The following is a 72,089-nucleotide window of genomic DNA, read 5'->3' as shown; positions in this document are numbered from 1 at the left end:
TGCCCATTCTGCAAGGTCCACCCTCTGCTTATTACTCCTACCCCTCATGTCGGTCATCCTCAGCCACCGGCCAGCAGATCTCCAAGGTGTTTTCAGAACTGCAACTTTCTGCACTTTCAGTCAAAATTCTATCTAGACTTTTCCAGTTACACTTTTATAACTCCTCAGGGCCAGAAAGTGTTCCTTTGGTGCTTTGTCTTTACTTGGAGTTTTGGAGGGAGGTGAGGAAAATAGGAAATTTCAGGGCTTCTGGAAAATAGCAGCTTTACCAACTCCTCTCCAAAATAGATAGGCTTTTGCTTCTCTTTTAAAGTGAAAACATTTGTTAAATTAATTACTGTATCAATTTTTATGCATGCTCATTACCTCACAGGAGGACATCTTGGGAAGAAAAAACTGCAAGGAGGCTGAAGTATTTCCTCTCTTACAAACTTGCGAAAACACGACTGTGATTTGACATACAGATAAAAATACTAATATTCCATTTCTATACTAAGGCCTCCCAGGTCACCAATGTTATGACGGTTGCACCATTGGAAAACTGTACCACCTACAACAATGTTTTCTGTAGCCGTTTCCCACAAGGAAGCTATGACATATGAATATATGAGAGCAGTTTGCAAAGATGTGCAGCTGCCTGCCCCCATACAGCTTGTTTGGTGCCACTGGGGCCTTTCTGCAAACAAAAACTAGGCTGTTTCATGGACTCTAGATGTGTCTGCCTGGAGTGGTCTGATCCAGGGTGGGCTTCAAGAGAAAACAACCCCTCACTCACCATTTGCAGCAGAAACTAAAGGGCCAGTTTTTGCATGGTGACAGCTAAAACTGCCAACAATGTGACTATTTACAGTGTGGAAGAGATAGGAGCAAGAATTCCCAAGATCTGCTTGCAACGTGCCCAGATTTTTGGATAGCAAAAGCTGAACAAAATCCACAGTATGACCACAGCCAGAGATATTTTGGCTTTGCACATGATGTATCTAAGGAAGTTTTTAAATTAAAAGCTCCTCTACCACACAGAATTGTTAAGCCTTGTTCCACAGGCCTGTCCCAGGTCATTGCTATGCACCAGTATGTAAGAGTTTCCTTTTGGGCTGCAATCCAAAGTTTTTTGACTGATTTCATGCAGATCTGGCTTAATGCAGAAGTTCCCAGGATTTAGAAGCCTTTTTTTCACCCTTTCCTTTCTGCCACTTTTTTTCAGTGCTTAAGTAGAAACATTTATTTGAAACACTGTCCTAAAATTATTTCAGCTTGAGGAATCATGCTGCAGGTAGCTTCCATGCCTGCATATTTCACACTATTTTTATTCCTTGCATAAAACTTTTATTTATGACTCACCACACTGCAAAGCTGTGGTAGAAAGAGGCCAAGGAGCATTTCAAGACAAATAGAACTAAAGATAGGCCTAACTAAAGCAGTGCAGGCTGCTTCCTTTCTCAGAAAGAGTACATTGGTGCTTTTCTCTCTTCTTTTCCATTCTGCACTACTCAGCAAGGTGAAATCATTCAGTGCTGCTGGTGAAACAAAAATCCAACAACAACAATGATGACCAACCACAGGCTTGCACGAATTTACATCAGCCAGGCTCACTGCTTAGAGAGTTATTTTACTTTGTACTAGAGCCTCAGATTGATCTCCCACTACTTTATCAGGCCTTTACAATGAAGGGTCTTATGCTTAGCCATTTTGCCTTGCTGTGCAGCTAAAACAGTCTACTGTAACAGTAAAAAAACTCCAATATGGAGCAAATATTAACTTGTTTGTCCTGGCTGACTGTTGTGGGGGTTGCAAAACTTATTACTAGAATATTTGACAAGTGTTCAGAAGGTAAATCAGGGATGGGCAGCAACACATTTGCCCACTGACAGAAGGTCTATCTCACAGCATTGCTATCTGTAAGTGCAGATGGCTCAGGTGCATATGAGTTTACTGGTCTTTAACCTTCTTCTGATAGTCAGCAGTTTCCTGGAATATGAGGTGCCAGGCCCAGTGATACTTCAGGAGTACATACACAGGAAATATTCCTGTTGTCCTCCAGGCACCAGTCCCTTTGATATCTTGGAGAACATACATGGGAAATATTTGCTTCACACAGCTACACCTGATATCCAGTCTGTGGTTAAACACTGTCTCTCCTGGTTCTTGGTATTTCTTCTAGCATTTGCAGTTTTCATGCTCCAAAATGCAAGTCTAAAATGTCTGACAAAACCTGCAAGCTGATCAGCGTCTCCAGAGAGGTGTGAACCTTCTCTCCAGCATCAGGGATTACAAGTTCCTGTCATTTCTCTGAGCTTTAGAGGAACTGACTGGCACAAAACAGATGTGTTATCTGGCAATGGGTTGGATTAAGCTGCTGAGTATTGCTATTTCCTATCCAGACGGCAAGAGGATGAGTAATATGTACACAACAAGAGCAGCTGGGCAGAGGAGGTTTTTCATGTGCTTCTCCTAAGTGGCAGCACTGACAAATCTTGGATTACTGCTACAAGCATAATTCTCTTCAGTATGTTTCAGAGAGCCTTATGTTCTGGAAACTGCATTACGTTAATCCTTTTTGGAAAGAAGAAAGAAAAAACAGGAAAAGTGGACCTCTGTGGTATTCACCATGTGCTAACTGAATAACCAGCACTGCTGTGCAATGCCACAGCACCATTTGCTGAGGAGAGGTTGCTGGTTTTTCCCATCTGACCTCACAGCAGACACTTCCAAGAGCATGAAAAAGTGAAGAGAATTTTTGTGAGCATCACTAACAGGTTTACTCCCTTTGGTAGGGGAGGCCTATTCATGGAGGTCTCTGGAGAGTGGGTACCTGTTTTTGGGAGCATGCTGCACCACAAAAGGGGCCCTAGGCAGTGCAGCACCACTGGTAGCTGTGAAGGCCTGCAGAGGTCCCCATTTCATGTCCCCAGATGATCACAGCTAGCCACAGGGTAGCTGTGCACACAGAATAAGGAACAGGGTACTCTCTGATGAAAGATATTAGTTGCTCCCAACCTTTACCCCTAGGGTCCTGCCCTCTGTGTGAATAAAAGACAGTTGGCTCTGTCTGAACTCCAGATTCAGCAAAATTTTTAGGCAACAGCTCATCTCACAGGTATTGCCTGCACCTCCTGCAGGCTGCCCCAAATACCCTGAAGGTGATGCCTGGACCCTGCTGGGACATGCAGGACCTTGTGATGCATCTCAGAGGGCTGATGCTGCATGGACTGCAGGGTCCTGGTACTGAATTGGCAGCTCTTGGGTGGCAAGGAGACTTCAGCAGTGTCAGGTCCTTGGAGAAATGGAAATCTAATTATACAACCTTGACACTGCTTCCCAAAGCCTCAATAGGGCTGGCAACACCTCTTGCACTGGCAGCACCAATTGCACATGGTGATTTTGCCAACTCTGCCACTTCTGCCTCTCTTTACACCCTCCTCCAGAACGAGAGTATAGCAGCAAAATCCACTCCATAGACCACAGCAGAGGTTCAACCTGTGCAGTGCCATGAGAGAAAATGGATTATGCTGACTAGTTGTTTTCAGTGGCATCAGTGATGCTGAGGGATGCTTCCCTGTGCAGTGATAACTCCAGCAGGGTTGACTGAGGACTCATAAGAATATCCTTCCAAATGATTTCCTCCCAGCCCCAGGAAGTGGGAGAGTAACACAAGGTTTTAGGAGTTAGAAAAATGCCTTCATGTCTCCATCCACCCTCCTTGTCTTTCTCTGAATTTGCCTTAAATCTTCCCTCAGCTTCTGCCCACAGAAGCCTCCTGGCTGCCACAGTAGGAAGTTTGCAGATAACTGTGTGTATAATATTTTTCCATCCATCCTGGCTCAGTCAGAAGTGGTCCAGACACCTGCACTCCCTCTAAGTGAAAGGGTTTTTTACCCAGCAGAGGCTTGATCCTGGTGCTGAGTCAAGTCTGTCTGTTTGCAGCAGTAGGAGCCACACTCTGGGACATCCATTTCTGAGGAAAGGAAGTGGGGAAGGATGAATAATTTATATTCTTAACTTAGGATTATTAATATTAACTAATTATTAATATTAACTTAGGATGCAGCAGGCATCCTCAGACCTGCTTCTGGCTCAATATAATTGGCACTGATTACAGGTTTGCACAACCTGTAGCCATGATTTCTTGTTTTTAGATTGATCAAGGTTTAGATGTAGTTAGTTAATGTGGAAGTAGGACACCTGAGGAATGCCCTGGGCATTGTTTGCCCTGGGCTGCCCAAAATACACTATCACCCACTCAGCAACTCCAACGCCCCAGAATCACCAGAGACCACAGCACTACATGTCACACAGGCTCTGCTTCCCAAAAGTGGAGCAAAAGCACATACACAGCATCAGGGTTGTACTCTTGGTTAAACGGGGAAAGGGCTGCTTATGAGAAAAACAACAGCGTGCAGTGATACTAGAGCAAGGTTTCCAAAAATCTTACATCACAGAGCTATTCAGCCACCAGAGAAGCAATGCAAGAAATAGGCAAGAGAACAGTGCTATCTGCAAAGTACATTTAAGTTCAAAAGCTAATTCAAAATCCTGTCGGGGGGTCACAACTAAATACTCAGAATAAAAATAATACTAGAAACAGCCTAGAAGAAAAACAGTTTCGTACATGACATGGGTTAAAAGCACTCACCTTCAGTCTGCATTGGCTCAGGCTATGGTTCTAGATTGGAGATTAGGAGGAAATTACATCTCATGGGTATTGATGATGCACAGCAGGGTCTCTGGATCTTCACAACATTTACTTGCACATCAATGAAGCCTCAAGGTCCTGAGCCTGGTCCCTGCTCAGGAGTGTGTAGCCACTTCCATGGGTATACAGCAAATACCACAGCAAGGTTTTCTCACTGCCTCTTGTCCCAGGCATGAATGCAGTGCCCTAGTAGGTGTATAGAATTTTGCCACATGTGTTTCCAAGAAAAGAAATGTCCACCTCCTCCTGTGGCAATGTCCAGAGGCTATGTCTAACTCCAGCATATGTTACTTTCTATGCATTATTTTTCAGTACAGACACAAAACTTTGTGCTCTTTCTTGAGCAGAGAAAATAGCCTGAGAGAGTAAGTCTAAGGTACACACACAGAGTGATGTACATCTAGAGAAGACATTTGCAAAAAAAGAGACCCTAGAAAGGTTAGTTTCCATAAGACATTGGTTAGGACAAAACAGTAAAAATAGCCAAGTAAACCTTATTCCAAATAACACTGCTGCAAGTACCACTACAGCCATTCAAACAAGACACAGAGAGGACACAATCACTGCCTTATACACCATTATGTCAGTCAAACCAGAATAAAGAGAGTGGAAGGTACTAGATTTCAAAATTGCAGTGTTTTATGTTCTTTCCCTCTCTTTCAAACTGGAACAAATGATGACAATGAGGAATCCAACCCTCTAGCTGCTAGATAAATAATAAAGCTTCTCAGGAATAGGATGTACCACCTGGTGAAAAAATTTTAAGCTGAAAACTGGTTTGTTTTTATTTCCATAATATCTGGTACCCTGCTGAAAGAATACTCTGTTTGAACAAAAGGTCCTTTTAGCAAGTAGGAATGCAAACAAACTCAGACAGCACACAGGTAAGCATGGAAATCGACAATTTTTTTTATTTACTAAAATAAAAATGTCATATCTTTAATATAAACCAAAAGGGAGTAAATTAAGACCACATTTTCTTTTTTTTTTTTATTTACAAGCAAAACCTATGATCACACAATCACATCTTATGTTTATTTAAAGTTATTTAAAATATATCCTGCTAAAGAATACAAATCAATTATTAATATGAAAGTAAATATATTTAGTTTGAAAGTGTATATATTGCATATAGACAAAATATGCACAGGGTAATGTTGCTTAGCTAGCTTAAAGCTAAAACTAATCCAACACGTAACTCCAATTCCCATAGCTTAATACATTTTATGACTAAGCTGCTGCTTTAATGGCCAGTCATAAAATCTAAATCACTTAACCCAACATGCAAAACTCAGCGTGTGCACTGAAATCTGTGCTAAGCCATGAAAAGCATTGCTGTCTGAGGGTGCGAGCCTGCTGCAGCTTATACTGGCATTGACCACTGCAGTTGCCTTCCTCAGCCAGCCACCCAGACCCTTCACTGAGGTCTTCCAACTTTAAAGCAACACATAAACAAAAAAATCAACCCCAAAACTCTCCCAGACCCAAACTTGACTTCTTCCCTTCATTTGTGACTGGCTTTAGTTTGCTGAAACAGACTTGCAAAGGATTTATCAATCCCTGCAGCCAGCATAATGGAGGGGCATTCAGTATCTGTCTGACTTCCACAGCTTGTGCCCAAATGCACCTGTTCCTGGACAGTGGCAGATGCTCAAATTTCTGCTGTGAAGGATGTATTTCGAGGCTTAAAATTTGCAGTACTTCGTCAAGCTCAGGAGCCCATGACCACTGGAGGACCAGCACTTCTACTTGCCTAAGCCAAGAGAGATGCACTTCTCAGGGGCACAGGTGCTGTACACACTACATCTCCTTGCACCATCTTTCTGGATGCCAGGATAGCCATGAAAAACACAACACAGAAGAAAATCCTTTGTTTTATTCTCCAGCTTGGCATCACCACTGCTTCAAAGAATCTGTGGAGCATCCAGGACCCCATTCCAGCAGTCCCTGAGCACATTTAGCAGGTTTTAAGCAATGGGTTCAAAGGTTATAGAGCCTGGAGGCATCCTAAGCTCAGTTGAAAGCCATGGTATGTAGGAGATGGCTGGCTGCGAAAGGTCACATAAACAATCTGCAGCTGGATAGTAACAAGATACTAGCAGCTCTTATCTTTACTGCAGCCCTTTTCCTTAGACAGAGACATTGTGTCTCTGGGGTCCTTGAAGGTACTTCTGGACAATATCAAATGTGTAGCAGAAGCCATAGGAATGCAGAGGTGGGAGTCAGATTCGCGCTTCTTCATTTAACCAGTAGTATGCTTACTTTTAGTTTTATGCATGAGCTTATTAGATGTGCTATATATTCTGTAAACGCTTCTAATAAACTAAACCTTGCTATTCAATCGTATCAATTTGTGACATTTCTCCCGTCGACCGTGACATAATGGTGACCTCGACATGATTCAAACACGCAGCCTTCTGGTACATCCACCACATGTGCTGCCCATTCCCAGTGTTTACCATCCCCCAGGCATGGAGGCAGTGGGACAGACTGACTGTGGTCAGCAGGATGGTGACCATCAAGGCACCACGGCTGCCTCTGCATTTCTCCTCCAGGAGGAGCAGGTTCATTCCAGATGTAAGTCCTCCAGGAGGGTGCACACCTGCAACACATCCATGGTTGGCTTCTGTGTGAACTGGTACCTCCTAGAAATGGAGAAAAGCAAACGTGGAGAGAACCATGGTCAGTCCCTGCACCAGGCACAAAGATGAGGAAATGCACTTCACTCCCATGGATGTGTGGTTGGACAGGGAGCAGCAACCTGTATCTGTACTTGGCTGGAAGGGAAGAAATGGGAAGGAAGAGCAGAGAAAGCAAACCTAGAGATAAGAAAATAGCAGTAGGAAACCTAGAAGTAAGATACGGCCCTGGAAAGATTGAGCAGGTGAAGGGGAAACCTAGCAGAGAGGCTGGAGGCATTGGGAAAATAGGAATGGTTATTGTGAAGGACAAGTTGTTGATTCCCTCAAACAGACAACATGACTCATATCCAATATGCAATGAAGGCACTCAAGTCTGTGCCAGATATATCAAGGATTAACAAAACTCATTTATTCTCTTTTTTTCACCCAGTTATTTCAGGAATTAGTGATGCAGCCAGTAGTTACAACCAATTATTACAATCAGTAATCCATTTGCATTGTTTCCATTTCAGACTGAGAAGAATATATTTTGCTTTTGGTTTAGACTAATAGAATTTTATTCATATTTATACTGAAGTAAGAGAACTTCAGATTCATGCTCCCTTTTTACACCATGCTGATGTACAAATGGCAGCCAGGAGGTCATGTTGTCATCCAGAGGAACCTGGTCTGTCTGGAGAAATGGCCCAACAGGAACATCATGAAGTTCAGGCAAGAAGGAGTTTAAAATCCTGAACCCAGAAGGGAACAGCTGGGGCATGGAGGCTGACAATCTGGAAAGGCGCGTGATAAAAAAGGATTTGAAGGACCTGGTTGAGACCAAGTTGAACTTTAGCCAGCAGTGTACCCTTTCCATAGAGAAGTCTTGGGCTGCACAGAAAGGAATGATGACAGCTGGTTGAGGAATGGGATCCTTCACCATTACTCAGCACTGGTGAAGTCACAACTCAAGCAAGTCCATGGGAATGCCACAACTACAGTGAAGGAACAGAAGAATATGACATATGAGGAGAAGCTGAGAGAGCTGCAACTGCTCAGTGTGGAAAAGAGAAAGCTCAAGAGCATCTTATCTGCATTTACAAATACCTGATGAGAATGAAGGAGATGGAGACAGACTTTTCTCAGTGGTGCACAGTGCCAGGATTAGAGACAATGGGCACAAACCAAAACACAGGAGATTGCTTTCAAACTTTCCAAGATATTTTTGCTGTGAGAGTGGATGCACAGGATGGCCAGAGAATTTTTTTATCTACATGCTGAAAATCCACCTGGACCCAGTCCTGAGCAACCAGCTCACACATCCAGTCTTGAACGGACTGAGGGGCAAGAAGTTCCTGTACTGCAAGAAGATTTGGAGTGGGCTGTTGGGTGCTGTTTCAAGCAGCAGTGATTACCAATCTTATACTGAAAATCTAATACCCATTTTTTACCGAGGAGATCTTTATGGTAGCACAGATGGTCTCTGGCTGGAAGGAGAAACTTCTTTGTCATATAAAGTTTTCTTAGAGTAGTATCTTCTGATTCATTGCCTGTGGACTTGTGGATATCTGTAGACTACTTCCAAAGGACACAGAGATAGTAATTAAATAAACTGAGCTTGTCACAAAAGGACTTAAGCACACCATACAGGAAAAAACCTTATGCATCTATAGCTTGGCACACAAAGGAAAATGGACATCTATGACTGAGTCATGGAATCACAGAATGACTAGGTTGGAAGAGACCTTCAAGATCATTGAAGGGCATGACCCATGCCCTAACCCCTCAACTAAACCACAGCATCAAGTGCCTCATCCAGTCTTCCTTTAAACACATCCAGAGGTGGTGACTCCACCATTTCCCCAGGTATATCATTCCAGAACTTTATCACTCTTTCCATAAAAGACTTTTTCCTAATATCCAATCTATATTTCCATTGGCACAGCTTAAGACTGTGTCCTCTTGTTCTGTCAGTTGCTGCCTGGAGAAAGACACCAATCTCCCCTTCGCTACAGCCACCTGGCAGGAGGTTGTAGAGAGTGAAAAGGTCACCTCTGAGTCTCCTTTTCTCCAGGCTAAACAACTCCAGCTCCCTCAGTCATTCCTCACAGGGTTTGTGCCCCCAGCCCCCTCCCCAGCCTCGTTGCCTCCTCTGGATGCGCTCAAGTGTCTCAATGTCCTTCCTAAACTGAGGGCCCAGAGCTGGACACAGCACTCGAGGTGTGGCCTCACCAGTGCCCAGGACAGGGGAAGAATGACCTCCCTGCTCCTGCTGGCCACACCATGCCTGATCCGGGCCAGGATGCCACTGGCCTTCTTGGCCATTGTTCTGGGTTGACCTGCCTCCTATCCCATATATCCATCCCATATCTTGGATACATTGTTATGTCTCACAGCTGAATCCCTCCCTCTTGGGTGGGTGCCTGCAGTTCTTTCCTTTTTCTTTTTTTCCTGTTTTGGCTCTTGCTTTTGCTAGCTCGGCTGCTCTTGCCTTCTTCGCTTTGCTTTGCTTTGCCCTCCAGCTGCCCCTGCCACCGTTTCCCCCCCCCCCCCCCCCGCTGCTTCTGTTTGGGTTTTTTTTCCCTCCTTCCTTCTTTCCCCCCCCAGGGTTTGAACCGGCTCCGGACCTGACCTGACCTGAGAAGTTGGAGAAGTCGGAGAAGTCCTGGGCCTGCCAGAGACGCACCAGCACCCTCCTCATCACAGTAACCCATTTTCCCACTATTCGGTGTTGGGGAGTGTATTTTTGTCAATAAACTGGTTTTTCCCCTTTTCCTCCAAGGTATTTTCCTTCCTGAACCCAGGGCTGGAGGAGGGGGAAGGGGTGGTGGAGGTTTGGTTTAGGGGACTCCTTCTGGAGGTTCTTCCCTAATTTATTCCAAACCAGGACAGCCATGTGAGCACATTGCTGGCTCATGTCACACTGCTGTCACCAGAACCCCCAGCTCCCTTCCCTCCTGGGCACTGTCCAGCCACTCTGTCCTTAGCCTATAACACTGCAGGGGGTTACTGTGGCCAAAAGGCAGGACTCGACACTTGGACTTATTAAACTTCATCCTACTGAACTCTGCCCATCCATCCAACCATTCCAGGTCTCTCTGCAGAGCCCTCCTACCTTCCAGCAGATCGACACACACTCCCAGTTCAGTGTCGTCTGCAAATTTACTAATGAAACACTCAATACTCATGTCATCAATAAAAATATTGAACAGAACTGGCCCCAGCACAGACCCCTGAGGGACACCACTGGTGACTGTCCCCAGCTGGATGCAGCACCATTCCCCACCACTCTCTGGGCTCGGCCATGCAGCCAGTTCTGAACCCAGCAAAGAGTGCTCCTGTCCAAGCCGTGGGCTGCCAGCTTTTCCAGGAGTGTGCTGTGGGAGACAGTGTCAAAGGCCCTGCTGAAGTCCAAATAGACAACATCCACAGCCCTTCCTGCATTCACCAGGCAGGTCACCTGGTCATAGAAGGAGACTTGGCTGGTCAAACATGACCTACCCCTCCTAAACCCATGCTGGCTGGGTCTGATTCCCTGGCCATCCTGTAAGGACTGCATGATGATACTCAGTATAAACTGTTTTATAACCTTACTAGGTACTGAGGTCGAGCTAACTGGCTTATAATTTCCAGGATCCTCCTTCCCACCCTTTTTGTGAATGGGTGTCACATTGGCCAGCTTTCAGTCATCTGGAACCTCACCAGTGAGCCAGGACTGATGGTAAGTGATGAAGAATGGCTCCGCAAGTTCATTTGCCAGCTCCCTCATCACCCTGGGATGGATGATGCCATCTATGGGCATAAATCTATGGGGTCATCTGGCCCCAGAGATTTATGAATATCCAAGTAGCTCAGCAGTTCTCTGCTTCCACGTGGATAACCAGGAGACCATTCTGCTTCCTGACACCACCTACCAACCCAGGAGGACAGTCATCCTAAGAACAAGCCATATTCCCACTAAAGACTGACACAAAGAAGGCATTGAGCACTTCTGCCTTCTCCTCAAACTCAAGTGGGTAGTGATGGAGCTTTCTCCTTGCAAAACAATAAGTTTCAGCTAAGTATGGAGAAGAGCCCAGAAACTGGAAACATTTTCTGGGAGATGTGTAGGAAGGACTGGGTTTTTTAACAGCAATACTACAGCAACAAAACTTTTCAAACAATTTCTTTTTTCTCTAAAGAAATGTTAAGCAAATACCTTCACCCCCCATCCCCCCATCCCCCCTTTTTATTATCACCTTGCAAGAACCATTTCCCAAAAAGCGACTGCTAAGCATCAGTGTATCAGACTTAAACCATCTGCACACTGTGGTACATGGAGAAAAGGTTCTCCAGCCTTAGGTCCTCTCTTAGCAGGAGAGCTAAGTGCTCTCTGATTTACACAGCAGGGAGGAGATGGTATATTCCCTTGCCAAGAGGAAACACATTTATCCACTAATTGCAGTATTGCAATGGGAGCAAATGGCTCTCATAGGTGCAGCAGACATCAGAAGTGGCTGCAGTGTAAACCAGATGAAGGCAGCAGAGCACCAAAATGGCAGAACTTCAGTCCCTTCAAACACTTGCTATCTCCCACCTAGAAAACAGAAGAAAACTGTGTACAACCTATTTATGATAACATCAGCTTCCTGGGGACTGAGAAGTTCGAAACATTTCACAGCCTACAAGGGGAAAAATACCCCATGATGTTGGGCGTTATAAATTAGACAAAGTCCATGACACTTTTTCAAAGGGAAATCTACTGGGTTTTGGAGGCAGAAACAAACTTTAGTTAAAAGGACTCCTCTATTCTCCAAGATACTGTCATTTAGGATATAATCTGTGTTTAGGCTTGAAACAACAGCAGGAAATGCTACCTACTCATGCAATGCAAAAAAATTTCATGGTCAGAAAACTGGCTTCTGTGATCCTGCAAAACAGCTATTACCACCTATTTGAAGGACTTGAAGGGCCATTTCCCCTGGATACCTGTAGCATTTTGACATTGAAAACCCAATGGGTACATGGTCTCTTAGCATGAGTCTACTGCTGGCCATAGGCTACTTTGCAGTGATCCCACAAAAACCAGCCCTGAGACAGACTGTACAGAAAAATGCAGTCCTTCCTGGTGTATAGACTTGGTTTATATGTTCATAAAGAATGAGTCCACTGTTCAACAGTAACAGACTGTGTGAGGTAAAAATGCACCAGCATCTCTGTTAATCACTGGACAGAACGCTGGAAATGCCAGATTTTACTTCTGATGTTCATTTCAGCTATGTTTTTAAACTGAACAAAATAATCTCTTTAGTCATCACCTGTTGCATACAAAAGCAATCTGTTCAACAGGCAAAGCACAAAAATATTATGCAGCTATATTCTGGCTGCAGAAAGATTGTTTTTATGTACACAAAGATATGAATGTCAAATATGACTGTTGACTCCTAGCAGAGGTAGTGTATCACTGATGCACTGTGATGAGATCATTGTTTGTGTCAGTCTGCATACAGACAAGATATGCTTCACATTCATGTGCACTTATCACTGCAGGAGGATGCCTGAAACACACCAACATTTTAAGCCTGAGATTTTAAGCTGTAGTAAGAGGCTTCCTAATTCATACTACCAGTGTAGTGGTGAGTGGTTCATACCACTCACAAAGCAACATTCCCAACATCTGCCTTCTTCCCACTAGGCACTGTCTGCTTTTAGACACCTCAGTCTCACAGTTACAGCAGAGACCCTTCATGGTACAGTCATCACCACATCATACCTTCTAAGACTTAAGGTTCTCATCTCAAAGACCGTGGCTGCAGACATTCCCAAACATGCTTGCTCCAGCTGGCGCTCCCTCCCCACTCAGCCAATGGCCCAACAGTGACAAGTTGTCCCTATTCTACAAATCATTGGCAGAAGGGCAAGCTCAACACCTCAAGACATGGGAAGCCAGAATAAAGCAGCCTTGTTGGGGGTTAGGTTTGTTCCTTTTACTCTAAAGAATTTTTTCCCCATAAGTTACCAAGGAGACTAAATGTCATACTTAAGATTATTTAACAAAAAACAAAGGGTGGTCAAAGCTCAGAGAGAGAGATAACATGAGTTTTGGGGCAGGTAAAGGACAGAGCTTGAGGCAGTTTGGGTTCTTTTCAGTGTCCGGGGAGAGAGAACGGCTGGGTTGCTGCTTGCTGCTAGAAGAGTTCACTCTCTCTGGAGGGGTCCAGTCGTGGGAAATCTACCATCGTCTGCTCGCCCTGGAATTCTGAGCTTCTCTGCTGCCCGCGGGAGCTGGGCCAGCCCTGTTCTGCCATCGTGGTTTTGTCAGCACTGCTCCTCTTGCTACAGTATGACCCCACATTCTACTGCCCTGCTGGGACATCCTGCCATCCCAGCTACCAGCTCGGGACTTTTCCACTGTTTTCCAGCTTGCTGCTCTGAGGATCCTACAAAGGCACCGAGATCAAACTGCCCTGGGTTTTTGTGAAGCAAAGTCCTCGAGGTTTTTGGTACTGTTTTTGTTATTAATGCTGTAGTTGTTATTTTTGTTTGCTTTGTTATACGTGCTAGTAAAGAACTGCTATTTCTATTTCCAAAATCTTTTGCCTAAAAGCTTTTAACTGCAAATTTATAATTGGAAGAAAAGGGGGTGGTGGTGGTGGTGGTTTACATTCTCTATTCCAAGGGAAGCTCCAGCTTTCCCTGGCAGATACCTGTCTTCCCAAACCAAGACAAGCCTTTGAGAGGTTTGTAATCCAGAGACAAGAGGTGGAAGTTGCCACGTCTTGCAGAGTGGGATGCAATCCCGGCTGAAATGCTTTCCTCCTTTTCCAGCCGTACAATATAACGCTTAAAAATATTATGCTGAAAGCCCCATAAAATTCATGGTAATAGGCTTATTCTAGATACCGAGCCTTCAGGAGTATCTCAGAGGTCTCCTGCCTCTCTCTGAGCAGGAACTCTTAAAATTTAAAGAATCTCTCTGAAGCTTCACCTCTTTTATTCTTTCTTGTTACTCAATATGTTGCAGAAGTGGCCAGATTTGCCCGTACTTCATTCTGGAGCATTAGTCACAAGCAAATTTAACACTGCATCCACTAGTTCTACCTCTCATTGCTGTTATTTCTCCTTCCCATATGTTTCTCTCCTTGGGAAGACTCTTTTATAAAGACCCTTAGGAACAAAATAGTTGCCCCAGAAGGGAGGAGCAGAAGCCAATGAAACTGAACAGAAAGGACGCAAGTGACAAAAGTATGCGCCTTATCTTGCTCAGATTTGGGGGGCTGCCAGCTAAGGAAGCAGAGTTTCTGAATTCTTAGAGGAAGATGCAAAAGCCTAGATGGATAAAACACTGTTCAAACTAGTAAGTAAAAAGTCCAGGAAGAAAATTACAGGTTTTGAGTTTCCTCTGTCTGCTTACTGAAACGTGAAATGGAACTGGATACTAGACCCAGTGACTAATGATTTATTTAACTTCGTGCTGCTGGCCTTTTATACTAGCAAATCATTAATTTACCTGCATGGTCCACTTACAGAACGAATAGGTTTGTAAAATTCAAGGCTTCTTACAGGGTTTTATTTTGGCATTATTATATATATATCAGTTCATATATAAAAAATGTATGCACATATACTTTATCTATGTAGTGTGTGCACATGCAATAGAAAACTAAAAATTATATGTACAGATTCCCCCAAAGGCTCCATAGTTTCTTTCTATTTCCTCATTTCTGTAGGGTTAGGGAGTCACTTTTGAATGTGTTACTGCGTTTTACATGTGTACCCTACAGGCCTGCTGTTGTCTCAGCACCTCTCTCAGCATTTTGGTATTGGAGAAAAAGCAAAGTTATCCCTACCAAAAATAAGTTACTGTTCAACATGTAAAAATACACTACTCCAGGCACCATGTAAGCCTTAAAAGAAGAACACCTATTCATCATACAGTAAAGGCAGGGGGGAGGGCTAGCAGAGCTTTAAATTGGCTCGAGCTCACTTCCACCCTGTGAGTAGATCTAAGTTTAACACAGGCCCAGAGGACGGAAAGACAAAGTCAAGAATAATAATTCCCTTCATGTCAAAGCCCTGTGAAGAGATTTGACAGCTCCTGCTTTGTGCCCCCAGTGAATTTACTAGCTTCCTGCACAGGCACATGAGCCTGATCTCTCCCATTCACCCACAAATTGTCTACATATAAAATGGCCATTAGTTCCAGCTGGCACATGGGGTTTTAGCTGAGACCCTCCCTTCCTGTCTGAAACTGGGAAAGAAGTGTTGGGGGAATGTGTGGAGGGATGAGACAGAAAGAAGCACCAATCAATACACTTCCAGTGCAGGGCTCCCTGGTCTGCATGTCTTAATTGAGCATCTGCAGTAACACCAACAATTAGGCAAAAATCATTTTACCCCATTCTGATCAAGAAGCAGCATGTTCTCCCCAGAAGCACAAACTACACATAAGCAGCAGTCTACTCTTGACCTGATGAGAATTTAAAAAATAAAGCATTCTAAAAGCTGTGTTGGAAAGCATTGGAAATACTTTACAGGATTAAGCTGGCTAGTTATTTTAAACTCAGCTAAGTGTGAAGATGGGCAGTCCAAACACCTTCCACTTAAAAAGGTTGTTAGACACTTGTCCTTTCAGATACACTCTGCACACCTTCAGCATGTGTCCTTCAGCATGCAGGACACTAACCTAGAACTTGCCTTTGAAAAGGAAACCCACTGGACACAACCTTCCAAGAGCACAGCTGAACATCAGCAAAGCCTTAGGATCCACAAGACTGGCTGGTATGCTTACACCTAATACTGGATTTGTAGGAAGAACTGGACACTGCCTCCAGGTAGGACTTAAAATTGAAAACACAGCCACCTGCCCTTAGAAACTGCTACAAAGAAGAATTTAGGGGCCTGCAAAATAGCAAAGAGCAGAATGTGGTGAATTTAACCATAAGAATTATGACTTATTCTCAATTGTAGGATAGCTGGCTATTGAAATTGGTTTGTGCAGCATAGAACAGGTGAAAACATTTTAAGCAGTCCAAATTTAAAGGTTCAGAATCAAGAGGATGCACAAAGTCAGCTAGGCTTCGCTCTGTGGTGGCTGGTTTCTTGGGTTGTGGTGGTTTTTGCTTTGGTCTTGTTTGGTGGGGGATTCTTGTTCATTTGTTGTGGTTTGGGTTAGTTTGTTTTTATAGGGGTTTTTTGTTAAAAGCACATCCCAGGACCCTGATTTCAATTACAGTGCAGTTTTACAGCACTAACATAAGAATCTTGCATATATTCTCCAAAGCCAACATAAAAGCAGAGATGACTTTGTGGAGGGAAATTCTCATCTGCCCAGGTAACTGCATTATAACACTAAGTACTGCGTATGACACAGATTATAGTTCAGGAGGTAACAAAAAAACTTATGTAAATCTGTCCATTCCCTCTAAATATCCAAGTAATAAACCATTCAGTATAATCTGATCATTAGTTCAAAACTAACACATTCTCAAACCCAAACGATGGATTAAATTTGAAATTATTGCCATTCTGTATAGTGCCATTCTTCCTTCTAAGTGTTACTTATGCAAGCATAGACACCATAGAAGCTGAAATCTTTTCGTATAACTATCAAAACAGTATTTAAAGTTTATCTACTGCCGTATTGAATTTCAGTCTTCCTTAGCCTCAACAGTCATCACTGGTATCAGAGATGTTGGGGAAGTAGTTCAATCCAAGAACAGCTGGAGCTCAAACCCACTCTAAAATTAGGTGATCAGAAATTAGGTGTGAGACTTAAAAGTTTTAAGATGAATGAAACAGCTTTCGAAAGTCATTTGTGAAAACAGCTGGTTAGAGACAAGCTTTTCCAGCTGTCAAAACACACTTGAGAGGAAATGCAGGCAGCCAGCACTCAGCAGGAAACAGAAGAGTAGCAAAAGGAATTCAAAGAAGAACGACTTCAACTGAAAATACAGAATAAAATGAAAATGTTATTTAACAGTAAGTAGGAAAGTAATAAAAGGACCAAAGAAAGAGGATTTTAGTATTGTGCTGTGTGGCTGCAAATGTACTGAACACAGAATACACTCAGGAATATTTAATTTTCTATAAATAGTCTTCAAGTGATTCCAGTGGCGTTCGCTTATGCCACGCATGCAGGATTCCAACAACTCTTTCAGAAACACAGTCTCTTACTAAGTTTCACATGATCTTCATAAATGATAGGGAAGAGACAAAAAAAGCCAAGTTAGGTGGCAGAGCAAGTTCAGAGTGCTTTTGAGTTAGTGTACCTGAAAGCAAAGGCGACATTACTTCTCAATGTCAACATATTTTGTGGCAAAAGTATCCTCTCTAAAATCCAAATCTAGGCTAGTTACAATAGATATGGAACTACGCTGTTCTCCTGTAAAAGTTTTGTACACTGAAGTAATTTTAAAAAATTTAGGATAACTCAAAATCAGTTTAGCGCATGAGTTATTTTCACTCAAATATAAAATCCAGAAGAGATGGTGTAGTTGTAAAAAAACTTGAAAGGCACACCCCTTTATTAGCATGAAGATTAATTTGAAATATAACAAAACTGCCATAAACACTTAAAGCAGGCATTACAGCACCACTGAAGAAAGGAAAAAAGTACTCCAAACAGATTGTATTCAAAATTTATTTTTAAATAAAGGAAAAAACAAGACAATTATTTTAAATAAACATTATGTATTATTCTACACAGCTGTAGATGAACATAACTTTACATCAGCTGTTTATAAATTTTACAAGTTCTGTTGCAGCATTGTCTACAACATTTGACACTGTTGGTTTCCTTTTCATCATCAACCAAACAATACCCAAATGAAACCATTTGCTTAAGCAAAGCTTTATTTTTCATAGCCAAAGATGGCTCTACTAATACCAAAGCACCTGTTAAACAATTATCCCCACCTAGTTTTTTAAACGGAAGTCTGTTTAGCCTTTTTTTTGGTTCTGTTCCATTGCCTGCATAGAAATCAGCATAAAGCTAAGTAGCAAGCTAAGCTTCACTTTAGCAGTGCAATGAATGGCATCAAACTTCATGAAACAAATGAAGATACAAACATTGTCAGTAAAATTGAACTATGTAAAATATATATTAATAAAAGAATGTTTTTGTGGGTCACAAATAGACTATGTTTCAGTGTAAAACTTTCCTCAGGAAAAGTGCTTCTTCCTGATTCACATGAAAAGAACGAAGCATGCATCACAAGCCTTTGTTCAAACAGAAATGCCCATTAAAAAGTTCCATGTTACCATAAGGCAAAAAAGATATTAAGGTGGATGAAGCATCTTGGCCCAGAGTATGTTTTACAACAAATACCTACGCATTACACTTGTGTAGCATCTGATGGGTAAGGGATTGGCTCAGTAAGGTAGAAAGTCCATTTTTATAAATACATGTCATTATTGCTAATATGCTACACATCATCATCCAACTTTTAAAGCTGCTTTGTTGACATAACCTTGTAATTAGCAGTTCACCATCATGGTGAAAATATGCTATTCCATACGACAAAAAGTAAAGCAGCATAAATACAATTATGAAAACAAAAGGCTTATGCAACAGTCTTCTCTAGCTTTGCTGTTTTTTTTAAATTAAAGCATGTTCAAAGAAAACAAGTCCAGTTCACCACAAACTAGGAAATTTCACAATGAGGTTGAAAACCAAGTTACAGGGAACAGAGAGAGGAAAACCATGGCATGCATTATAATCTAGTCCTTTTAGTCATACCACTGAAATACAGAAGTCCAATTTAAAGGCTAGACTAACAGGCAACCAGTCAAGAGTAAACTTAATTTGATATCTAAATTAAGACTACAGTTTTAATCAGTAACAGCAAACTCACCCTGCCTTTTAATATATTCACAATATCTACTGCAATTGAATACTTAATTATGACTAGTATAGGTATGTATGTTCACTTTACAAAGATATTAAATACCTGCATCATGAAATTACATTCTTAAGACATTGTGTAAGAAAATAGCTCATGTGTGAAATGTTTCTGAAATGTATTTCTGCTCCCTTCTACTCCCTACAATGTCCCACACACACCCCCAACACCCCCCACCCCCCACCATGAAAGCATTCACTCACAGGGAAAAACAAACACCCCTTAGAAAAAGATGGAAGTACTGAGGGGATCACCTTGGCTAGTTACAGCACAGTGCTTAACAAGGTTCAAGACAGAACCAGATCAGACTTGGCCATAAGATGCCCATAATACATGCCTGACCAGTAAATCCTTCCAACTCATTCTTATCAAACTCAGTCCACTTTTGGTTACTGCAATGATTAAAATATTCCCTATATACATATAAACACAAGACTACAGGCTTACTTTAGTTTGTTTTTGCAAAGCAGTTTACTCTTTCTATTCATATTGTTCTGCAGCAACTACAAGAGGTAGGCATAAAACATTTCAGAGCTTCTTTCCCAAGGTCCCATTACTAGCTCAATTTAGTGGGATAAAACAAAAATCAGCTGTACCTCTGTGATTTTACTAGGTACAGCCTTGTGCAATCCAGCTGGAAAATAGCTATATGAACCCTAGATTTGCCAGTGCAGCACACCAAGGAGTAAGAAGCTGTTCATATCCTGGAGGATATTTTTTTTAAAAAAAGTCTACTGCAGAGCATTTAAATAGAAAGCAGATTCAGGACCAATTCTCCCTATTTTTATTTGTAAATAGAAGGAAGGTACCTTTTGGCCAAGACTACAGTTGTATTTTCACAGATGCAAGTGCCATGCAAAAATAAAGTGAAGAACAGATACCAAACATACAAGTAATAAAACTACTGAAGGTAGATTTTCTTGGAAGTATATAAGCAACTTATAATACTTTTCTTTCCCCCTTCTCTTTTTGACATTCACAGTTACAAATGCGTGGCTATACATCAATAATTTCTTCTGCAGTGCCTCCACAACGTAATCTGTAGCGCCCTGTTCTCCAGCTAATTGTGGGGTCCCACAAAGCAGATAGGAAAATGTAAATTGTCATGGATTCTCTGATGAACCAAGCTACAGCATAATCAAGTTTTGAAAAACACAGAGCACCACCCTAGAAATAATAAAAAAAAAAAGTATTTAATCATACTGATAACTCAAGAAAAATTTGAAAGTAATTTATAACATTTAAAAATGTTTTATAAAACTTACTTTATAAAATTTACATATCAATAGCATCCTTCATTAAAAATCAAGTATATTTTCTTGTTCAAGATACAACATCCCATATTAAATATTTTCTACAGCATTAGAAGAAAAAAATGCTGTTCTCATCTGTGGCACCTTTCCGTACTGAAAGTTTTATGAGGCCTTGGAGCCAATGAGGCCAATGAGCTAGCTGTTCTCCTAGCTCATTGTTAACAAATTAAATGAAAAATGTATGCATGAGTACACACACACCTCAACAAATATTAGACAAAGTGACAGCTAAAAATAATCAACCCCCACCCCCAAAATAAAATCCCACAAAGCTTCTGTTCTTGTACTGTCAAAAGAGCCTAAAAATTCTGCATATGCTCATGTAGAGCAGATTTGAAACATGAATATTAATTAAGGGGACAGAAACTTTCAGAGCCTAATCAGAAGTGCATGCAGCATTTTGTAGAATACAAAACCACAACCAAAACAACTTCCTTCTTTTCATGATACTGTTAGGAAGAGTAACTTAGTCTTCCAACTGAAGGTGGAAGACTAAGTAGTAACAGGATTGGACATGTTATTTCCTGCATGTCAAGAGAATTATTTTATGGCTGTAATAAAGCTTAGTTTTTTGCTTAAGTCAGTGGCAACAGTAATTTTAGTAACCTCCTGGAAAATAAAATTCCATACCTGAACACCTTTTAGTTGAATGTAGTCAAATATAAACCATGCCAAGCAGTGACACATGAAAAATACCATTATATCCCATCTAAACACATGATGAGCTGCCCATCCAATAACTAGACTGGCAACAAAGCACTCTGAGATTGGCTCACAAATTATTGTGGCAGGCAACATATTAATTCGTAGTTTGGCCCACCTAGAAAAGACAAACAAATCAGTTTTGACTTTGCATTATTCATTACCTCCTCCTCCCCACCTCACCAAATGAGCCATCATGGTATTTTCTAAAATGCTAATCTCATTTAATTAACACCTGCAAATAAAATACTGCAAAAAAATCCCTTTCAAAGATGCTAGGGATAGCATCTAAAAAGTAGTAGTAGTAAGGGCGGGGCATTTTAATCTTTTTCTTAATACTTGTAACAGTCATTCTTCTGTGGAAAGTCAGTGCCTCTCTCCTAGCACTAAAAAAGAAGCATGCATCAAGCTGTGCACTCAACTAAGGCACACTGGGCATTAGATCAAATTAGCTGGGGAAACGTATTCCCTCTCATTACCAGGTTGCCCCCATCAGAAGGAGGGGCCGGGGATGGGTGGTAGGTGAAGTAAAGACCAAAATCTTACCTGATCATTCTGGACTGAAACTGAGAAATAGAATATGAACCAGAGTTTTGCATTGCAACTTGTGTGGCCATTGCAAATTTCCAGCCCCTGAACAAGGAATTTGTTATTATAAAAATGTGCAAATAAGAGATGCAAAAACCAACTAGAAAACAAACACCCAAGAATTTTATTAGGCTTCAAAGTTTCTTTGGCATATGTGCCCTATTATTACAATAGGTTAAGGTATTCAAAAGAACTATTTTATCCAGACTCTTCTTTGGAAAAAACCCCAAATACTTAAATTGAGTTCTGAAACTTTTCTCTAAAGGAATTGACAATGATATGGCTTAATTATTTCTACAAGACTTACATTGATAGGACAAAACACATGTCATTAACATGTTGTTAATGACATACTTACAGTATGGAACACCTATACTTAGAGTATTCGCCATGTGTTTAAAAAAAACCAAAAGCTAACAAAAATAAAGATTTAAACTGCACCTAACGCAACAAGCTTATTGCAAAAGTCATCTTACCGGTCAGCTATAGCTTTGGCCATGAAGTAATCTTCAGCAATATACTGTGCAAAAGCTATCAGTCCCCCAGCTTGGTCCAAGACATCCTTCCTCATCAAGCATGACATTCCTGTTACACACTTGAAGCCAGTTAAGTTGGCTGAAATATATGACCTTGGATGTGAAGTTCCAAAATAGACCTGTCAAAAGAACAGAAGGCATTTAAAACTCTGGATGTAAATACTACACTGCCAAATTTTTCCTCTGAAAACATATGGAGGATGAAAAACACTAGATGTGGCCATTTATAATGGTGTATTTGGAAAAACTTTTAGTACCACTGTAAGAAAACCTAGTGTATCATCAAACTGAGGAATCTATTGGTGATACTGGCTGTCTTTTTCGAAATCTAAAAGCAGGTTTTAAATCCACATACTGAACTACTGCACTTCATTTTGTATTTAATTTCTCATTTACTGAGGTTTTTCTCAGGAAATATATGTATGAAAGATCCATTAAGTAACAGATTAATTGTTACGATTAATGTATTAATGTGGTGATAATTGACAGATACGTTCTCTTTCCTCTTGTGAAAACTACCTGTATTCCTGCATACACATTCTTAGAAACTTACTATATGATTCTATGGAAGCATGGGAAATTTGTTTACTTAGCACACTTGCAAACACAAATAGTAAAGAAAAAACTCAAGATTGTGAGCAAACCCTTTTACAAGATACAGTTACAATTAGGAAAGACCTACAAAACAGCAGAGGGAATGAGTGCTAGTGACTCTTACTGTTATTTAGTGTAGACTGCCTTCACACTGGTACAATAACTCATTCAAGAAAAGGCATGCTCATCTTGCAGTATACTGGATCAGCAGGCAAAAAGCACTTCCAGGAATACAGAAGCAAGCGTTATAATTGCTGCTCTAACAAATAGCAGTACTAGGAAATTTGTGCTACAGGTCTCTGTTTTTCTCTTGCAAGTGAAAATTCAGACTTTGTATCATTAAAAAAAAAAAAAAAAAAAAAAAAAAAAACCAACACGAAAAAACGAAAAAACGAAAAAAAGAAAAAAAGAAAAAAAAATCAGCACAGAAGCATCACTCATTTAAAGCAAAGAGTACTGAATTTCACCGCACGTTCATTTCCCATATTTCTGTCTTTCATCGCTATAAGTTAGCCCTAGGGCCAAAATGCCTTATACAGGCCAATGTACAATGCCTCTAAATAACAATTGATGAAACTACATGCCTTGAGACACAAAGAACAAAAAAGCAAACTCAACCTCTTCTTCTACCAAAGAGAACTTACTGAGAAAGAGGAAAGGGGAGAATAGGACAGAATGAGTAATATGAAGATGATGAAAAGGAATCAACTTCTTACTTTATCTTTCACTACAATTATTATGAGACATGAAATAACACTACAGAACAAGAGGCAGAGTAAACTAGATACAGATCCTGTAACATAGATCTATGCAACTTCCCGGTAAAAAAAAAAAATTACACGAGTTAAAAAAATTACATGGACTCAAAAAAATAATGGAAAAGTGCATTTATGAAATCTATTCTTACTGAAACACTATTATATTAAGGATTAGCAAATATACAAGTCTGCTTCCTGCTCAGGTAGTCTCTTAGCTGAAAATTTCAGAACACTGAAGCAGTATTACAGGAAAGCAGGATATAAGCCTTGCTTTTGTTCTATTTTTCTCAAAGGCTCTGCTTCTAAATCCTGCTGGAAATAAGATACTGTGTAAGCTGGACTTAGCTTTGACTTGTCATGGCCATTTTTGTATGCCTTTTCAGATATCAAAATAGAATTAATTAGTCATTTCTGACTAAGCACTAGAAAGCATTCATCAGTTCAATTCTTCAGTTTTTTTAGTAATTTTAAATATAAAATCCAAAATGTGTATCCTGTAATCTTTATTGTTCATATTGTAAACTTGAATATTTTACAGCTTAAATATTTATCGTACAGCACTACAGAGGAATTCTGGACCATTTAGAAGTTGTTCTAATTATCCTGAGTTTGAAGTGTGACTGCAGCTAAGAATAAACATTTCCTCATTCATAAAGTACAAGAGGCACAATACAGCTTCCACTCAGCAAGGTTTTGCAAGCAAAAATAATAAAACAAAATCCCCCCCCCAGCACTGCACTCACCTGTTCAAGGGTAGCAGCAAAACCCTGTCTGTCTGCAACATAGGGAAGCCCATGGACCAAGCCCACTTTCTCAGTCATTTGATTGGCCATATCTGTCAGTGTGTCTGGTGTTACTAAGTGACAAATGAAAGAATGACACTTGATAAAGCAATTCTGTCATTAGCAGACTACTGCAGCAAGACCCTAATTCTCATTTATTACCAGTATCCAGAGTACATATGCTTTGATGCATACTATCTTATATGAACAGTTCTAGAAAAATAATATTAGTGCTTAACAATTATTATGATTAACTACAAATAAAATGGAAACAGTCTGAATAGTATTTTTAAAGGTATTTTCTCCTTTAATTAGACGTTAATCTTTTAATTAAAGTTCTGCTTATATTCTCAGTTAAAATAGTCTCCAAAAATGCTTGCTTACAGTGAATAAGCACAGTTTAACAGTTACCACATACACACCTACCTCTAATTCCACTATCACAGATCCATATGAGATCATATTTGGCAACTTCATAGCCAGGCATTAAGTTATTAATCTTGGGATTAATGCCAACTTTCTTGCCACCTGAAAAATATAAACATCATAAAAATTAATGTATGGGGAGTTTCTGGAATTCAGATTCAATACCCAAAATACTTAAATATATAAACTGAAGAACAATAAGTGTTTACACACCAATTCTTAGTCCACTTTTACACAGGGCATTTACATCTTAAGTATACCTTCAATTCTATATTTTATAATTGGAAAAACAAAAGGAAAAATATTCAAATGCTTCCTTAAAATCACAGGATAGCAAGATTAATGTAATTAATCTATAAAGCTTATTACTACATTCTTGTAAGGTAAAAATTATTCATCTCTTACTTTTTAAGACTATGAAGACTGTATTCTACAGTAATTTCAGCATAAAAATAAAAAAGGAGCAGAACAAAGTAAACACTCCTTTACATCCAGCTGACAAACATGGTCAAGTTTGTTTTATATCAGAAAAAAAAATCTGAACTACATTTTACTACCTTGTTCTAATACCCCTTTCCTCCACTAAATCAAATATAAAGTGAAGAAAGATCCATACAGCCAAAGCAGATGAAAAAGGACTGTTGCAGGATCTCAAGCTCAAATACATCCACAACTCTTGAGTCACTTCCTGCACATTTAATTCAGTATAAAGACAGGATTTACACAGATGTTTTAAAATTAGAAGGAAAACTTGCAGGTGGTTACTGAAACCATTCTTCCTAAAGTTTCCTTGGACTGATGTCACACACTGTGGCTACAAACTTACTTTTTACAGCAAACTAGTGATTAAGCTACAGAAGCAACACCGGCTGAACAAGACAACTATTTATTTCTTTTAAGTCCATATAAATATGGAGTCTTCAACACCATATAGAGTATTCTATACAGAGCTGAAAACCTGTCATTTTACAAGTCAGAGTCCCACCTTCAAGTTGTACTGCTTACCTATAAACAGTCTAGCATCAACATTTGGGTATTTGCCAAGGAGCTTTTTGCACACATCAACAGCTGGATCATCATGATCTTGTACACAGAGTAGTACTTCATACTAGTAAAAACAAAAATATATACACTCACATATATAGTTACATACATACAGCTAATATGCATACGGTCTACGAAATAAAGCTTAATATCATAGTAAGCTAGAGAAATAGAGTGCTGCTACAGAATTGAAAACCAAGAGGTTTTACAGCTGAATGAGTCTAGTTCTTTAATGCACAGCCCAGTACTTGTGAAAAAAGAACTAAGTAAGGCTGTATCTTAATGAGCTCTTTTACTGATGAACATTACTTCTGCTGCTATTGACAGGTTTCTATCAGTCATGAAATAAGATGTTTTAGTATACAAGGTAAAATTTTTGTTCCCACTTCCATTTTTGTTCACATACGAGTCTTATATACAATATTATATTCAATGAAATGACACTACCTGAAAAATTAAAGAATGAGGTTGTAACACACCATGACTGCATACCTCTGAAGTACATCTTCCATTCCTTTACTTTTATAGATATATATGCAAAACAGAGTTGGAAGACAACCCACAGAGACCAGTATATGTATGTATGTACACTTAAACGTACAACAAAGCTCAGGAATATGTATATGGAACATACCTGTATTTTAATTAATAGGGTAATGGCTGAAAAAATAAGTAGTAAGGGAAAAAACTGCAGCTGCTACAAGCTAGTGATAGTGGGTGAAGAAATAAGAATCACTCAACATTGAGGCAGCTTTGATAAAGGTATTTCTGCTTTTGCAATAACAGCAAATTTGTTAAAGATTTCTTACTTGATATGACTTTTTTACCCTATTAATATTAGAGCTATTAAAGCTCCTGTACAAAGACTAAAATACAGAAAATACAAACTTCTGATCAAGATACCCAGAAGCCATTTTTACAGTCCAAGACTGAAAAATTCAATCACAACAAGAAATAATTTTGTTGGCCCACACTGGCAGTAGCTGCTGTAAATAAGAATCCCAACTAGCAATCAAAACAGTTCTTATTCTCCCTTATAGTATTTTATCACCTAATAGTATAATTTGGTTTTTGCTTAAGTAGTTTAGTGAAAATAATCTAAATTTGAAAGTTCCCTATTGGCTCTATGATGAAAATTTCTGATACTCTTGTTCAGTAAGGGGTATTACATACAACAGAAGATATTAAATTATATATATATTTATAGTATATATGCACTTCCAATTTAAAAATGGTAATGTCATACACAAAAGCCTGAACTATCCTAACATCCTTCAGAATACTGAGGAAATTTAAAGTCATTTAAATGGGAGTTAAGATATGTTCTAGTACTACAAACTATCAGCCAAATATTGCTATGTCTTAGAATGCAAACTCAAAAGTCAATTTGGCTAAGAAGCATGCAGTGTTTGATTTCTATTGTCTTAGAGCACAGAAAATCGATTTTAAATGAATTGTCTTACTAAGTAGACAAGTAACTTCTCATCTCAACAGAATCTTGACAGCATGAATGCCATAGAAATAAATAACTGAAGAAATTAGTTTTTTACTGTACATTAAATAATATTTGTAAAATAAAACTGATTTTATGAAACATTATATAATTTATCTTCAATTCACAGAAGCAATGACATTTCTACACTCATATTCTCCAAGAAATTCAACCAAAAGTAAGCCAGATATTTCAGACTCCAATATTTGAAGAGAAAAAAAAAATAGCCTTTGTATACAGTAGCAAAGTAAAAAACTAGAAAATGTATGATACAGCAGAACAAAAACAAAGATACTGATCTACACAAACGTTACCATCAGGTTCATTTGAATTTAACATGAATAGAAAAACTTCTGCAAAATTACAATATACACAGTAGTTGAGAACTCTTCACTGATAAAAATATTATGTGTAAGTCCTGCAGTTCTGAGATGGCATAATTTGATTCCATTCAAGAGAAGAGTATTTCACACATGGAGTATCACAGAAGATAACCATTAGCTCTGCAGGTTGAATTTAGCTTCACTTGAAACAGTTACAGGTTAATCTTACATAATTTTTCACTGCACAGCTGAACTTTGAAAACCAGGTAATACTGTCGTTCTAATTTTTCCAGTCAATCTCTTAAAGTAGTTACGCACAGTAACTATAAAAACATTTTTCAGACAGTTTGGGGACCTTGCTCATGCTCTCTACAGTAAACTGAAGCATTCACACATACATTTTCATTCTTTTTGGAAAAAAAATTATTATCTACTATTAGCTGAAACTCAAATTTGTGTGGAGTAGCAACATTTTAAGATTATTATCCATGTGTTTTCAGAACTAAGGACCAAGACTACTTGTAAAGTATGATCCAACACAACTGGTTTTTTTTTAATTATTAAACAAGTTTCATTTGTAGTCAAATGTTTCAGCTGCATAATGTTTTGATGTTCATTATAGGTCATATAATGGCTTATGATATTGCTGAAGATTCTTTGCACTGTTTGCAATATTGGCATACACAGCATGCCTCAAGTATGTTTTAAAATGTGCTTGGCCACACTTTATTGCACTTTGTTGAGTTGAAAGGATTGATATTTTCATGTCTGAAGCTTTCCAAAAGACCCAAAGCTTCATTACAGAAAAAAATTCCAATTTCTGATTAGTTCCAAGTGCTAGGGGTTTTTATTTGTTTTACCCTGCCTACTTAGGTGCCAATTTAAGGCTCTCAGTTAGAATACACAAACAAAACCTGCTGTACAGCTTAGACAAACCTTCGACCTTTTATAATTGGAGCAGCAGTATCACAAACAGTTTTGAGAAGAACTGAGAGGAGTTTTTATATTAAAGCTAAATTTCAAATTTCAGAATCCAGCAGCTACAAATTCAGTAAAAATGTATTCTTCTTTCCACCCACAGGAGCATATTTCAAACATTGAATGATACAGCAAACATTTGCAGACTTCTTTTAAGCTCTTCAGAGCAAAGAGGATCTGACATGCTTATCAATTATACTGCTTATTGTTTGTATTACAAATTGAAACAGTGCTTAACAACAAATGTGAGCTTTTATGAACTATTTGCTTCCCAGCACCAATACATGGCTTACATATTACCCTACCTACCAACAACTGGTGAGGTGCACTACCTCATCATTGAGCAATTTTTCATTAGATGAGCCATCAATGAGACCAATCAAAAAGTTTCAGGCTATCAGTTAAGTGTTCTCTATTGGAGGATCTCTTACAGAGAAGCAGCCAACTGAGGAGAATTTCTTGCCTCTCAGGTGATCTCTTACAGCAGTAAGAAACACTTAAATCTAAAAACATGACAGTGCAAAGATAGGAATAAAGATGAAGCAAATCTTAGTGGAGTATAGAGTATGTTTCACCCCCATGCCTTGGACATTGTTCTTCCTCAATAGACAGCTTTATAAAAAGGAGTAAGTTTTGTTTGAAACATGTAAAACATGTAATCATACATTTTCTACAGAAGGAAGAACAACCCAAGACAATCAAGCAGCATAGCTCCCATCCAAGCTTTTCAGAGGAGTTTTTGATGCAAAGGAGAAGAAAGACACTAAATAAGATACATACTTTTGGATAATCCAGCTCAAAGAAGGTTTCTAGGTTGTTTATCAGGTTAGGATCCACTCCTTTTAAGGGCTTTAGAAGTGAAACACCAGGAAGCTTGCTATATGGCTGTTTGTCTGTGGCTTTCTTATTGAGGTGGAGGCGTCTGTAATGAGAAATAGCATATAACACCACTTAAAAAATATGCTCAAGAAAGCCATGCAAAATACAGTCAGAAGCAGGAAAGCCGAGGAGTTAATATTGCTGCAAAAAAGAATTAAATCTAGTTGTTGAAAAAACAGCTATTTTTCTATCTACTAGTTGATGTCAAACGCAATGCCTAAAAAAAAAGACACGTAGCTTACACTCAGCTTTAACTTATTTGATATTTCAGACTACGGCTTTTTATCCTATGCATTCCGAGAAATAAGAATATGACCTTTTTTCAAACTGCAGCAGAGATGAGATTTTTCTGCCACCCTCCACAGCATTAAAATTCCCAGTATTATAACAAAATAATCATAAAACCCAATTTACTATAAACAAGGTGAAAAGCAAAAGGCTCAAGTGCTTTTTCCTGCATCAAGTTAACCAAAATTTAGAACAAACTGAAAGCACAGAGGAAACAGTTGACCTTACCGACCAATTTGTTAACAACTCCAAGAAAAGATAAAGGCTCAATTAACTGTAGTATAAAAATTCTAACTGCAAGCTGGGTCAGAACCATAGATAAACTTTTACATGCAATTTCAAACAGTTGTTGGTATTTAATGAATCAGAATTGTTTGTGTTTTGGAAAAGCCATTTAAGATCATCAAGTCACACTGTTAACCCAAAACTACCAAGGCCACAACCAAATCACATCCCCAACTGCCACACTGAATATTTAAATGTGCTGGCAATAATGTCACAACTCACTAAAATGAGTGCTTAATCCTACACTCCTGTGTAAATGAATACAAAATTGAATTCTGAAAGATTGACGGGTGTTGGAGACTGAATGTTATAATTTATGGCTTAAACATCTTTATTAAAGACTTTGCCTATTACAGCAAAACTGTATTACAAAAGCTGCAGAGAAGACCACCACATCCTGGATAGGCGTCCGGACTGAGGCCTTACATTGTTCCCTAAGGAAGATGAGATAAAGTAACAATGCAGGGCTGGGGACATTCCCAACGCACAAGTTTAGCACATTCCGGGAGGAGCCCACCGCCCCAGGGCTCTCCGCTGCCCAGCTGGCACAGCCCCTCGCTCCAAAGGCGGCGGAGGAGAGGTTGTGGCCGTGCGCTGGACAAGCCTCTGCTCAGAGGCTCCGCGGCCGCCCCGCTCCCTGTGCAGAGGAGATCGGCCGCGGGGCCTTTCCCCGGGAAAAGCTCACCACAGCAGAGGGTGCCGTGGCCACCGAAGGCCCCCGAAGGGTGCCGGACCCGCCCAGAGCACTGCAGATGGTGCAGCAGCTCCTCAGGGCTACGAGGGACAGTGTCACCCCGGGCTGCAAGGCGGGCGCTGGGCCTTCCCCTGCCCAAAGCTGAATGAATCCGCGGAACTCCGCACCCTGCCAAGTGTGCTGGCAGCGACGGGGGACCCTCACCACCCAGAAACCAGAGATGGAGGGGAGCCACGAGGCAGCGTGGGCACCCCTGGATGGGAGACATGCTTCCTTCCACCTAACCCCTGTCACCCCACTCCTTACGCACCCTTCCTTCTCTATCTCTTTCTCCTTTCTCTTTGCCTCTTTTACTATTAAATAAAAAATATCAAATTTTTCGCACCAACATCTAACCTATAAAACCTATTTGGTTTTAATAATGTTTTTTGGGTATATTTCGACCCTTTCTGCATCCAATCTCTTATTCACAGAGTAGTTTCCTTTGGTCTTCTGTGTTAAACCACTGGGTAACAATGGGCCAGTATACTATCAAATTTACATCAAAAAATATATATACAAAAGCAACTGAAGGACAAATTTCTGCAGAAACATAAAATTTGCAAGTTAACATATATACCGCATACTGCGGTTCTCAACTATGAAGAGTAGTCAGATTGAAAGGCTATTTTCTTGCAATGTGTACCTAATGATATCAATCGTCATCTTAAACTTTCACCAAGTAAAACTACTGAACCATGAAGTAGCTCCAGCAAGAAAAGAGATTCCAGTAGATCTCTAGAAAGTTTTTTTCCCCCTGAAGTAAGACAGTGACATTTGGTACTTAATCAGCCCCAGCCAGCATGTTTGCCTTTTAGGCAGGTCAGTGGCTAGACATCATGAGCATAATGTTACAGAGACTAAACAATGTTTATTATTTATTGTTACAGAGAATAAACAAATAAAAGACAGAAGAACAAAGCCGATTATGTCCTAGCGCTGTTTTTGAGTCCCGGCCTGGGCTCCGCAGAGGTAAATTGAAACAGACTTGCTGAGCATTTAACTGCCAAAGGATGGTCAGGCCAAAGAAAAAAAAGTAGTAGTTCAGATAGCTACCCCAGGCAGAAATTTTCCTAGTAATGTTCAGAAACGTAACAGGAAATAAGTCCTTTAGTGCCAATAAAAAGAGAGAATAGCAGGAATGCAGTTTTGACCAGGAGGGTCAAAAAGTAGATAATGCAAGGCATGGAGCTTTGCACAGCAACAAAAGCCAAGACAAACAGGAAAAACTAGAAGGAAGTGTCAGAGTAATAAGTTGTGCAGACAGTGTTGAGGCAAGACTGTGGTAAATAAGCATAAAGTGAAAATACTGCAGACTCTTGCAAGGGAACATATTACAAACCATGCTGGCACAGTATTATGAAAGTAATTGAATCACTGTAAGAGAAGCCTACACACTGTGCAAGAGAGAGAAACCTTGCAAAACACACAAATAAGACATGCAGCATTATCACAATCTATTCACCTCTGAAACACTGTACAGTTTTGACAGCAAGTGGCAAGACTGTCCCTAACATTCTATCTTAAGACTCCAGTCCATGTGCTATTCATAACACTGCACAGAAGTGGCAGCATGCCCTTCTGAAAGCACTGAGGTAACTGTGACACTAAAGTACCTACGGTGCTCTATTAGAGGCCATGTACCAAACAGCAAATTAACAGTAAACCAGACCATTTTACACTGAGGATAATTTGTAAAGTGGCACATTCTGAAAAAGAAAGTTGCAAATGAAAACCTAACAGGGAAACAGGCCAACCATTAAAAACATTACAGTATTGAAATTCAGGCTAATGTTTAATGGGGACGTCAAAAATAATAGACTACATTTAAGCAACATTAATACTGTTGATGCAAATACATTTTAAGTTAATCTGCTACAGTATATGCAGCTAAGTCTCCAAACAGAGATGAAGGTGTTTCTGAGGACTAACTCGTGCTTATGCTCCATCACTTTTCTCAGACATGCATTGTGATCACAAAGGTCATAATTTCTACATTACTCTGCATATAAATGCATACATTTCAAAATGATAAATTTAAGCAATCCTTTCTTAAAGGTTCATATTGCGTATAGGGTAATATATGCTATTTTGCATTGATATTAGCCCAAAGCAGTCAAAACCACCAGTGACATCTGAACTCCAAAACATTGCTGAGATGCTGGCAGAGCAGTATTTGTAAACACTTTCAGATAACATGTGTGAACATAGACAAGTTATATTTAAGCACTTTTGCACCCACATTTATTTGATTAATCACCCTGCAGTCCCTAGGTAGTGAAACAGAATTTTTTTTTATACAGTGTGGTACTGGCATACGGAGATGGGGAAAGAAAAAAGAAAAAGCAGACATATGATAATGGTGTCAAGAGCTGTAGTTGCATTATGCAGTATCATGGAAAAAGCACCTTCAAAATCTTCGAACTTTGTTACTTATCACAATAATAATTAACCCACAAAAGCACCAGATTTCCCTGTACACTGTGTGTTCCCCAGATTTCCCCACAGCCGAGGGAAAAAAGTCTCCAAAGACAAAATACTGACAAGTTATTACTGCTCAGAATGAATTCTTGCTAATCTGTACTAAACCACGAAAAAAAAAAAAAAAAAAAAAAAAAAAGCCAAGACAACCTCTCTCCCCAGCTCATTAAAGGCACAAGATTATTATCATAGAATTACGTGGGTTCGAAGGGACCTTAGAGGTCATCTAGTTCCAATGCTCCCATTTCATGGGCAGGGACACCTTCCACTAGATCAAGTGGCCCATAGCCCTGTTCAACCTGGCCTTGAGCATTTCCAGGGATGGGGCATCCACATCTTCTCTGGGCAAACTGCTCCAGTGCCTCACCTCCCTCACAGTAAATTTCTTCCCAATATCTAATCTAACCTACTCCACCAACTTTAAGCCACTCCCCCTTCTCTTATCACTACATGACCTTGTAAGAAGTCCCTCTCCATCCTTCTTCTAGCAAAATAAAAAACTGTGCTGCAGTACACAAGCTGCTGGGTCTCTCAGACATACACCTTTGAAATGTGGCTGAAAAAAATCTCAAGAGTCGTTATTCACTCATGTTAGCCTTCCCTCAGCAGCTACTTTAAATTAAAGAACTATCCTGTTAGAGAGAGGTAAGTAAATACTTAAATATTGCAAGATGGCAAAACAAGATGCAGAAAGCACTGATGACATTCCTACAAGACTGTGGTTTCATAGGCCATCGAGATAAAGTAGCAGATCATTAATTCTGAAAGGGACTTATTTTCCTGCTTCTTACTTCTGTGTTTTTAGTGATCTGAAACATCTCACATAGGTCTTTGTGGAGTGTTGGTCTGCTACAGAATAGAGAGCATAAGGTCTCATTTTGAACAGGAATAAGAAAATGTGAGATTATTCTCCTTTTGAAAAAAACAAGGCAAAAAGGATGAGCTCCTCATATCTTCTTTACTTCACGTATTTTATATATATAATGAAATATATATATTTATATAATTTATATATATATAAATCTGTTTAATGATATATTTAATGTGTGTATATATATATTGTGTGTATATATATTTAATGTATATAAATATATATATATTTAATATATTTGTATGTATATATAGTTGAAACACTCCCAAAAGTTGGTACCTTTATTCACAAAAGAAAAAAATTGAAATTTGCTACTGGTATATCAAATTGGTCAGTGCATTCAATACAACTGAAAAAGACTGGAGGATTTCAAAAAGCATTACAGACAGCCCATAAATTCATTAAAGTGCCAACAGCATCACAGCTTCACCAAAACTAGTATTAGCAGACATAAAATCCTAGCACTCTTAATGTAATAGTATAAAGACAGTTCTTCATAAGAAGTCATAGGCAGAAAACAAAAAAGTTCCTGTATCTCACAGCTATAATTTTTTACACAGTCATCTGATCATTTTACAATTAAGTAACCAAGAATACTTTTTGAAGCTCTCAAGGGGTCCAAGCCCAGACAATGAGACCCCTTTGAGTTTCCTCAAGACTCAGCCCCATGCTGACTTAATGGACAGAGACAGCTTTGATCCAGTTGTCCAAAATGCAATTTTAATAACACGAAAACGACAAACAATAAGGCGTCGACTGTGCGGGAGTGAACTGGACCAAGGCAGTAACAAGGGGCCAAAGGCAAAAGGCAGGGTCTAGGGTCAGAAAGGGGTATTTACACACCCCGGTGTGGGTGGGGAGTTAAGGCGGGGTCTGAGGGAAGGGTCCAGTGGAGAGAACAATTAAGAATATTAAAATTCTTGCACCAAAAATTAACTTATGACAACACAGAAAGCGAGGAGCCTTCTAGTAACATTTGCATACTTGAACATGTGAATAAGCTTCTGGCTTATGACATTTTGAACGGGGTTGCCCAAGGCATTTTTCCCAGGTTCTCTTCTTCCCCAGGGAAAGTACCCTCTACAACTTTCTATAATGAAATAGTTCTATTTCTTCTATATGTAAAATAATGTATGCACAATAATGTCCTTGGGACAACTGGTTACAGGATCAGAACACAAATAGTTTCTCCTCTATTGTATCCTTCCAGTTGCAAAGAAGGACGAGAGAAGAAACATCACAGGAAGATGAAGCAGAATATAACACCTGGCTCCATAACTGGTGTCACCAGCAGAATTTTGGTTTTCTTTATCCATGGTTGATTTACATGACACCATGGCCTGCTGGCAACAGATGGGGTATACTTGCCCCAAAGAGGAGAAAAGGATTTCTGCATAGGTGTTGTTAGCAAGGCTCATTGTAAGAGCTTTAAACTAATTTAAAGGGGGAAAGGATAAAATCAGGCATGCTAGAAATAAGCTTGGGGACAGCCTGTCGGTATTGAAGGGACAGTATGCTAGCAAGGGCATTCAGTCTGCCAGCTCAGTGGAAGCAGGGGATTGAGATCCATGTTGCAGCAAAGACACAAAGGTTACAGATGTCCTAGAAACCACAGATGTGTTTGAAAACTGGAACATAGACCCCTTAGACATACAAGTGTCTGGGGCCAGATGGGATCCATGCAAGGCTAATGAGGGAGCTCATGGAAGTGCACACAAGCCTCTTTCAGTCACTATTATCAGACTCATGAGGGAAGTCCCAGTTTACTGAAGGTGACCCAACATGACAGCCACCTGCAAGAAGAATTGGAAGGAGGATCTCAAGAACTAACTACAGGCCTGTCAGCCTAACCTTGGTGCTGGGGAAGGTTCTGATGCAGATCATCTTGAGTGTCATCATATGGCCTATACAGGACAACCTGGGGATCAGCATAGGTTTAGGAAAGGCAGGTCCTGTTTGACCAATCTGATCATCTTCTGTGACAAGGTGACCCACTTGGTAGATGAGGGATGGTATTGTCTACCTTGACTTAGTAAAGCCATTGACACTATTTCCCACAGCACTCTCCTGGATGAAAATGGCTCCTCACATATTGAACAGATGCACTCTTTGCTGGGTTAAGAACTGGTTGGATGGCCAGGCCAGAGAATACTGGGGAATAAAGTTAATTAGTGTCTGGTCAGCAGTGGTGCTCCCCAGGGGTGAGTAGTGGGTCCAGTTCTGTTGAATATCTTTATCAATGATCAGGATGAGAGCATCGAATGCACTGTCAGTCAGTTTGCAGATGATACCAGGCTGATCTGCTGGAGAGCAGGAAGACTCTGCAAAGAGATCTGAACAGCCTCAATCCATGGGCCAAGGCCAGTTGTGAGGTTCAAGAAGGCCAAGTGCCAGGTCCTGCACTTGGAGAGTGCAGGACTGTGGAGAGCTGCAAGTTGGGGAAGGAGGGGCTAGAAATCAGCCCAGAGATAAAGCACCTGGGAATGTCAACAGTGGCTGAACAAGAGCCAGCCATGTGTCCACGGTGGCCAAGAAGGCCAGTGGCATCCTGGCCTGTACCAGCAACAGTGTAGCCAGCAGGACCAGGACAGCAGCTGTCCCCCTGTACTGGGCACTGGTGACCCTGTGCTTTGAGTGCTGTGTTCAGTATTGGGCCCCCCAGTACAAGAAAGATGCTGAGGTGCTGGAGTGTGTCCTGAGAAGGGCAAAGGAGCTGGGGAAGGGTTTGGAACACAACTCTAATGAGAAGAGACTGAGGGAGCTGAGGGTGCTCATCCTGTAGAAATGGAGGCTTAGAGGTGACCTTACCATTCTTGACAACTCCCTGAAAGGAGACTGTAGTGACACAGGGGTCAGTCTCTCACAGCAATAACAACTGACAAGACAAGAGGAATCGCCTCAAGTCGCAGCACTGGGGGAAGTTTAGGTTGAATATTAGGAAAAATTTCTTCACCAAAAGGCTTAGCAAGCATTGGAATGGGCTGTCCAAAGAAGAGTTACCAAACCTGGAGATAATTAAAACCTGTGTACTTATGGACATGGTTTAGTGGTGGATACAGCAGTGTTTGTTCAACAGTTGGACTTAATAATCTTGGAGAGCTTTTCCAACCTAAACCATTCTATGATTCTGTATTTTCCTATGTTTCCTATGTGAAAAAGATTTTTTACTATGTATAGTATTATATAATAAATATACATGAATATAATTACATTTTGGATAATAAATATATATGTGCCGGGTTTTGTCTATATGTGACAGTCGGAAGGATGGGGCATATGTAAGCAACCATTACCACAGCTCTAGTACATCTCATCAGGAAGCAAAACATGGAGGCAGAGAAACACAAGGGGACATTGCAATGACACAAGTAGGCTGAATAACATACTATTATCAAGCACTTATTTCTTATACTTATCTGTCCAGATTTAAGCCCACAGAAATACTACTGCTGCGTTACTGTGGAGGCTTACTACACTATTACTCTTTATTTAGAGACCTTGTAGATGTCAGAGAGATGAAAACTGAAAGACAGATCAAACAGAAAACCCAGAAACACCTGTGGCCACTGGTCTCTTAGTAAACTGAAAAAAATTATTCTTAAAGCAAGAATTAAACACCTTGGTCTTGTTTTAAACCTTTCTTCCCCTTGAGAGAAGCTTTATAATGTAGCTGAACCAGTTTCACCACAGAGTACTGCTCAGAGGCACTCCCTCTTTCCTCCTTTGTCTTCTTCAGGGATATCCCTGTGCGGACATTTGTTTGATCCCACAGTGAACTAGCTGAGATTCATAACCCACCACAAAACTATTACTCAACATGTAATATTAGAATTTCATCAGTTGAACCTAGCAAGCTTGAAAGGATGAAACAAGATAACCATACAGCTCAACAGGCAGCAAAGGTCCCCCAGTAATCCTTCTCCTGTGCAGCCATCCATACCAGCCAAAAAAGACATTGTGCCAGTACTGATGCACATACAATCCTGCTTCAAATCACTCCCCCAGCTGAAAGTTAAATCTGTCTTTTGTTTTCTTCCACTTAAGATTGTCTTCTGCCAAATTAGAGTTCAGGCATCTTACGGAACGCTGCACAAAGCTCCAGAGCACATTCAAGAAGGCTCTGAATGTACTGCCAGGATCATACGAGAAGAGGAGGAATAGGGTCTCCTTCTATCTCATGCTTCAGCAGGATTCCAGAAGAGCTGAGCTGATCATAGATTTGGGTTAGGCCCCTAAAAACTGTTCTACAACCAGCTCTACATCACAGTTTTCCTTCACAGCATTCACTCCCTTATAGGTTGCTCCTTATCCATTAGAAAAAGGTAACTTGAGTTAATCAGTAACAGAAAACGCTGCTAGTGTTCAAAAGTGACTCTTGAAGTAATACTTGAGGCATACTCCTCTTCTACCTTTCTTAACTTAAAAGGAAGACACCAGCCTAGAGAAATATGCTAGTGCCAGGCACCCTTGCTTAACTGCTGGCCTGAGTCAAATCATTGCACTAGTCAGTCATCACTCTCAGGCATTCTTTCCAATCCTCCCTTTTGTCAACTGCTCACATCCAATTCAACAGCCATAAGGACATATGGAAGCCAATCCATCCACTCACCAGCCTAATAGTTACATAACCATCAGATCCAACAATAGGGAGGAGCAGAAACAGACAGGTGTGGACAACAGCAAAGCACGTAAGGGGAAACCCTAATGTCATTAAAAACATTTAACAAGTCACCTGGCCTTGATAAAATGCTCAGAGATAGGAGGAAGTAGACGAGTCTGAAAGAAGAATATGGTAGGTAGGATTCAGGTGTGCACTTTGTAGCACAGACTTTGTGTGGCTGTCTGCCAGCAGAGAAAGAGTCATAGGTTTGTGCACATCTGCAAAACCACTGAAAACAAAAAATGCAGTTCTGTCTTTTGCATACTAGGGGTTCATGTTGAAAAGCATGGTACAATTGTGCTTCATCACATACCAACTGAGCATACAAGGCAAATAAAACATTTCATTCACTTTCAATGCATATTTTCTCACTCTCAATGCATATTTTCTTCTGTACTACACGTAACCTCCCCAGACAAAATGAAAAGGATATTACAATGTAATGCACTGATATAACAATAGGTAGTGGAGAAGAAGAGAAATTATTAAAAAAAAAAAAAGAAGTTAAGCTAAAAGAAGCTCAGGAGTCAAAACTAAAAAAAAAAGAAAAAGGTCAAATAAAAGGTCTTGAACTGGAATTGATCAAGAAAGAACCAAGATTGTGATCACTGTTAGTTTTTTAGGTGAAGGTTCTCAAAACCCAAACATCAATTTGCTTTTTCAATTTTGGAAAGGAATCATTCCATCTGTGGCTAGAAATAAAGACAAAAATCTTAAAATGTAGAAGAGTTAAAGTCCTATCTAGTGCTATTTGCCATTTCAAATTTAAAACCTCTTTACACTACTGAAAATCTTTAACCAGTATTTTCCAAGTATTACCATGAAGTCACAGTCAATACATGCAATCCATAACTTGATACAGTCTTTTCTAAAACAGGGAACCGGGGGGGGAGGGGGAGGGGGGGGGGTGTGAGAATTAAAAATGCTTTTAAATCTGTTTTACAGTTTTAAGTAGAAAAAACTCCGACCTTGTCTTTCAGGAATAAGAGAAAGCAAACCATTGAGACCTCAGCTTTAAGCCAGCAAACAGTTCCTCTCCTACTCCCCTCCCACTCCCTCAGGATAAAAGGAGAAACAAACAGCAAATACAATAGGCTGTGGCTGAACCTGAAGCAATAGCAGCCCTTTTACTGACCAAATCTTTGACAGCTCACAATCCAGCAAGCTGGAGTTGACACAGCAAGTTGCCTACAACACATCCATTACTGCATCATGCTAAACATTAAAATAAACACACCATTTTCCCTTGTAGTCTATCTGCAGTCTGCCATCAAAATAGCAATTTATTCCCTGTTTCTGCTTTCCCACACCCTCAGCCCACTTGTGACTATAAAACAGTCAGCGCCACAAGACAAATTGGATCAACCCGCTGATCAAACAGGGAACTACCCCACAGAAAAAACTTGCTTGCTGATCTGAGTCACCACATAGCCACATGCTCACAAAAGGCAGATCAGAATGGCAGAAATGTTTAGAAAGGTATAGCAGAAGGAAGACATTTGGATTATCCTCTTGAGCATCAAATCAAGATTCACTAAGGCATAGAAACAAGTTTTTTTTGGTACTTCTTGCAACAAACACTATGCAAGTTTAGAGAACTGCTGCACCCAACACAATTTGTGTTTTGTTTATGAAAACAACTCCAGAGGATGGCCATAACTCTGGCCATAACTACTGCAGACATCATTTAGTACAGGACCAATCCATCAATGTTTGAGAGCTTCTGAAACACAAAGCTTTAGAACAATTTTATTTTGAGACTATTCAGTTTGGTTTTCTGACTTTTATTTTGAAAATCTGTTAAGATTAAACTAGCCCAGCCTCAATTATTTAATAAGGCACAAGTCTAAATGACAACATAATTTGCTAAACATTACATAACGTGCATCCTTCAGACCCCAGGCTGCTCCTTTTGCGCAGCTTTTTCTGGTTTCTTCTCTCTCAAAATTTCCAAAATAGTTAACTGCCAGTAACAGAATTATGTCAATGGCTAATGAGAAACTTATATTAACAAACCATATGGCAGGTACAATGCCAACATTTTTTCTTTATTTTCAGTGTATGACAGTCTGATTTTTATTTCAGCAATTCAGCAACAAGTGTTTCAGAGTACAAAACAGCATTCTGCTGAGAAAGACACTCAAACACCAATTCACACAAGTCTGAACATACAGTTTGAGATCATATTACCCACAGCTAGGGTAATAAATAAGCTGTAAACTTTGTCTGGCCTACACAGCTGTCAGTGAGAGGGTCATTGCCCTGGTGCTGCAAATGCCTTGGAAAGCTTGAATAAGTCTCCTGTACAATAAAAAAAAAAAAAAAAAACAAAAAAAAAAACATACTGAAGGAAGCAATTATATAAAAACAAAAACGCTTTGAAAGAAAATGTTCAGTTAAAAAACCACTTCTACACTCAACATCATGTTTGACTGCATTTCAGAAGGGCTTTTTTTTTTTTTTTTTGTACATTTCCAACAGACACAAACCAGAGAAATAAATTTGGCAATTTTTACCTGTCTTACATCTACAAAAACCCACAACACTAGGTTTGTACTATCAAAAAAAAAAAATCACTGACCTCACCACTACATAATCTCCACAAAAGAATCTTCTTGGAAATGCAGGTATAAAACATATGCATAATCTCTCAAAAAATGCTTAAAAGGAAGCATGGAGTAACAACTTTGAACTCAATTTTTAACTCAAAGTATTTCAGTATAAAGCCCTTGGCACATTTCCTCCATAACAGCTCAGTACATCAACCAATACCTGGTTTTAATCAGCTCAAGTATTTTAACAATGTGTGCATATGACTAGACAAGTGATACTTCCACTTCATAAAAAAGATGTAACCTACTAGCCACTATTAAACCAAAGCAGCAGTCATCTGAGAAATCATTACAACATGGGGAAACTGAATTAAGATCAAGGCAAAGTGCTTAATATGAATAGGACCACTGCAAAAAACACAAAAGTGAATGGTTAACTTCATTTACAGATTCCTCCTCATGGACTATGCTGTTAACAAATCCAAGATGAGACCTATCAACAGAGGAGGAAGAAAAAACAGCATTTGGTTTACAAAGTGGTATTTCTAATAGTGGAACTCAAGTGGTTGAAACCAGACCGAAACAGCTACCAGCACAAATGGGCAAAGACAGGTTGCTAGTTTTCTTGCGGCTTTAATGAAAAAAGATGGATCCAGTAGAAGCACCCAGCAGCTGTTCAAAAAAACTGCTATAAGAAATAAAACAATTCCTCAGCAAAGCATTGCAAGTAGCACTGGCAAGAAAGTTCTAATCTTTCACTCAGTACAAAGCATCCCTTCAGCTTTCTATCTTACAAGCTGACACTTGTAAGAATGTTTTTTACCTTAGCTGTCCAAAGAACAGTGTAAGACTTTCTTTATACAGGCTGAAACTGAAATAATTTGATTCAGGGTATGAATTCACCCAAGCCATTTATGAGAAGATATTGTCTTGCATAGGTCCTCATCACCTACTATTAAAAATAATGTATATAAGAAAATGCAAAACGAGTCACCTTGCAATTAGCAAAATGAAAATATTTTCTTAGTCTATAGGAAAACATCTCTCACAATAAAGTAATTAATAATTTATTTTAAACAGTATATAATTATTATTATAATTAATAGTTTTTTTTACATTCAGTAAAATGTAAAACCAATATTAAGTTTGTCAAAGCTACAGTACTTTATTTCAGTTAAAAAGCAATTTAAAAATCCTAGTGAATTCTGACACCACTACTTAGCATTACACCATTCTCCGGAAGCGATAGATACAAATACTGAAGGGTGCTCTAGCAAACCAGTAAAACTATTTATGTGCTCAGCATGTCATGGAGCAGCTAGGACAAAAATTTCAGATTCAAATTTTTAGCATAGTTTATCATCTACCAATCTACTCATCCACCTTAATCAAAATTCATGATTTTGTGGAAACACTTCATGTAAAGCATCAACTTCTTTAAACATCTTTGAAATCTTTGTATCCTGACAAAAGCTGACAGAAAGATTATATTTTTCCCCATCCCACAATACAGCTTCTTCCACTCCAGGTCACATACAAAGCTGGATGCTTTTTTTGCCATATAAGAGCTCCACTAATCCAACCCATTTCATTTCCAAATTACATACTCTGAATCTTGCACCCTTCTATCCTCCCCTTCCCCACAAACCACTCTAAGAGATGTGACAAGTAGGCTTTAAAATCAAAACACATCTATTGTACTATCTTCCCTCTTCTCAACATAAGTACACCATCCTGACTGCCATGATTCCCCTCCTTTAAATGAACACTAGACAGTCTGTAATCTAGGCTTAAGTTTCTTGCATTCTGGTAAATCACCCAGGGCCACTAAGACTTAAATGTGTACCCCAAAGTTTACAGTCTGAGTCCTATCCTCCTGACTCTTACTATTAAGAAACAGGCCTGCCATAATCCTGGTTTTCTTCCACACTGTTAAACCACTCTCAGACTTCTGGTCCTGCACTGTTTAGCTTTCCCCATTTATCAAGCTTGTAATACAGAAACTCATTCAAGCATAATATTAGTATATAAAAAAATCACATCCTGTTTTTTTCAGATATGTCTTCCCCTAGGGATTATCTACATCTAAGCCTTATGATTACCTGGTGTCAGGTAAATTTCAGCTTGCTTAAAACAAGCAACACACAAAACTTACAGCCTTCACACAAGCTCTTTCTTAGTCTATTGCTCCATAATAGTCCAGACAGCTGCCTCAGTGTCATCTTTCACCAAAAAAATCACCACACAGCAGAGGCTGGAAGGCATCTCTGGAGGTCAGCTACTCCACATGCTTGGGTCTAAGTGGGGTAACTAGATTAGATTGCTAAGGATCAGACAGTTTTTCTGTCTCTAAGGATGGAGCCTCCACAAACTCTCCAAGAAAGCCTGTTTCAATGTTCAGAGATGAGTGTCTTTTTTTGCTTTAAAATTACAGTCCTTCACTTGAATTTGTCCTTGTTGCTTTTTGTCTTGTCACAAAGCACCACTAAGAGGAGTCTGGGACCTGCCAACCTTCACTTCTCCAAACAATCAGGTACTCATACACATTAATGGGATCCCTCTGAGCCTTCTCCATGCAGAGTTCCAGCTCTCAGTGCCTCCCTGAGCGTCGGATGCTGCAGTCCCACCATCATCTCTGTGGCCCTAAGCCAGACTTACTCCAGTATATCCATGACTCATACTGGAGACCAAAATGGTGCTCTGCACTCCAGACACAGCCTTTCTGGTGCTGTTTAGAACAGATGGATCACCTTCTTCAACCTGATAACAATGCAGTGATAGCCAAAAGTATGCCATTGCTCATAATCAAACTGATGTTTGATTGGCTGACTGGTACCAATCAGCACTCACAGCTTTTGCCAAGCTGTCTTCAAGCTTAGCCTGTGCTGATGATGGAGTTATTTCTGCCAGGTGCAGGACATGTCATTTTCCTCAGCTGAGCTTCATAAGCATCCTGTCAGACCATTTATCCAGCCCGTCTGGATCTCTCTAAACTCATCTGGTCTATCAGCCACTCTCTCCAGTTCTGTACCATTAGCAAACTTGCTGACCATGTCACATACTCCATTAATGACCATGTCATTAATGACGATGTCAAATGGCCCAGGCAATCATTGACACCTGATGATTTTGTGCATCTCAAATTGCATTCCTTCAATAGTTTCCATTTTCTATCACAAGCTATTATTATCATATCAATGCACTGTGCATACAGCAAACTATGAAAATTTGCTTCAGCTTCAAGCAGCAGGTGGAACTTAACCTTCAACTGGCACTTCCAGCCTAAAGCACTCCAATTTCTTTCACTTGTTCCACTCTGGTGTACACTGATGCAGCCTCCCTTCAGGTCCTGTGTCCAGTTTTGGGCACAACAGTATATTAAAAAAATAATAAATATAAAGCTATTAGAGATAATCCGAAGGAGGACAACAAAGATGATGAAGGGTCCGGAGGGGAAGTCTTGTGAGGGAGGAGTGGCTGAGGCCACTTGTTTGTTCATCCTGGAGAAGAAGAGACTGAGGGGAGAGCTCACTGCAGTTACAACTTTCCTGTGAGGGGAGGAGGAAAAGCAAGTCTTCCCGGTGACTGAGGGAACGGCCTGAAGGTCAAGGAAGGTTTAGGCTGGATACTAGGAGAAGATTACCACTGCAAGGAAGTGATCAAAGCATCAAGTCTGCCAAAGCTAAAGAAGTGTTCACACAACACTCTCAGGCACACAGTGTGACTCTTGGAGCTGTCCTGGGCAGAAACAGGAGCTGGACTTCCGTGATCATTGTGGGTTCCTTCCAACTCAGGATATTCTTTTTATTCTGACTTCTGCATTCCCATACCCTATCAATTTCCTGTGTTACTCCCCAGTAACTGTACTTGACTTCCAATCTTTGCATTACTGTCTTTCAGATTTGCCTCGCTACAATGTATCCACTTGCTGAAAAGCCATACAACATGAAGTTTTATGGATGTAACACCTGCAGCAAACACCTTGGTATTTCTGCATAGAGTAAGGCCCACCATCAGTGCGCAGATTACAGTAGCTAAGGGTTACTCAGAGAAAAAGCAGGAAGATAAAATGCCACCTCTGATCAAACAGAAGCCTCAGAACACTTTACAACTTTTCCTGCCTCTCCAGTGTCCCAATTTATGGTCAAACACTTTAGTATTTCTTTTGCTTGTTTTTGACTCTCAAAGTACTTTTGCAAAAAGACACTGCTAATCAGATCATGATTTTGCTTTGTTCCACACATGCAAGATCACAGACAACAATCTGTTTGTTGTTAGAGTCACCAACACTTTACATCATCCTTATCATCAGCTACAACATTGGAAAAGCTAATCACCTTGAAGGAGACAACCTGCATAAACATGTGTAAGTAAGTTGTTTCAAGTTGAATAAAGTTTTATTTAAGTCACATACCCAAAACCAGACATGGTATTCTGCATGTGCTAGACATCTTCCAGCCACTTCCTGGAGAAGTTCCAATACAATCATACATTGAAGTTCTCTGAGTTTGGTTATCCACAGGAGGCAAGGGTACCTCTCATCTCATAAAGAAGTAGTTGGATTATCTCCATCTAAGTCTATCAAAGTAGTAGTAGTCTATCAAGTTTGTTCACTTGTGCCTTGTAACACTTGATAGTAACAGAAGAGTTCTCTAAATACTGCCTTTTAAATTAGATATACACGACAGCCTACCTGGCTCCTATCTGCAACAAGATGTGTCCGCAGCAGTTCCACAAATCAAAGAAAATGCAACTCGGCAATAGTTAACTGAATAGCTACTGCTGCTCTTGACAGCTATCTTACCCAACCTTTTGCCAAATGCTGAAAAATATAACATAGTCCAAAAGAGGAGACAGTCCCACCAACACACAAAAAGATGAAAATGAGAAGCAGAGAGCAGGATAAACCTGGACACAAATTATAGACTGAGAAGCAAGAGGTGATCAAAGAGGAAAAACAATAGGGTTGAGAAGACAAACAGGCCCAAGGGAAATAAATTAAGTGTCACGATTACTACGCAATAAGAGATTATTAACAAAAATATTAACTTCACATTTTAAAAAAAGCAGAAATTAAACATCAGCTATGTGGAGGTTTTTGCTTAGGTTCGGAAAACATGTTTAAGAAGTTTTTTAATGGTTGCAGAAGTACCTCGGGAAACTTGAGTTTTATGCGTCTGTGCAAACTGAATTCCCTCCTTGTGTCCAAACCCACAATAAGGCTATTAATTATTTTAACTGCAGTTACACCTAGGTTTTTTGTTACCTTTATGTGTTTCTGAAAAGTCTTGATTTTCACTCAACAGAGAAGGCCCAATTACAACAAAAATGCAGAATTCATTATTTCTTCATTGACTACTGTAACTAAAAGCCTTTTAAACTAATTTCTCTAAAACAAGCAGTATGTTTATCAATTAAGTGACACACACTACCCTTCCTACTTACACCTGGGAACCAAGAAAATGAGCAACCTCAATATCAGCTGACTGCCTTTAAGTGATTTCCATTAAGTGCCATAATTAGAATTGCCACTGACAAGTGGGACAAGAACATTGAAGACTCAAAGCCAAAACATGACTTCACATGAGTTCAGTTTTTTTACTAGATAAATAAAGACAGAAAGACATATAAGCTTAAGAAAGTTACCAAACATTATCTAATGTCTTTAACATCTTTACTGAGGACCCAGACAAGGGGAAGTGCACAGTATGTTGACAATGACAATAAATTGGCCAGGAGTGTTGATCTGCTGGAAGAGTAGGAAGACTCTGGAGAGGGATCTGGATCGATAGGCCAGGATCGATTGTGAGGTGGTGCTCCACCAAGGTAGAAGTGATGAGGGGGTGCAAGTGAGCTGCTGTGGGTGCTTAATTTCTGTCTGGGCATAAGCCATGACAATGGTTCAACAAGCTGAACTGCTGGGTCCTGCTCTGGAGTCAAGCAACCCCATGCAGTGCTACACACCAAGGGCAGAGTAGCTGGAAAGCTGCTCAGCAGATAGGGACCTGGAGGTCCTGATCAGCATCTGCTTGCACATGAGCTTGGCATATTTCCAGGAGGCCAAGAAGGCAAATGGAATCTCGGCTTACATCAGAAATAGCATGGCCAACAGGACCAGGGCAGTGATTGTCCCTCCTTACTTGGCACTGGTGAGGGCCACACCTTGAATCCTGTGTTCAGTTTTGGGCCTCTCACAACAAGGAAGAAATTGAGGTGTTGGAGCTTGTCTAGAGAAGGGCAACGAAGCTGAAGAAGGGTCTAGGAAGTAAGTCCCGTGAAGAAGCAGCTGAGGGGTTGGTGTCCTCTAGGCAACAGGACAAGTGGAAATGGCTTCAAGCTTTGTCAGGGGAAGTTCAGGTTGGGTATCAAGAAGAATTTCTTCATGGAAAGGGTTGTCAAGTATTGGAATGGACTGCCCAGGGAGGCTGTAAAGCTGTCTTCCCCAGGATATTCAAGAAATGGACACAACACTTGGTGTAAGGCTTAATTGACAAAATGGTGATCAGTCAAAGGCTGGAATCAATGATCTCGAAGGTATTTTCCAACCGAAATGTTTCTGTGTTTCAAACCTATTTAAAGTAGAGGAAAGAGGTGGCAAGAACCAGATTTTGCAAATGCAGTATACAGGAACAGTACCTCAGATTTCCAAACCCTAAAAGTTTGAATGCAATTACAGCATAAATGTACAGCAATGCAAAAGAAATATTGTCTTGATCTTACTCTCAACAACTGCTGAAAGCATTTCAAGATGAAAAAAGCTTACTTGAATAACTTCATTTATCTACTTAATTCACATGTTCTAAGTGTTTTGCTAAATCAAATTTCTTAAATATCAATGGGAAACCACAGAAGGATGACTGTCTAGTCCACAACAGCTTTACTGACATGTTACAAGATTATCTTAGTAGCCCAGTGGGACAGATGGGACCTTCCAACTCACCAAAACAGCATGGCTAGACACAGTGCAGACTGAGTACAAGGAGTACCTCAATGACTTTAAAAAAATTAAACTAACAATACCATCTGTAAGAAAAAAACAGGAAGACTACAACTTTCTTCTTTACTGCCTGTAATAGGATCAATGTGTTATTCAGTATATGCCACGTATGTCATTCTATTCTAACACTGCATCCTCTGACATAAAATGCAGTTTCTGTCCATAAGGGAAGACCCTTTCCTATCTCAGGGGTCTCAGAATGGGTGCAGTGTGCTGCGTCTGCCATCCAAGACGAAACTAGTCTCTACGAGATGAAGGGCACTAGTAACAGTGTCTAGCCACACCTGCAATCACCTTTCATTTCCTCATAAACATGCTACAGCATTCAAAGCAAATACAGCCCATCACCTCCTTCACCTTCCCTTCACAGGACTGTCTTGCTTGCAGGGCCAGGCCATTCCTCCATGTACAGCTCCATCAGACAACCTCTCAGCCCTCCTCCCTTGCACAGGGCAATGGTAACAAGTGGAGCATGTTTCAAATTCACCAGCACAGTGCCCTCTCCAGCCATCAGCTACACCCCACCAGTTACCTGTTTACCATCACCACTGCAGCTGCTTCAAGGACAGTTGCCTGGGATGGTGTCCGCCACTTTACTTTTACTTCAAAGGGCAGTTGTGTCATCACAACATGGGGAGCTGTGGTCCTTTTTCCTCAGATCTGCTGAATCACTATAACCAGGGCAGCTTCTCCACAACCGCTTGGGGACCCAGAAGAGTTTGCAGTTGGGTCACCTCAGTGCTACCAGCTGCTCACCTCCAACCATTTTGCACTGAACACTTAAATACCCCTGCTGCCATCAGCCCATTACCCTGTCAAAGACAGCTTCTGAATCTGGCCCTACTGAGATGACAACTCCAGGGCCCTGCTAGAAGCAGACCAGGGGCCTCAGAAGCTGACACTGGATCACGCCAGTTCTTACTCACCCCTGTCACAACTGAAAAGTTTTCCACCTGTTAACACACAGCTTATACATGCACTTGTAATAACACAAATTCCCATTAAGAAAAAACACAACTCTTTCCAGATTTCACACCACCACAAATACCCTAGGTGCAGGCCATACCAGGTCCAGCTGCTGCCTGCATTCCCCACCAATTACTGTTACAGGCAGAACTCCCTCAACTCAGGCAATTCTATTTAAATTACTGGCAATGATCAGGCAAGTAATTATCAATTTGGGTATTGAGGAAAAAAAGACAAACAATCTAATTTTCTGGAAAGTACCTTTTGTCCTTCTTCCCCAGGCTCTCCTGCAGTAAGAAATATTTTCCCCTTTACCCCTCTATCTGAACTGCTCATTTGCATGGTTCCTTAAACTCAGTCCCTTCCCAACCTTTCAACAAGATGACACAGGAGGTAAGGGTCAGCACATAAAGATTTTTCTGCCTTGCCTTACTTTTTACTCATTTTCTTCTACCGATGGTTGCATCTTAAACTGTTACTCTGCCCTAGCAGGTGTAACTGTTCAGGAGTGCCTTGTACGTATAGGCTGCAATCCCTCTGGCAGAGTCTGTGCCCCGGTATGGGCCTGCCATGGGCTGCATTCTCCTCAGGGGAGAGTAAACCATGGGGCTGCAACCCCAGCACGGGTTGCCCACGGGTCACAGTTCCTTTAGGAGTGCCTTACCTGCAGCCCAGAGTACACTCACGAGTGTCCCTGCTCCAGTGCTGCCTCCACAAGAGACAGTCCCTTAGAGGGGGTAGCTCCTGTGCCATTGACTGCCCAAAAGTGCACTCCTCACTCTCGCTCTTCCCTGTTCTTTCTTCTCACATGTCTTAGCATATCTCATCCTTCCGTACCCTGCTCATACTCTTGCACATCTTCCTCATTTGTATCTCCTGCCCATTTCAGGTGGCACTTATTCGTAAAAGAGTTATGAGCAGTAGCACCACACATGCTCACTTGACAGGATGAGACCTGAGCATGGAATGGACTGTTTTAATTAACTTTAAAGCTGACAAAAATCAGCCATGCCCAAAGTACTCTCTTACCCCACTAAGCACTGTTTCTACCCCCCAGTACTAAAATCCTGCCAGTTGTGTCGAAGGTAACCTATACAGGTAGTTGTCAAGAAAGAAGTTAATTATCCAAGTGATTATAAGATCTAAGTATAACTGAACTACAGTAGAAGAAAATAAAACTATTAAAGCTTATTAGTGATTTCATATTAAAAAACAAACAATCCCAAACAAAGAAAACCCTAACAGAACAAACAAACAAGGAAGCAGAAGCAAATCTTTGGTATCCATAAATTCAATTCAGAAAGTGTGGACTGCATGAGGAGTGAAGTGGACTGAGAACCAGCTGAACAGCAGATCCCAGAGCCATATCCAGTGGTACAGGGTCCAGTTGGAGGCCTGTCTGTGGTGGTACCTCCCAAGGTTCAATAGTGGGCCCAGTCTTGTTTAACTTGCCCATCAATGACTTGGGTGAAGGGGCAGAGGCTCCTCAGCAATGTCACTGACAACACAAAGCTGGGAGGAGTGGCTGATACCCCAGAGGGCTGTGCAGCCCTTCAGAAGGACCTTGACACACTGGAGAGATGGGCAGAGAGGAACCTTCTGAAATTCAGCAAAGGCAAATGCAGGGTCCTGCACCTGGGGAGGAACAACCCCAGGCACCAGCACAGGCTGGGGATGACCTGCTGAGAAGCAGCTCTGTCCAGATTGACCTGGAGGTTCTAGTGCACAGCAAGCTCTCCATGAGCCAGCAGTGTGCCCTGGTGGCCAAGAAGGGGCTGGGCTGCATTCTGAAGAGCATTCATTGCCAACAGGTTGAGGGAGGTGATCCTGCCCCTCCACTCTGCCCTGGTGAGGCCTCACCTGGAATGCTGCGTCCAGTTCTGGGCTCCTTAGTAAAAGAGAGACAAAAAAGTGTCCAGCAGAGAAGTCTGAAGATGATTAAGGGACTGGAGCATCTCTCATATGAGGGAAGGCTGAAGGAGCTGGGCCTCTTCAGTGCTGAAAATAGATGACTGAGAGGGGACCTCATCAATGTCCATGAATATCTGAAGGGAGGGTGCCAAGAGGATAGAGCCAGGCCCTTCTCAGTAGTGCCAAGCAATAGGAAAAAAGGTGGAAACTGATGCACAGGAAGTGCCACCTGAATATGAGGAAGGACTTCTTTATTGTACAGGCAACTGAGCAGTAGAACAGGTTGCTCAGAGAGGCAGCAGAGTCTCCCTCACTGGAGATTTTCAAGGACTGTCTGGACACAGTCCTGTGCCATGGGCTTTAGGATTTAATGGCTGGACAGGATGGTTGGACCAGATGATCCACTGTGGTCCTTTTGAACCTGACCCATTCTGCAAGCTTTGCTTTCAGCAAGGGCTGAGGTTTATCACAGGTACCTATCAGATGCAGCAGAGCAGCAAGAAAGGAAAACAGATAAGCACAAGTAAAGCAAACAGAAATTCAGGTATTTTCTAATCCTAGCAGTGATGCAAGAGTGGCCTTTTACTTAAGAGAGCAAAATGACTATCTACAAAGAGATGCATTCTTAATCCTTTCCCCACATACCCACAGAAAATTCCTCTGCCAGGTTCTATCTGCTTTGTCAGTCACTAAAATGCAAACAATGCTCACAAACTCTAAAGGCATTTTTACTTGGACTTACCCAAGAAGGATCTGACTCACTACATATACTTCTTTTACTAGTACTATCATTTTTTCTCAATACAAAAAAGAAGTATGCTTATGTTGGCACAGAGTACTGTGCTCTTTCACTTATTCTGGCGTAGAGCCGTTGCAGTCAAATATCATACATTTTCTAAGTCCTGTGCACCCTGATCTCCCACTCTCACCGGGAAAGCCAGACTTTACAGGTGTGTACCAGCATACAACTAACACCAAGCCCTCCCCAGCAGCACTAAGGACAACGGAGCAAAGATCACCGCACAGAGCAGGAGGCAGAAACAAACCCAGAGGACGGTTTTTACCCGAAGAACGACGGCAGGGACACAGCTGTGCCCTGAGCGCGGGCAGCCCGACCGCCCGGTGTCTCGGCGGGGTCTGCGGGAGCCACACCGCAGCGAGGGCGGCGGGCTGACACCCGGGGCAGGGCAGCCGGCGGCCCGGGGCGGAGGCGGCGCGGCGGACGGGGCCCGCTGCCCGGGCGCTCCCGGGCGCGATGGCGGGTGGGTGACGGAACAACGCCGGCGCCGTCCCCCCGCACCCCAGCGCTTACGTGTAGATGATGGACATGAAGTGCATGAGCCAGAGCACGACGAAGAGGATGAGCCCGAAGATGGCGAGTCCCTCCGAGGCCAGGGCCAGCACCGCCATCCCCGGGGGGCGCGGCGGCCCGGGCAGGAGCCGGCGGCGGAGCGGGGCGAGGCGAGGCGAGGCGCGGGCGGCGGTTGCTGCGGGCGGGCTCCGGGGGCTCCGGGGGCTCCGGGGGCGCCGCTGCTGCTCCGCACCGGCCTGCGCGCGGCCGCCGCTGGCGCACCCAGAGCCGCCGCCGCCTTTCTGTCAGCGCAGGAGGCGGGGCGGGCGGGCACATCCGTTACCGGCCCGGCCCCCTGCCCGCCGCCGCCGCCTGACCTTGGGTCCGTCCCCCTCGGGCTGCCGAGGGAGGTGCGGGGCCGCGGCGGCGGTCGAGGGGCGGGTGTGGCCGCCCCGCCCGCTCCGGCCGCCGGGGAGGCGTGCGGGCGCGGCGGGGGCGATGTCTCCGTGTCGGCCGACTTTGGTGTTGGTCGCTGAGGACACCGCGGCCCCTTGTCCACAGAGGCGGGGACCGGGGCCGGCCGGATACTGCCGGTGTTTCCGAGCATCTCTGAGGAGGGACTGTGGGAGCTGAACCTGTTCAGTCTGGAAAAGAGAAGACTGAGAGGGGATCTCATTAATGCGTATAAATATCTCAAAAGCGGGTGCCAAGACCAAAGTGCCAGAGTCTTTTTGGAGAGGCCCAGCGACAGCACAGGGAGCACTGGCCATAAACTAAATCAGAAGTTTCACCAAGAAGTTCCTCTCAACGTGAGAAACAATTTCTTTACACACAGGTAGAGCACTGGAACAGGTTATGCAAGGAGGTCATGAAGTCTCCTTGTCCCGAGACATTCCAAAGCCACCTGCACTTGTTCCTGGTTCACCTGTCCTAGGTGACCCTGCCTTGGCAGTGGGGTTGGACGAGACGATCTCCAGAGGCGTCTTCCAAGACTAACTGCTCTGTGATTCTGAGATCTAGTATGGGGAGCTGAGACAGCTCTGCATGGCCTTTGTTATTTTTCGTATTGCCTTTGAGTCCAGACACTTTCTTGGTGATGTTGAATGCTGCAGGGGGGGATTGTTATTTCTTGCACAGGTGTGCACCTGTGAGTTGCTGGCAGTTCTGAACTCTGTGAGTCAGAGCGGCTGCTCCAAGGACTGGGGCGGTTTCAGCAGTCATACTGCCATCTGTGGAGCCTAAGCAGTGCTAAAGCAACCTGGTGACTACCAGCCTTTGCTACGTTTGAGTTAGTGCCCAGTTAATGAAAGAGTCAGTTGCTCATTACTAATCCTCTGAGCCAGCTATTCTTGCCTTTATTTCATTACAGTGTTTATGGCAATTCCTATTACTGTGATGTAATTTTTGAGAGGGTTCATATGCAGAAACCTCCCAACAGTTCTGCTCTCTTTTACAGCTCAGCATTTTTGATCTAGGGTAAGAAATATCAGTTTATCTTTCTGATGGGGGTTTTTTGTTTTGGTTTTTTTTTTTCTTTTTGTGTAATAGGCAAACATGCATTGCATTAACTGTTTTAAATTTAACTCCATTAAGCTGAGATATGCTGTGGGAGGATAAAACAACTTGACCAGCTATGTCTGCATACTGAGCTTGCCAGAATAAGCATAGCCTTACATAAAAGTTTATGTTTACCTGTACATGAGAAGGTATACTTTTTCTCAGGCGTCTTGACCAATAACACACGCTGAACATTGCAAATGTTCATGTATGCATGTTCTGTAATATGCATTTTTTCTTTTTTCCTTCACAGCTCTCTCTTACTAACATAGGTAAAGGAGTGTTCATAAATTCTGCTAAGAACCCAGTTGTGGTTCTGAAAAGTATTCTAGTCATCACAATAACTGTAGAAAGAATTGTTTCAAATTAGCTCTAGTTGTATGTGACAAGTAAGGAAGCAGGAATTTAAAGGCAACTTACTGTCAGAAAAGATATGCTCTCACTTGGTGTGGAATTGACCAAATTAAAAGTATAATTTAAGACTAAAAGTAAAAAGCTACTAATAACTGGTAGGAACAGGCGAGGTTATCAGTCAATTCTAGTGTGAACACTGCCTGTGTATTCTGTTAGTTCCTGGTTAATGTTAGTTTCCACATAAATAAATCATGGGGCTAGCAACATGCCTTTTCACTGGCTTCAGTGATTTCTTATTATAACTTCCTTAAAAATAACTTTTCAAGTAAAACAAATTACCTTAATTTTCAAATTTCCCTATTGTGTTTGTATGTCATTTGTAACTGAAAGTGGCAGTTTTTTTCTCTGTTTGTTCCTGCATTTAGAGTCTAATGATCACATTTATATTGATTTAAGATTGCCTCAATAGCTTTATAGGCATTTTAGCCATGTTTTGAATTACCATGCTCAACGTTGGCACAGTCACAAGACTAGCTGAGTCAGAGAATTCAGAGCTGATACATAGGAATTGTTAAAATACAGCTCATATAACCTTTACCTGGGTGGCTTGCATCTCTCTTCTAAGGCAGAAACAGCCTATGCAAAAGAGTGTCTTGGCTTAAAATGTGACAGTACAAGTAATTGAGGAAGACTGAGGGCCTTTCTCCAGTAATCAGTAAAACAACTAATCACAGTTCATTTAACTCAAGCAGTAGAGCTTATTTTTTGTCCTAGAAGGTGTTTCCCTGGGAAATTAGGTTGAGAGGCTGTTTATTGTGCAACAGGTAGGGTTAATGGCTACATGCAAACAAACTTTGCTGAGGCTTCTTCAATAAATAAAATAAATAAAAGCACTGACTCCTATACTTCAGCCAGCCGTACTGATGAATGAGCAGTTCTCAAGCAATGTTCCACAGAAAAACACCAAGGTAGTATAAATTTGTCTAGAAAAGTATCCACCTTTTTGCCATGCCTTCTGGGATGTCATTCTGCCCTCTGATTGTGTGGGAAGAAAGAAATCTCTCATGTTTAAGGTAAAAAGCTGCAGCACTCAGTGTTCAAGTTGATGTATGGTTTAAAACCAGAATCTTTAATATACTTTCAGGATTGCAGTGGAGGGAAATTAGGCATGATAAAGCCTTCAACCTGAGCAACTTCTCTAGTCAAATTTGCTGCCAGATGGATTATTTTTACAGGTATATTAAGATCAGTGGAGGAGCAAAGAGTAAAGGTTGCCCCAAGCGTAGGGCTGCCTGGAGTTGTGACAGTTCAGTAGCGGGGGACGTACACTTGGTCTTCCTTCTGTAAGTGTGGAGTGCAACAATTCACCGAGAGCAGTGTTTTTCAAACAGGGCAAATCTGCCTGCTCAAAAGTGCCTCATTATGCCTTGGGGCATGATACACCCTGGTGGTTTAATGAAGTGCTTGGGATTTAATGGAAATGTGTACTATGTTTAACTTAAAAACAAAATCAGCCTTCCCATGGGCTATAAAGCTGCAGTTCTTGGTTCATTCAATCAATTTTTTGCCAAAATATTGATTAATTTTAACAGTGTTTGAGTGTTGCAGACTGAACAAGATTAATTTAATAGAAATCTCCATCATAAAGTTCCTTGGTGGCCTAGATATGAGACTTGTTCCAACAACAAAAATGATGCAATAGAAACACTCATGTAATTTTTAACTGATAAAAACAGATAAATATAATTAGTTAACAAAGGAACAATAGTGGATTAACCTGTAGTGATACTGGTATTAATGCTGAGTAGGCTGTGGAAATCAAAACCACTAAAGTTTCTCTTAGTGGCATATCTATGAAAGGTTTTAACCCTATACAGACCTCCCAGTTTTCTTCTCAACCATCAATTTCTGTTGAAAACCTTATGCTTACATAAGCTTTGGAGAGGGAAAATTGATCTAAGTCTCCATCCTCAGATGGCAAGACAGTTTGTCACCTGGATTACAGTTAAAATGGAATTTAAAATCTGCTGAAATGCTATTTCAGAATTTGTATTAGTGTTTCTAGGTATATATTTTCCAGTTTGCTTTACTATTACTGTTTCTGTTTAGAATGGTAACAGTGAGGTTCTGGGCAAAAAGAAAGCAAGGATAAATTTCCTTTCTCTTCCTTATGTGTAATTTTCCATATGAAAATGTAAGCATAAGGGGACACAGAGTGAAAGTTTTCTCTTTGCTTAATGATTAGATCCATCAATGCATCTGCACTCTGAAACTGCTTTGTAAAATACCTTATTATAAAGGGAAGGATTTAAATATTGCTAAGGATTGTATGTCTTTGAAACTTGGTTTTAGTAATTAAAGTTCTAAGACATCTGTCTTCGTTTATTAAAAAACCACTTTTGTTCATTTTCTTTTAATTAAATCAAAGAAATATGTGTATTACAGCTCTGCATGTTTGTTCTTATATAAATACTCTGCCTTGCATCTTCCTCTTGTTTAAATATTTAGAGTATAAAAAAAGTATGCAGTTATTTGTTGGATTCGGTACAGAAATCTATGCAATTGCTCCCTGCTTGTTAGCTTCCATGCCTAAGTGAGTTCAGAACTTTATTTAAATCCTAAAGCACTTGTAGATATAAAAGCCTGTCTAGTAAGGGCAAGAGAGAGAGAGCAGAAAGAGACAGTTCTGCCAGCATCCTCTTTATTTGGCAGTAGCAAGCTATCTGATCTGCGTATGTGAAGTGCTTGTAAGGTTTGACAAATGTAGTTCTAGCTTAGCCATAACACAATCTTTGTCTTGTCTAGTACTGCGTCTCCAAAAATTGAACACCAGAAAAATTAGAGACCAGAGCTCTTATGCCCAAGGGTTGAAAAAGTAAAAGTTACAGTTGCAGTAAAAACTCAAAGAACAAATCTGAAAGGAATAAAACCTCAGTACTTTTGATTTTCAGGACTAATTTTGTAATAGAACATGAAAGCAGGTTTTTTTTTAAAAAAACCTCAAACAATAATGTTTCAGGTACATGTATTTTTCTTGACAAATTGATCCAGGCTGATTAACCTCTAAACCTCCCAAGTACTGCTGTTGGAAATAACTATGCTTATGTACTCAGCAATAAATTGTGGACTACTTGGAGAATAGTTACATTTAGAAAACCATAAAAATTTTTTCAGAATCACAGAATAGTTGAGTTTGATATAGATCTCTGAAGATCATTTATTCCAACTTACTGCTTGAGCAGGGTCACTGAGAGTAATTTGCTGAGTTTAAAGTCAGTCTCCATCTTCATTACTCCACCCAGTGAGGTATTTATGCACATTGGTAACATTCCCCTGGGACTTCTGCAAGTTGAACAATCCCATCTCTTTTGTCACTCCTCATATATCTGTCAAATGCTTCAGTATCTGTCATCTTTGTGACCTTCAGCTGATCTATTTCCATGCTACTACATGTAGTGACAATACACATAACAATGAAAGCCAGGATGATGTTGGTCTGCCTTGTCTAAAGGGTGCATTGTGCTTATGGTCAGCTTTGTGTCCACCTGCACCTCCAGGTTCTTCTCTGCAAAACTGTTGTCCAGAGAGTTTGCCCTCCGTGTGTACTGCTGCCTTGGGTTGTTCCTCCCCAGATGCCGGACTTGGAATGTTCTTTCTTGAATTCCATGTAGTTCTTGTCAGCCCATCCCTCCAGACTATCAAAATCCCTCTGAAGTTCAATCCACCTATGTGTGTTATCAGCCACACCTCCCAGTTTTGTATCATTTGCAAACCTTCTGAGGGTTCAAACAGCACTGGCCCCACTATTGACTCTTGATGCATTCCAGTAGTGACTGGCCTCCAGCAGGAGTTCTTGCCACTGATCACTGATCCAGCTTGGAGCCTGGCTGCCCAAACCAGCTTTCAGTTTACTTCACCACACCCTTATCTGGTTAATTCCTTGTCATTTTGTCTGTGAAGGTATTGTGGGACACACTGGTAGAAACCTTCCTGAAGTTCAGATTCACAACTTCCAGTTACCATTGCTTATTCACCAAACTAGTCATCTGGTCATAGAAGGCTACATAGAAGGTTGGTTCCTATTGCAGAAGTCCGTGCCAACTACTCCCAATCACTTTATTGTTCTTTGTTTAGAAATGGTTTCCAGGATAGTTGATCCATCACCTTCCCAGGGACTGAAGTGAGGCTAACCAGCCTGTAGTTTTATGGCTGTAACTTGTGGCCCTGCTGGAAAACAGGAAGGACATTTGCTTTCTCCTAGTGCTCAGGAACCTCCCACATTCTGCTGATGTGTCAAAGACAATCAGAATAGGCCTACTGGTTCAGCACTCATGTGCATCTATCAGATGGAATGATCTCCTGTGTGTCCAGACCATTCAATGTTCCCTAACCTGATCCTTCTCCAGTGAAGGTAGGCACTAAGTCAGTCTTATCCATGTCCTTTGTCACTAGGCATCTGCTTAAGCAGTGGTCTTACATTTTCTATGATATTTCTTTTGCTACAGGGTACTTCACCATCCTTCATATTCTTCATCAGATGTAACTCCAGACTGGCTTTTCCTCTGTGCTCAGAAAGTGTGTCTGTATTCCTTCTCAGCTGCTGATACCACCTCTTGTAGGATTCCATTTAATACTTGATTTTGATAAGGAGACCTTGCTTATTCATACAGGCCTTTTCAACCTTTTCCCTTATATGTTCTGAATATTTTCCATTTCTTTACTGCTCTTTCCTGACTGTCCTTCGAAGTTCTTATTCACTTCAGCTGCCACATTTTGTAAGGGTTTGTTCTCCAAGGCCCATCTCCAAATGTTTGCTTTGGCTTGTCCTCTAGAATGTCGTCTAGAGTTTCTCCATTTAATTTACAGTATCAATGAGCAAGAACAATAGGACTTTGTTGTAAGTAAGCATTAACAGGTATTTTTTTCAATTTTCATTTGCTCCCTTTTTATTCCTTTACCTCCTCTTGTCTCTATTCTTATTTTGAAATTGGCAGAGCAAGGATTATCTCTCTGATAATCCTTTTCAATATACAGACTGTCACAAAATTGTCATATCTACACACCAATGTATTTTTATTTTTTAAAAAATGTCCTACAAACAAATTATATGCTCCTTTTGGGGCATATTGTGCTACCCTTACATCCTGGAAAACAAAACCATCTGGCCACAGTGTTTTGATCAGGCCAAGGAGGATGGCCAGGAATATCTCCTGTCTGGTGGTATGAGAAGAAGAGGATGGTGATCAGGAGTGAGAGCATCTGATTGAAAAAGTGTGATAGTTATGGTATTTTTCATATCCAAAGTACAAAAGGAAACAGTAAATCTATCTATATCTCTATATATTTCACAGAATCACAGAATCAGTTAGGTTGGAAAAGACCTTGGAGATGATCGAGTCCAACCTCTAACATCACCTTGAAAACTCAACCTGAGTTGAGTTCTCACTGAGTGCCTTGTCCAGTGTTTCCTTAAACACCTCTAGGGACAGTGACTCTACCAGCTCTCTGGGCTGGGCAGCCCATTCCAATGCCCAACCACTCTTTCTGTGAAGAACTTGTTCCTAATGTCCTAAACCTGCCTTGGCACAGCTTAAGAGACCCTGTCCTCTCAACCTGTCTGTGGTAGCCTTGGAGAAGAGACTGACCCCCACCTGGCTACACCCTCCTTTCAGGGAGTTGAGGAGTGTGACAAGGTCTCTCCTTTTTTCCAGGCTGCTAAACATCTCTCAGGACTTGTGTTCCAGACCCTTCAGCAGCTTTGTTTCCCTTCTAAAAAGATATAGATATATAAATTATATGTTCAAATTTTTTTTTTTAAAGCTCTAAGTCTTCTCATTTTTGGGGCTAGCTTTGCTTCAAAAGTAATCTCTCTTCTCTGGTGTTTTAAAAGTCATATCTCTAAGGAATATTAAGCAAACAGGTTCCTTTTAAGAACAAAATCTGTTGCAGATATTATTACCCAAAAAATCAGTAAAATAAAACTCCTTTGTAGCAATGTAGCATTAAGAAGCTGGCATTCTTTATTATGGCAGTAGATGCACACGGGATATTTCCACCAGTTTAGCTGAATATAGAAAAGCTCTTGCTTTTATACTGAATTTTACATAATATTCATTTTCCTGGAATAAACATACACTTGATAATTATTTCCCTGAAATTATTATTATTAAATGTTTCCTCCGATGTGCACATATGTTCTTAAGTCCCAGGGTTTCCTCTGGTGGTCATACACTCCAAAGTTATAGCTGACTGCTGGATAAACTGATGTCACTTCTCAAACATGGAAGTCACTTCATTATTTTGCACCTCTTCTTGGTTACTGTTTAACATGATCCTGCAGAATAAGCATTGTGTGGTTCCACTGGCTATTGGTTTTGCAGCATAAGCATTGTATTTTCCCACCAGCTGAGCAAATAATTCTTCATCTGACAACAGTATGTACATGGAATTTACATACTGAGCAGAATATATATCAATATATAATTGTGTTTTTAACCAAAAAACACGTTAGAGATACATTGAGTACAAGCATAGAGAGGGAAGAAGAAGGTAATTTACATTTACATTTTATCTGTTTAGATAATGTTTTAAATTTATAATTTTCATTAACAGTTTTGAGAATACAGTTGGATTTTTTTCAAAAGTATCTAAAAAATACTTACTGTTAGTTGTCCAGTTGGATTCACACTGTGCATGGACTTTTCACTTAGACTATAATTTATTGTTTTATTCATAGAACTTTACTGGCCATTGACATCACCTCATAATGACCAATCTCTTCTATGGATTCTCAATTTTATAAAGATAAGGGAAAAAAGCAAGCAAAATTGCAAATTGATTAGAAAGCTACATATTTCATGATTTTCAGAAGGGTAAGCATTCATTCTGTGGGAGAGTTTCTGAGTTTTCATCAATGCAAACCTTCTTGGAAATGAAAAATGCTGAGTGCAAGTTAAAGATGTACTATCCTTAGAAATATGTAATCAAGTTTCTTTTTCCACCTGCTAGACCGAAGCAGGCACTCAGGCTTCTTTGCATCTCTCAACTCTTTTTACTGCAAAACTGTTGCATTTTTGTTTACCCAAGCAATGATAGCCAAGAGCACATTCCCAAGTCTTAGTGGATTCAATGAAGGGCAGGTTGTTTGGGACTTAGGAACCAAAGACATACATCAAGGGCTTGAACTGGGAAAAATAATTTGGCAAGAGAGAAACAGAACAGAAATTGCAGTCGGAGAACTCCCCCTGGGGATCAAAAACATGACTGTTTTTGTAAGCCAAGAGTAGAAGCCAAAGAGGGTGAAATCCAGGGAACAGAAGAATCCAGTCACAGAAGTGAGCTAAACAGTGATGTTTCATGACTGAATGGGACACTAGCTCTAAAACTGATGTTTGTTGCTTCAAAGAACAAGTATTTGATGCTTCAAGAATACATATAGATGCAAAAAACAAATTTAAGTGGATCTATGGATACTGACACTGAGATTAATCCTTAAGAAACTCTTGGGCCCTGACACTGGCACCATGGTACGAAAATGGTGGCTAGGATTGGAGGTGGTTCCTGAGCTCAGTCAAAGCAGGTCCAGGAGCATCTGGAAAGCTCACACTGCAGCCATGACTGCCTGGAACCAAAACTGCCTTGGCCAGATAGGTGAGCAAAATTGTAAAGATGATTTGGTCATTGCTTATCAAAGCTTAGAAGGTGGAGGGAATCAGTGCTTCAGAAAGATACCTGTCTTAAAATCAGGCTCAGCCCTGCCTTGAAGCTGAATGCCTGGCAATTTCTGAAGTCCACGTTTAAACACTGACGACAAGATAACTTGTGACTGAATGTAGTCCAAGATATCTCACAGGGTTTCCTACTCATGTCTCAAGGGCTGGAATTACAGCAAACACTATTAACTTCATCAGAGGCATCCCTAAGGAATGCCTCTTTCCCAAATGGCTGAGAAGATATGCGTTGTATTTGAATCTTTCTCAGCCACTGCAGAATTGTCAAGCCTCCAGGAATCACTCTGCACTCTTTAATGGAGTGCTGGGATTTGCCTTCTGATACCTGTGGGTATTTGCATGCAATTTCCCATAATATAAGTGGAGGTGCAGAGTGAAGATGGACAGAAAGGTTATGTGTAAGTAGTCAGAATGCACTGAGACATCTGTTCTAGCCATGTACTTGGTTCTCATCACAGTCACAGATTCATAACACAGTTTGAAATGGACATCTTGACTTGTTCAATTTCTGCCTGTGTGCTGCTGAAAGAACCTGAGGACAGTGTAACCTAAAGACAAAAATACACAGCTAAAATTGTCAAGAGGAAAATTTGTCTGGCACATTAAGAGTACTGTTTTAAAATGTTATTTTAAATGCTATTCCTGAAGTGGTTTAGAAACAGTTGTTTTTAAATAGCTGTTAACACAATATTTCAATCAGATATAAATTATTCCAGAGTTGCTTATTTAGCTGTTATTGCTGCTCCTCCATCTTACCACAATGTTTTCTGATATCCCAGTTCCTTTATTTTGTGAAACTAAGCTCAGTAATAAAGGTCACAGGAACATGATAAAAGCCGCTCTGCAAATATATTTCACAACCACATTGAGTAAGTTTTCCCAATTCTTTTTGGGAACGCCTCTTATTTACCACATCTTATAGAGGTATTCATCCTGCAAAAGCTGTACTTGCATTTCTTTAAAGGAGCTGCAAGTAATACGCTGCTGTACCTGAGAAGCTCTGCTGTTCCAAATTGTGTTATGTATTTATAGCATAGTCCAGACCTGCTATTTCAAACAGATAAATGGGGATTTTTTTCCCGAACAAAAGAACTGTTTTGCTCAGGACTTGCAGAGCCATTTTCACAGTTGTCTGCTGAAGTGGGCTGATAGCATCACGACTTCAGTAGCTGCTCCTGCATGTCTGGGAGGTGCATAGGATGGGGTGAGCCAAGACCAGCTGAAATAGTGGGGTTCTTCATGCAGAATGTTTGCAATTCGTGCCTCAGATGTTCCTTACCCAGCTCACAGGGATCATATATATTTTGACCTATGCCTGTTTTCCACAGCAGTTGCAGACTCTGGCTTTCCACAGGGATGTGCATCCAGTTAGAGTGACCTGAGATGCCTGATGTGCCAAGTTTCCTGTGTTGTTGGTCATTTGTATTTCTGCTGTGGTTATTTCATTACCACTTTCACCGTGAAGCAGCTGTTAAGTGGCTCGTAAGACTAATACACACTCAGTCTAGACACACACGGTTTGAAACCTGAGTTTTCAGTTTCTCTCTAGATAACCAATATAAACGATGCTATCTGAGTTTCTGTTTCTAAAAACATTCATTATTTCCATAGCATTTTCCTGTTCTTTGCAAAGGAAAGACTTTCCTTAGTTGTGTTGTTACATTGTTCTTGACAGGAGTTATTCCTTAAAAATGTGGGGGAGACTGCTTAGGAAATTGTCAAGTTTCAGTTACTATTTAAGCCCATTAAAATCATTACAGTTTAAGGTTCTTCTAAATTTCTTTGCAAAGGAATATTCTTATAATCAGGTGGACAATAGATGAAAAAGCAAGCTGAACTTTGATTTTTTTTTACAATGGGGTCAGCTCTGGAAAAACCTCTTATTTTTTAAATAGCAAATTAACAATTCTATGTACATTTTCCTTTCTCTAAGCAGAACCTGTTTTAGTTTGTTGTAAATACTAAGTTGTTAGATGTTGTGTGAACTGGTTTCATGTTGGGGACTGCTCAGCAGTAGAGGAGATGAGGGGTTACTAGAGCCCTTAACATCAGGGTCTTTTCAGGTAGTGACTTCTGAGTAAAACTCCTGTTTTATTCAGGAGTTCTTCAGTTCAGTTTTCATGTTGCCCCAGAGAGTGACTGTAATATAAAGATGTACAGATAGGAATTCATGTGATTTGGTATGGATAAATGGTAGAATGTTCTCCAGAGGGATGCCCCTGAAATGAAATATTGACTCACCTGCTTCGGGAATCAACTGATCTTAGCAACCTGCCAGTCTCCTGTCAGCCCTGCTTACATTTGTAACAGCAGAGTCTTGCCAGGAACAGAAGTATAAGCAGCTGGTTGTTGTTGTGTTAAGGCTAGTGATATCAATCTGGACATCAAGGATGAAACAGTGGGAACAGCTGCAGAATCAATCAAAATTTCACCTTGTTCAGGAGTGTGATCTGTTTCAGATACTGACAAAAGTGAACAAACAAATGATTGAGTAATTTCCCCTAATTTTATTTTGGTTTGAGACCTCAGCCCAGACTGTGAAAGTGAAAGCCACAGGGTTTTTGATCTGTCTTGCTTGTCTGCAAGCCTTCTACTTGTCCGTCCGTCTGTGCCAAAAATCCCTGTGGTACAAAAAAACTGCTCTTGGATCAGTCTTATCTTGAGTGCACTTGGAGGTGTCATGAAAGCATTGGCACTGTGTCTGGGAGACACAGCTGCCGTGCCCTTTGCCTAAGGACAGAAAGTTCAGCCCTTTACCAGTGAGTCATAACTGGGTGGATCAGCTGTAATACAGGGAACAGGTTAATTCTGCATGCTTGTCATCATGAGCCATCGTTGCATCGCGTCATGTATTCCAAGCCCATGGTGTCAGTGTAAGGTGTGACAGTTGATTTTGATAAGTAGGAAACAAGAGTCTACAAATTACTGCATCCTCCAAGGACTCCAAGGGACTATTAGAAGATTATATCTTCTCATCCATTACTTCGAGACTTGTTCTGGTATTTATTACAGTTAAAGGGCTTTTTTTCAGCATATAATTGTTGTAAGTTTGAATATGGAAAGGCTGTATTCTGTTTCTGTGTGTCACAGCCCTAAAGTCCTGGTCAGTTGTGAAAACCAGTAGGCATTTTGTCTTCAGATGACTTCTTCACAGTTGAATCAGAAATATTTTATGCATTCCCTCCTAGTAACTTTTCCTTTGCCCTTTCATTCTTTTACCCTCTCAAGCAAATAGAAATACCACTCAGGCACCAAATGTTTTGTATGTTTGTATGCGTGAGAAAGTACAAACATTAGATATGGTTAAATCAGCAAAGTTTCTCTGCAGTCTAAAGTAATTTCCTTCCATATATGTTTGTGGGTTCAATACGGCCTTACCTTACTTTTCATTGGGCTGTGACATTTTGTTTCTCAATGCCATGAGAGAGCAGGCAGCTCACCTAAGAGGCTTGTATCACATGGACAGGTGTGGCTTTGAAAGAAACTCCAGACTATTTCCAGCAGGAACTTATTCACCACTGAGTCTTTTCACAGTTTTGAGAGTGGGGCTGATAAACAAACTCTCATTGGCAATGCAGCTATGCTTGGCATGAAGTAATCAGCTTTTCTGAAGGTTAGAAGAAAAACTACTCTGCTGATTCAGATATTTTACATAGCAATTTACTCTTTGGTTAGAGAGCTGTGTGGCCAGAGATACTGGGATGTATTGACCAGAGTGCTTCTCTCCATCCCTGGGGAACAAGGAGTAGGTGTCACACCTTTCATGGGGAGCAGGCATATCACAAAGGGTCTGAATACAACTTCTTTGAGAATCTTTAGGGAAACTTAAATATGTGAGAATACAGGCCACCAGAGTCCTACAGGCAGAGTTTGGTACAATGGTACAAGTCTACACCTAGGTACTTAAAGGTTGTAGCTGTGTTAGCATTAAGGCTCTAGCAAAAGTACTCCCAAATATTCTTCTGTACCTTTGCCTACAGGTATTCTACCTTGTATGGGGACATTTAAATATCAAGGAAATGTGAAAAAGATGTGACAGACAAAAGTGATCAATTAACAAATGTTAAATTATGATTGTGAATACTTCCACAGCATTTATCTTATTCTGGGAAATACAAAATAAATTACTTTTTATTTAGATTGGTAATATAGGTTGGTAATATATGTTCATACATGCTATTATGCATAAATATGTAGTCCATGATGAAGTATTGCTAAAGCAAAAGAGTAAGCAACATGTCGGCAATTGTCATAATTGGTGTCCCAAAGCTGACTGCATACTGGTGCAATGCACTGACAGCTCACACAATCACAGAATGCCTCAGGCTGGAAGGGACCACAGTGTGTCATTTGTTCCAAGCTCCCAGTTCAAGCAGGGTCATATGAAGCACATGGCATAGGATTGAGTCCAGATGGTTCTTGAGTATGTCCAGTGGGGGAGACTCCACAACCTCTCTGGGCAGCGTGTTGCAATACGTGGTTACCCACACAGTGAAGAAGACTTTTCTCATGTTCCTCATTTATTCCCACTGCCCCTTGTCCTATTGCTTGGCACCACCAAGAAGGACCTGGATCCAGCTTCTTGACACCCTCCCTTCAAATACTTGATGAGGTCCCCTCTCAGTCATCTCTTCTTGAGGCTGAACAGACCCAACTCTCCCAGCCTTTCCTCATAAGAGAGATGCTTCAGTCGCTTAATCACCCTCACAGTCTTCTGCTGGACCTGTTCCAGAGCTCCTTGTCTCTCTTTTACTGAGGAGCCCAGAACTGGACACAGCATTCCAGGTGAGGCCTCACCAGGGCAGAGTGGAGGGGCAGGATCACGTCCCTTGACATGCTGGCAATGAATGCTCTTCAGAATGCACCCCAGGATACTTTTTTTGGTATCCTGGTATTTAACACTGACTGTAATGGAACTATATTCACCTATACCTAGCCTGGCACAACATTAAAAAGACACACTTCCAGAAATTAAAGTAAGTCTATGCTGCATGTCCAAGAAATTCTTGAAATTTTAATTTTTATCCTAGAAATGTTCTGAGGTTTTAAAGAAACCTCAGTGCACCCTCTTTTGCAAAGACTCAAATATAACAAAACCGTTTTTTTGCTCTCCTGAAACATACTGTGGTATTTGAAATATATGGTGTTTTCACATCTGATCATGCTGAATTACTTTATGCTTATCTTTTCCTACTTTACCTATATTTACAAAATGGAAGTTTTGCTAACAGACTATTTCATTTGACACAGTGAATTTCAATATATAGTGTTTGTAATTTTTACCCATTTCTGAGGGCTAGGAAAATAATTCTCAGTGCTACAATTTCCAATTAATGCAATTTTAAAATGTTTTACTATCATAAAATCTTAGCTGCTAATATGCAAAATGCTCCAGATTTTTATTATAGTTTTATTTCACTTCTACTCTAAGTATGTTGCATACTCTGTGGTACTACAAAGAGACCGGACTTTACCTCAAGCATCTTCTTGTCAGATTTTAGCCATGATATTACAAAGGCAATAAATAAAGGTGGGGCAATAGATAAGGGAAAATAAGGTTACAGCTAAAACATTTAATTTTAATACTGTGGAGTACAGAGATGTTAGTTTCTTGTATAGAAATCCAATTCATAGTCCCTCCAGAGCAATGCAACAAATATAAAATGCTGGAGCCTCAAGCACATATTTAAGCCCAGTAGCTGAATCAATTTTGCTGTGATAATTTTGGCAAATAAGAATCAAGTTGTTGGCATGTACCCAGAAATACAAATGATTCAAAGATTACAAAGTTATTTTTCTATTTGAGGTACAACATCACTTTCTAAGATGCTGCTAAATTAGGGCTTAATTTTAAATCATGCTGTCCATAAGAACAAGGGTTAGGTCAACTGTATCCCTTTTTATTAGGCACATTATTGAGTTCTGTTTGTTACCAACTTAAAAGTAAAGGGAGTTCCAGTGGATGCATTGGTAGAACAGTGAATGATCCTCAGCAACTTTACAGAGCCTTGTAAACAGCAAAAAATGTCTTCAGGACATGGAGAATACTTAACATTTGTTACAACAGTCTTAAGCTGCTTTCTGATTCTGAAGGTTACTCAAGTGTTTTGCAAAATGTTTTCATTGGAAGAGAATCTCTTTGTTATACTTTCTAAGAAAGTTGGTAACAGTAGATGGTTCCTATCTGCGAACTCCAATGACCTGAGGCTTGTTTTTCAAGACAGTAACATGAAGAATAATTTTTTTCTAGTATATTGTTTCTTTATTTAGTATCTAAATACTATAGTTATTTTCTGATAGTCATATCTCACACACTTTCCCCCTATAGTCCCAAAGCTTGCTGCACTTCTCTTATTTTTCCTGATCCACCCATTTTCTTCTGAATGGGAATCTGTTCTAACAGACATCTTTCCCAGTCTTGCAAAGAACTAGATCTGTCTATTGTACAAAGATATGTAGAGACATGTATCCTCTTTGGAACCACAAAGGAAACATGTTACAAATCCTTTCCACCAGAAACTGGGCTCCTATTCAGTGGCAAAGGGCTCCATAAGAACATCTCCAAAGCAAAGAGGTAATATGAGAGGTAACATTTATATCACAAATGCCACACATTTTCTGCTGTGCCATGTATAGATTACTGTCTATGGATTCAACTTTTGGCTTCAGTACACTTAATATCTGTATGTCCCTGAGCAATGTAAATGCTCCCTGAATAGTCTCCTCATTTTTGTATGCTATGCACTTCTCCTAACTGAATCTGTGAATCTGCAATTCTCTTTTTTATGAACCTCATCCTTTTACATGTGGGTGTAAGAGAGGAGTGCCTATCTGATTTCAAAGGGCCTTCCTCCACCCTGCACCCTGGCTGTGCTGCCCAACCCCATGTCTGTAGTGGACACTCTGCTCAGACTTTGCCCTTCTTTCTCTCTCTTCAGAAGGTCATTCCCATTATACAGCTGAAGGAGATCTACTCCTGGAGAAATGGGCTGAAACAATCTTAAAGTAAGAGGGGAGGTGATGCCCAGTTTACAACATGAGACTGAGTGCTCCAAAAGTCTGTAAGAGACTTGGCATAGTTTGTTTGCTGTGTTGGATGTAAGTGCCTGGAATAGTGATACAGGAATAAGGAACAAAAGCTATCATGATATTCAGAGGCAGAAGAACCTCAAGACCTACCTCTTCTCAGTGACCCTGCTGTCCAAGCATTTCACTTGTTCCAATGCTCACTTTTAGAACCTTACATGTGCATTTACTGACACAGCATATAGACTCTTGTGCTCTCACTACTCACTATAGGTTGATGTTAAAATTTCCAGCAGTACAGTTGCTTTGTGCTGTCTATGTTTTCCACAGTCAGGAGTCTACACTGCTGAAACTTTGTTTAATGAGTAATTTCTTCATTTCAATCCAATTTTGTCTCTCTTACTTTCTATTTGAGGTGCCTTCCAGGCCCTTAACTTCTAAAGAGAGCTAATTAAGGCACTCCCACCTTAGTGATACAAATGACAGTAAAATTAATTACATGGTAAATGATACTTAAAATACAGGTTTGAGATTGTTTACCATACATGTAGGCCAAGGGGAAAAAAAAAAAGTCAGCTGTAAACTCTCCAAGTACGTAGTCCTGTAGTCCCGGAGGACTAGCTGAAGTCCAGAAACCCTTCTGGCATGTTTCTATGTGCTGCAGGTCTGCTTAGACCATTCTCAGCACATGCAGCTTGTTCCAGCTTCTTTATCATCTCAGCCTTATTCTCCTGCAAGGCAGGGTTTCTAAGGAGGTCTGTGGATCAGACATCTGTCTTCTGAAGTGCCTGCATGGAAAAAAATTTCTCCTGGAAAGATATAGCAGTTTTACTTTTATTATCACTTTTGCTTTAGATTTGCTGTAAAGGAGAAAAGATTTCACATATCTGAGAAGAGGGACTCCATAACAAAAAAGAAGATGAAATTATATTGTGTTAAAGCAGAACAAAAATGCAAATGTTTTGTTTTAAAACAAAACAAAACCCCACAACAAATCAACCACATGCCAAAATATTTTTTGTTCAGCTTGGATCTGCAACAGAAAAAGAGGATCAAGTCAGAGACATGCAGGCCTTCATAAACCTTGACAATTACCAGAATATGTTTTAAGAATGTAGTACAGAAAAATAGGTGGCAAGAGTGTTTGGAAACATACCTATGTGCTGTGTGGTTTTGTGGCACACTGACAAAGCCCATGTGTGTGCCTAGCTTGCAATAAGCATTGTGTGTTCAGCTTACCAAAGAGAGACACCCTGATCATGTTTTGCAAGTTCTATTTCTCACTGAAATGAATTAGTAGCCAGCTGGCACAGCAATGTGCAGGAATGTTTGGTCCACAGAATATTATATTTATTATTCTTTGGCAACAGTAGAAGTCATTATTAGCTAAGAACTTGATTGAGAATATTTGCAGCAACACTTGTGTATCTCTAATGGTTGGGATTACAACACATACAGTGCCAGCCATGCTATCAGCAATACGCAGGGCAGAAAACAAACCTCTTCCTCCTTCCCCAAGGTTCAACATATTTTTCCAGCTTTTTCTTCCTACTTATATCCATCTATATGACTTCTTAATTTTTTTATTCTGCATTTTAGTTATGTGTGGTCTAGAAAAACCTCCTTTTTCCACAACAGACAGAACTAAAATGCTGTACTTATTCACAGCCAGTTCAGAGAGGAGTAGGGTTTTGTTTCTATCCATGTTGTCAGGGCAGTGGTTTTCCATCACCAAGATCACAGTTGCTGTCACCTCACAGAAGCTTTCCCCCACTACAAATACTAACCACAAGTTCTGGAATTATGTAGTCTCTGTGTCTTTAGAGTAATACCTTTAAAGATTTTACAGCTTTATCAAATTTTTACTCTGTCTTGGTCTTCCACTATGTGCTAAGCCTTCCCAGCAGATAGTCAGTGATAATCTAGTGCTAACTCTCCATTGCCTTCCCCTTCTATTTACACAGTGGACTTTTGACAAAACTTCCTAAAAGTAAGACAATCATATTTATGCAACATGTTTTGAAATCTTAACTTGTAGGAAAAAAGCTAATTTGAGTCACTATCAGATCACATGAATTCAAATGGTGTGGAATTTGGTAGTGATTAAACAAAACCTGACCATATTTATCTAGAGTTTATGGCCAGCGAGACCATGGATTTTGATTCCAATCAGATTAAATTCCTTGGATCTGGCAGAGAGGAGAGGGAGCTGGGAAAATGCGATTTAAAAGCCATTTAATTCAGTGCTTGGGAAAAAGTAAATGGCGTCTGTTTGCTGAGAGACATGAGCAAAATTTCGACACAAGATGCTGTGACTAAGATTTTAATTTCTCTCAATTATTTTACATTTATTTTGCTTTATTTGGCTTTGATTGTAGGAAGAGGCCCAGCATTCATAGAGCTCCTTAGTTTGACAGGCATTTTAGAAAATGAAAACCTTTCTGTATGGATGCAAAAAGCAATCCTAACTTGAGAGTAATGTATACCATTGTCACCAACAGTCAACATTTTCAGTGCTGTAATTATTTACACAGCAGTACAGGTATTAGAGAATTTGACTGTAAGAAGGCAATGCATTCTGAGCTCTTTAATTTTGCCCAGGGCCTTTTGATACCTTACTATCTCCATGGCATTTTGATAAGCCCAAGTGCCAGTCGGGTCTTTCTATTCAGTTCATGTTGTATAAGAGTGTATAAACATGCAGAGACTTGCTTCACTAATTGCACAGGTGAAGCAACTATGTCCCATTTCCTGTTACCAAGTGTACTGCTATCTA

The 72,089-nt window shown here is 40.5% G+C and overlaps 1 protein-coding gene across 1 annotated transcript; it reads right to left on the bottom strand.

Annotated features, from left to right (window-relative positions):
* Positions 1–17,921: 17,921 nt before the first annotated feature.
* Positions 17,922–52,815, bottom strand: UGCG (UDP-glucose ceramide glucosyltransferase). The gene is made up of 9 exons (XM_066338381.1): positions 52,668–52,815; positions 29,513–29,654; positions 25,901–26,003; positions 24,896–24,997; positions 24,431–24,543; positions 22,276–22,454; positions 21,758–21,844; positions 21,140–21,329; positions 17,922–20,363 (listed from the first exon to the last, which is right to left on the bottom strand). The coding sequence occupies exons 1-9, from the start codon at positions 52,763–52,765 to the stop codon at positions 20,193–20,195; spliced, it is 1,185 nt and encodes a 394-aa protein (XP_066194478.1). The 5' UTR covers positions 52,766–52,815; the 3' UTR covers positions 17,922–20,192.
* Positions 52,816–72,089: the final 19,274 nt, after the last annotated feature.

This window comes from Sylvia atricapilla, chromosome Z (genome assembly GCF_009819655.1).
Source record: "Sylvia atricapilla isolate bSylAtr1 chromosome Z, bSylAtr1.pri, whole genome shotgun sequence".
NCBI lineage: Eukaryota > Metazoa > Chordata > Aves > Passeriformes > Sylviidae > Sylvia > Sylvia atricapilla.
Note: the sequence above shows the minus strand (reverse complement) of the source record. Positions and strands in the feature narration are given on the sequence as shown.

Coding starts and splice junctions, on each gene's coding strand:
- UGCG (XM_066338381.1), bottom strand. CDS start 52,765: ATGGCGGTGCTGGCCCTGGCCTCGGAGGGACTCGCCATCTTCGGGCTC. Junction 26,004..29,512: donor TTGAGCTGGATTATCCAAAA/GTATGTATCTTA, acceptor TGTTTTTACTAG/TATGAAGTACTACTCTGTGT. Junction 24,998..25,900: donor TGATGCTAGACTGTTTATAG/GTAAGCAGTACA, acceptor TATATTTTTCAG/GTGGCAAGAAAGTTGGCATT.